The 60,948-nt window shown below is 47.4% G+C and overlaps 1 protein-coding gene across 4 annotated transcripts; it reads right to left on the reverse strand.

The window, feature by feature from the left end:
• Positions 1 to 9,232: 9,232 nt before the first annotated feature.
• Positions 9,233 to 50,988, reverse strand: SLC12A8 (solute carrier family 12 member 8). 4 transcript variants are annotated; one of them, XM_056535974.1, is made up of 14 exons: positions 50,765 to 50,988; positions 41,607 to 41,792; positions 41,379 to 41,525; positions 35,606 to 35,797; positions 35,293 to 35,524; positions 28,594 to 28,707; positions 26,790 to 26,877; positions 26,416 to 26,503; positions 25,432 to 25,578; positions 12,510 to 13,188; positions 11,873 to 11,970; positions 10,088 to 10,205; positions 9,945 to 10,005; positions 9,233 to 9,756 (listed from the first exon to the last, which is right to left on the reverse strand). In XM_056535974.1, exons 2-14 carry the CDS (start codon positions 41,691 to 41,693, stop codon positions 9,594 to 9,596), a joined length of 2,214 nt encoding a protein of 737 aa, XP_056391949.1. In that variant the 5' UTR covers positions 41,694 to 41,792; positions 50,765 to 50,988; the 3' UTR covers positions 9,233 to 9,593. The 4 variants fall into 4 exon arrangements, with proteins under 4 accessions (XP_056391949.1, XP_056391951.1, XP_056391950.1 ...); XM_056535976.1 differs by lacking the exon at positions 50,765 to 50,988 and adding an exon at positions 50,698 to 50,763; XM_056535975.1 differs by lacking the exon at positions 50,765 to 50,988 and adding an exon at positions 50,682 to 50,759.
• Between the last annotated feature and the right edge of the window lie 9,960 nt (positions 50,989 to 60,948).

Raw genomic sequence — 60,948 nt, forward strand, 5'->3', positions numbered from 1 at the left:
TTGAGTCACATTCTCCATCAGAGCTATGTCTCCGGCTGTATTATAGGCGACAAAAGGCAGGTGAGACCTTGAGAGCATACGCCGTAGCCCTACAGAATGCCCTAGAGACTGTCCAAAAATTAGATGGTATAACTCCCGAACAGGGCAACAAGGTGTTAATGGACAGATTCATTGATGGAGCCCATAACAAGTCGGACAAGGCCCAATTGAGAATGTTAGCAGTCCAAAATCCCCACGTCATTTCCTGCTTTTAAAAGACTGGCTATTCAAGTGATCGAGTCCGGGACTGAGTTAGAGGAAGCTTGTTCTCCCCTCACACCTGTTCAAGAGCCACCACCGCAGTCCCCTGTCCCCACCCAGTGCAGCCCACTTTGCCAGTCACCACAGCCTTAGATCTACAGAGTGTTAGGCTCCGTTCACACCACGTTTTTGCAATACAGTTTTTTTTCAGGTTTTTGATTAAAAAAAACTGATTCCTCAAAACCTGACTAAACTGTATCAAAACGTGTGTACAAAGTTTTGTCTGTATAAGGTTGAAAACCGTATACGGTTTGAAAAGTGATGTCCGGTTGCATCCGTTTTTTAAGAAAAAAACTGTATACGTTTTGAACTTTTCACTCCATTATGAATTGTTTGTTTGATTGAAATTCCAAGAAAAAAAACTGTTCAAAGTCAAAAACCGTATAGTGAAAACTGGATGGAACCGTACACACATACAGTTCTGTACGGTTCCCATTGACTCCCATGTTAAAAAAAAAAAACGTATACGGGTCAATACGGTTTTTCACCTGGACCAAAAACTGTGGTAGGCTACGGTTTTCTGTCCAGAAAAAAAAAAGTAAAAAACCGTGTGGTGTAAAAAACGGAAACAACCGTATGCAATATGGTGCATACGGTTTTGAATGGAAAGTCTATGGCCACGGTTTTCTGTACGGTTGCATACGGTTTTTTTTTTTTCTAAACGTATCTAAAAACTGTATTTAAAATCGTGGTGTGAACCCACCCTTAGACAGGACATTGAGCAATTGACTAAGGCTGTTAAGGAGCTTGCCACCCGGCCTGCTCCACCTGACCGTGAACCACCCTTGCCTATGAAACCTTTCTTCACCTACTGTAACAAGCCCGGCCATTGGAAAATGCAGTGCTGGGATTTAAACGGATTCACCCTGAGGTCAAGGACCGGCCCTCAGGAAAACAGTCATCAGGTCCAATCCCCGAGCGACCTAAGTCAGGACTCTCACTTTATGTCGCCTCTGACCCCTATGTAAAAGTCATTGTAGAAGGTGTACCGTTGTAGGCGTTGATAGATACAGGGTCACAAGTGTCTACTATATCTAAACGTGTTTTTCTATCAGCATTGGGATGCTAGTTTATTGTGTGAGCCTGATGAGGTTAATTTCAGGGTAGTAGCAGGTAATGGGCAACCAGTCCCCAGACATGGATACTGGGAGGCAACCATTCAGTTGGGAGAGCATGCACTTAGTGGTAGGGAGTGATTGTAACTAATGTGATAAGGGGTCTGCTGAGTTTATATTGGGGGATGAACATTATGAAGAATTGTTTCACTGAAGTGTTAGAAGCCTTGCATGCCTCTCTTCCCCTTATGTCCCCTTCAGGCCAGCGGGCTGCGCAGCACCACTTAAAAAGTTCTAGAGGCGGAGCAGAAGTTTGACAACAAGCAAGATGAAATCTGCAGAGTACGAGTTCAAGACATCAGGTCGGTGACCTTACAACCCAACACGGAGACCATCATCTGGTGTCGTGCACATCCCGGAGTCAAGAATAGGGACTATCAGGCCCTGCTGGAACCTATGCAGTTAGAAGATCATCCTCTTGTCCAAGCTGTAAGAAGTCTCGTCACTGTCACCAACGGGTTAGTCCTGGTGCGGTTAGTGAACCTGTCTAATTCTGCTACTGCCTTACCAAAGTACACGCCAGTGGCTCAGTTGTACCTCCTAGAGTACGTGCAGCTCAAATTGCTGAAGAATCCAGTGTGAGCCCTCCAGAGCCCCAGTGGGCACAACTCCAGGTTGGAGATGACCCCACGTCACCAGGTCAATGGAGTTGTCAATGTTGCCAAAAGGTATAACTAAGCTTTCAGCAAACACCCCACAGACTTCGGGGAGACGTCGATGATCCAGCACCATATGCTTACAGGTGAAAGCCCGCCTATCAAAGAAAGGCACCGTCCAGTCGCGACCAGGCATGTATCAGACCCTCAAGAAGATGCTGGCCGACATGAAAGAGGCAGACGTAATCCAGGAAAGTCAGAGTCCCTGGGCGGCACCACTTGTTCTGCTCAAGAAGAAAGATGAAACCATCCGCTTCTGTGTCGACTACAGGAAATTGAACAATGTCACACACAAGGACGCTTATTCATTGCCAAGGATTGAGGAGTCACTTACAGCCCTTGGGTCTACTGCTTACTTCTCCACCCTGGATTTAACCAGCAGATAGGGCCGTGGAGGATCGGGAGAAGACCGCCTTCGTGACACCCATGGGGTTGTTCGAGTTTAAAAGCATGTCATTCGGGCTATGCAATGCCCCTGCTACGTTCCAGCGTCTGATGGAAAGCTGCCTGGGTCATTTGAATTTCCAAAGTGTCTTGTTGTACCTGGACGATGTAATCATGTATTACGGCTATACACTGATACCAGTTTTGAAGGTCTGGGAGTTTCTCTCCCAAATCCAGAAAGCACAAGAGCGAGTAATTGCCTATGCCAGTCGTAACCTGCGAGGAGCAGAGAAGAACGATGCTAATTACAGCTCCTTCAAATTGGAACTTCTCGCCCTGGTATGGGCCATGACAGAAAAGTTCAAAGATTATTTGGCCCCCACGTCATTCACTGTCTACATGGATAATAACCCGTTGGCCCACCTGAACACTGCCAAGTTGGGTGCCATCGAGCAGCGTTGGGCTTCAAGATTAGCCATTTACAGTTTCACCATCAAGTACAGAAGCGGAAAGTCAAACGTCAATGCCGATGTACTGTCTTGGATGACCCCCGGCGAAGAACCACCTGTCGAAGACGTGGAGATACCCCCATTTTATCAACAGTTCGTGAACCAAAACGTTGTGACCGCCCTCATGGAGGTTGAGCCCAGGTACGAAAAGGTTAAAGAAGACCTGTATACCTGGAAGAATCTCCAAAATGAAAGTCGAGTTATGGGGGATCTATGGGACTAAATCACAGAACTAATAATATTAAAGTGTAAACAAAACGCTATCACCGAAAATAAACACTTTAAAATGTAACTTTTAATAATAATTCTTAAAAATGTCCACAAGAAGGACCATCAAAAACACCTGTGTTTCTCATTTAACCAATGAGAGTGTGATGAACTGCCAGATCCCTATATATCTGTTATTATAGAAAGACAATATGGATCCATAAGTTTACCCACAATGGAGCAACCACAAAAGTGCTCCTGTCGTTAGGAGACTTACATAAAAGAGTCCAGATAAGTACATGATACTAAAGGATGGATATGGGGGAAAAGGTATGTGGGAGGGCCTAGGGGATGTAATCGGCCTATGATGTGTGGCCCTTGCGTATAGACAGCAGGGTGACTGACTATCTCTCTAAAATACAGCCTGATTACAGGGGTAGGAGAAGGAAAGATAACCTTAGACCTTTTCCCCCATATCCATCCTTTAGTATCATGTACTTATCTGGACTCTTTTATGTAAGTCTCCTAACGACAGGAGCACATTTGTGGTTGCCCCATCATGGGTAAAATTATGGATTCATAATAAGAGATATATAGGGATCTGGCGGTTCATCACACTCTCATTGGTTATATGAGAAACAGGTGTTTTTGATGATCCTTCTTGTGGACATTTTTAAGAATTATTAATAAAGGTTACATTTTAAGCCCTTAACGATCCCGGACGTAAATGTACGTCCTGGCTTGGCGGTACTTCGCGCACCAGGATGTACATTTACTTCCTGTGTATTACCGCGAGCATCGGAGCGGTGCTCGTGTCATACACGCCAGGTTCCGGCTGCTATCAGCAGCCAGGGACCCGCCGGTAATGGTCAACATCCGCGATCGCGCGGATGTCCACCATTAACCCCTCAAATGCCGTGATCAGTACAGATCACGGCAACCGCGGTAATGCGCACATTAAAATAGATGACCGGATCGTCCGCAGCGCTGCCGCGGCGATCCAATCATCTGTAATGGCGGACAGAGGTCCCCTCACCTGCCTCCGTCTGTCTCCCGGCATCTCCTGCTCTGGTCTGAGATCGAGCAGACCAGAGCAGAAGATCACCGATAATACCGATCAGTGCTATGTCCTATGCATAGCACTGAACAGTATTAGCAATCAAATGATTGCTATAGATAGTCCCCTATGGGGATATAAAAAGTGTAAAAAAAAAAAAAAAAAAAGTTGAAAAATGTAAAAATATAAAGGTTATAAAAAATCCCCTCCCCCAATAAAAATGAAAATTGTCCGTTTTTCCCATTTTACCCCCAAAAAGCGTAATTTTTTGGGGGTATCGCCGCGTGTGTAAATGTCCGATCTATCAAAATATAAATGTTAATGATCCCGTACGGTGAACGACGTAAACGTAAAAATTTTAAAGAATCCAAAAATTATGCTTTTTTGTCACATTTTATTTATTATTTTTTTCATACCGCCATATATGCAGAAAAATGAAAAAGTTATAGGTGGTCAAAATAGGGCGATTTTAGATGACTGATTTTGTAAAAAAAAAAAAAGTTTTAGATTTTTTTTAAGCGGTACAAAAATATAAAAGTATCTAGCTATGGGTATAATTATATTATATATATTATATATATTGTATTGACCCACAGAATAAAGAACACGTCATTTCTACCATAAAGTGTACAGTGTAAAAACGAAACCCTCCAAAATGTGCAAAATTGTGGTTTTCATTTAAATCTCCTCCCTAAAAAATGTTTGGGTTCGCCGTACATTTTATGGCGACAGAGGAAGAGGTTTCATTACAAAGTACAATTGGTCACGCAAAAAACAAGCCCTTATATAGGTCTATAGCTGGAAATATAAAAGAGTTATGGATTTTAGAAGGCGAGGAGGAAAAAACGAAAACACAAAAATAAAATTGGCCTGGTCCTTAAGGTGAAAATGGGCTTGGTCCTTAAGGGGCTAAAGTGTTTTTTTCGATGATAGAGGATCTATGGGACTACCTTCTGGCGAAAAAGGTACCAACCCGTCTACGCTGGGCTCAGTGTGATTATGATTTGAAACGTCTGTGGCGACAGAGGAAGCGGCTGTTTGTGCACAAAGGATTGTTGTACCGAAATTCTTTGGATCCGGTCTCCGGTGATCGACTTCATCAGATTCTGGTTCCCCAAAGAGATGGACCGAGATGGTCATCAACGCATACCATGACCAGTCGGGACACTTTAGAGTCCACAAAACCGAAGCCACTGTCAGGCGAAGATCCTATTCGATCAGAATGCGGAGCGACATTGAGAAATTGTGCAGTGAATGTGCTGTCTGTAACATCACCAAGAATGTGCGCAAGGACGCAAGAGCACCCCTCCATTCCATTTAGAATGACAGACCCAACCAGTTGGTCACGCTAGATCATGTGAATTTGTCTCCTACACGGTCCGGGTATACCTATGCTCTCACCATGGTGGATTTTTACTCCAAGTGGGTTTTCGTTGCACCCGTCAAAGATCTCACAGCCAAGACAGCGACCCAGGTGTTCTACTCCAAATGGGTGCAAACTCTTGGGTGTCCGGAGTCCGTCTTAACTGACCGTGGAACGGCCTTCGAGGCCCAACTCTTCCAAGAACTATTTCAATTCCACTACTGCAAGAAGCTCCGGACCACCGCCTATCACCCTCAGGAAAACATGCTCTGTGAACATATCAACCAAGTCTTCATCCACATGCTGCGAGCAGCTTCTGTGTCAAGGCAAGAAGAATGACGCCGGTTACTGCCCGAGTTGTTGGAAATTTACAACAATGCAGTACACTACTCCACCGGATACACCCCCTTCTTCTTGATGATGGGTTGACATAGGCAACTGCCGAAAGACCAAACATTTGGATTGCAGGCCCCGATCAACAATCCTCCACAAGTGTCTCTGAAGTGGGTCTCTGGCAATCAGAGAAGGATTCAAGAGGCCAAGGAGATTGTCAGCAAGAAAATGGGCGAGGCTCAACAAAGACAACAAGAAGACTATAACCGCCATGCCTCTGCCCAACCACTCAAGGTGGGCAATAAAGTCTGGCTACGGAAATTCCCGAGAACTAACAAGTTAGATTCCATCTGGGAGACAGAACCCTTTATGGTTACGGCCATACCCTATCCTGAGGCCGATGTGTACAAAGTATGAGCCACAAGTCATTCACCGAAATCTAATCAAAGTCTGTCTTAAAGAAGATTTACCAGTGCTCCCAGCGCAGTCTCCCCCAGACCTGCAAGGGAGTATGTTCCTGGTGAGGGGATCCACCCGTCCATAGATTTCCCCATGTTCTCTTCAAGTCAGCCAGCATTGTTCTGTGTGCTTCCAATCCAGGGACTAACTCAACCAAAGTTGGTCAACATGCCAGTCCCTGCTCTGTCTCCGTTGACTCCGGCCTATACACCTGTCTCCAGAGTGCCAACCATGTCTCCAGCACAAATGCCAGCTATCCTGAGTCCAGCAAGTTCTGAACCAATTCCAGTTCATGACTTCGTAAAGGAGAGCCGTCTGAAGCTCTAGAATCCCCAAGGGTTCCTGATTCTCCAGAGGTGGTGCTGCGCAGATCCCAAAGGTCAACTCAGGGACAGTTACCAGCCAGGTACAAAGAGTAATAGTACCTTTGTATAAAGTTATCAGTATAAAATACCGTGATATTTAGTCAGTCTAGCATAGATAATGCTAATGTCATGTACAAAGTGTTTTGTATATAAACTAGTCATTTGTCATGTCTAGTCAGGACTGTAGCTAAAATGTATATTATCCAGTCCGTACAGTCAGAAACGTGTAAATGTCTAACCATTTTTCCTGTCTATCATGTACAGGGTACTCTACTGCGCAGAGAGTTATCCTGGAAGCATAGGTAAAAACACGTATAGGGACAGAGCTACCATGTATAAAGTTAATATTATTATGTTGTCTAAAAATGTATATCCTTGTGTATAGTGTTCTGGGAGAAGTAGCTATAGCCGAAAGGGTCCCAGCAGCTAAGGCATTTAGGTAGAAAGCCTCCGGCAGCCCGATCTGGATCAAGTGTGTTTATGTATGCATTTACGAGACTCAAAAACCTCATATGTCTAAACCATCGCAGTTATTCATACTCTTGCTAACAAAGGAGCCTGTAAGGACATTCTCACCAATGCCACATGGACTCATCCCCAGTTATTTGTTATTTATTCATCAGCCCTGAGAAGGACATTCAGCATAAATGCCCCAGGAACTGTTTGTTATCACCAGGCCCCAGTAGCCAATTTAATGTCGTCCGCCCTCCTGGGCTGGGAGCCGAGGATAGCTGTTGTTAAGAGGGGGAGTTTGTGGTGGCCCAGTACAGGAGTTGCACCCATGTACCCTTGCTGCCCTGTCCGGCGGACTCCATACAGTGACACCTGGGCCCCCCTCCCCTGCACTTGTGTTCTACCTACTCCCTTAAATGCCTATGTTATACCATATAATGTACATAAAATGTGTTATAGCTTTAAGACCTGTTGTCATGTGATTGTAACCCAGTGAGGTACCAGTGACCATGTGACCTATGGGACCCCAACAGAATCTCCCCCATATAAGCCCTGGGTGGAGCCTCCTCATTCTCTTATGCTCTTTTGCTCTTATGGTGAGTTGCAGTAAGGTCAAGTCCTAGGTGTGTGTCTGGAGTCCTAAAGTCAGTCAAGCAGCCACGGATTCTCAAGTCCATTGCCCCACAGCTCAAGTCAAAGCCTGGTAAGCTACAGAAGGGGTGAAGTCAGTCATAGTCTGTCATAGTCCAGTCAGTACAAGTCGTCCTGTATCAAGTCAGCGTGGCCTGCATCCAAATTTTCCTAGTCCACTATAAGTCCCAGTGAGCCCTAAGGTCTCTGAAGTCACTGGTCACCTCTGTGGGCCCAGCCAAGCTGTATAGAATGTAAAACCTGTATGACTCAGTAAAGCTGCCGTTGTTTCGTAACTTTGTGTCAGAGTCATTATTTGCCCCCGTGCCCAGCCCAGGATCCAGCGGTATTCCTTCAGGGGGTGAAGAGGATAAACCACGCCCTGGCGTCACGAACACAAGGGGTTAATGCCATATGCCCCTAGGGTAATTCCATTTGCCCTCATCACACCCTCACCACACAATGATTGACATTTGTTACCCTCTTTCTCTCTCTCTTGTCCCGGAAGATATATGTCACAGGGAGCCAAGGGCTGTCAGGGCATGCTGGGAGTTTTAGTTTTTGGAGACCACTGTTAGACCATGTTCACCAAAGGAAGAAATGGTTGTGCCTATCCAGTACATCTGAATAGGATTGGAAAAATCCTGCATCTGCTGCTGAAACAGCCCTATTCGCATACATGCAGCAACCAAATCTGCAGTGTGTGAACACTCCCTGCACCAGTATTCATTTACTGGGCCATCGCCGTCTCCCAGGGGACACAGGCTGCTGTATGTGGCGCCTTCTCACAGGTTTACATTAGGGCTCCGCTCATACGTTACTCATCCACCACTTTCCCTGTCGCAGTATTCCTTTTATATACAATATGTCGGTGACTGATTGCGTCTTCTGTATTGTTACCCGTAACGCAGGAGACGCCGGGAGACGCAGAACATTCCAGGCTCTGCTGAAACTGTGCAAAAGGTCTTTTCCTGACATTCTGCTACTGGGTGGAACCGTCATCCCAGGAAGGGAGGAATCAACACAACAATCGACAATCAGACGGCGCTCGCAGCAGACGTGTCACCCCGGGGCGGCACAGCGCGGACCCCACACACGGCAGGTGGAGAAACCTCTGCTTTTTGGGAACACAAGGAGGCGATTACAGTCTTACAATACAATTGTCCTTTTACAACTTTCTAAAATATGCGCTACGTTATTTTCAAGATCTCTGCTTGTCGTCGGTGAATTGATGAACCAGAGAGCAGAATACAGCAGATTTAGTAGAGGGACACGGCAGACAGGGACAATGTTATAGCAATTACTACTGTTTGAGAACTTGTGCCCGTGTGCCCCTCCACCCCCCTGAAGTATATGCATCTCTTATAAGATGGGCATTATTAACCCCTCAATCAAGTCTTATTGGGTTCAATCATTTATTTGACCTCAATTCTTCAATGACAGCCTGGGCAGTAACTCCATACAGAGTCCCAGTAAACAGTGTACCCCCCTCAAGTGTTGGAGGGCGCCTGACATCCATGTGGTGGAGCCACAGCCTTCATAACACAGCCCAACCAGTTATACCATTTAACGTCCCAGTAAACCGTGTACTCCCCTCAAGTGTTGGAGGGAACCTGACATCCACATGGCAGAGCCGCAGTACTCCTTCATAACACAGACGTAGAGTAAGTAGTCACTATGAGCAGCAGTTACGGATACTTTCGCCTGATGACACTTCAATGGCACCGCAACCATCACAACGTCCAGTCCCTGGGGCCAGACTCTAGTTGAACTGGTTAATAAACTGCCCCTGGCTGATAACAGAGGAATGGTGGAAGCGCCCGCGAGAGGCAAAGTCTGCGTTCTCCTCCGTTAATTGCGTGGTTTCCATACCAACATGAGCGAAGGTCGGGGTCACCACAAACTGCTCCTGGGAGGGCTTCTTCCTGCAATGAGAGGGGGATGAGTGAAAATAAAAAAAATTATAATAATATAGGGGAACAAGTGAATACTTCCCCTGTGACCCCCCAGCTGCCATCTTTCTTCGCATGCCCTCCTATACTGCAGCCATCTTCCTTCACATGCCCTTCTATACCAGTGTATAACATCTCTATATTAGACAGCAAACACGAACCTGAACAGTGTTGTGGCCAATAGACGGATCCAGGCGAAGAAGCTGAAGTTGGCAGCAGCTCCTGAAATCAGAAGCGGGAAAAATAGTGAAGTCTGGGTAAGATGGCGGCTTGTGTCACGTCCACCTGGTAACAAAACACTTACCTGGATTCAGCCCTGGGCTCACCCGGCCAATATAAAAGTATAATAGAACCGCCACGCCGATATTTGCCAGAGCGTAGATCCACTGGATGACGAACATGATAACGATGGAGACGATGGCCTTAAGGAGGGAAGAAACAGGTCAACATCTGTGCTCAATCACAAGACCGCACAGCTGCACTCACCCTATAAACTACACCCAGTGATCACACAGCCACACTCATCCTATACACTACACCCAGTAATCACACAGCCGCACTCACCCTATACACTACACCCAGTGATCACACAGCCACACTCACCCTATACACTACACCCAGTGATCACACAGCCGCACTCACCCTATAGACTACACCCAGTGATCACACAGCCACACTCACCCTATAAACTACACCCAGTGATCACACAGCTGCACTCACCCAATAAACTACACCCAGTGATCACACAGCCGCACTCACCCTATACACTACACCCAGTGATCACACAGCTGAACTCACCCAATAAACTACACCCAATGATCACACAGCCGCACTCACCCTATACAATACACCCAGTGAACACACAGCCGCACTCACCCTATAGACTACACCCAGTGATCACACAGCCACACTCACCCTATACACTACACCCGGTGATCACACTGCCACACTCACCCTATAAACTACACCCAGTGATCACACAGCCGCACTCACCCTATAAACTACACCCAGTGATCACACAGCCGCACTCACCCTATAGACTACACCCAGTGATCACACAGCCGCACTCACCCTATAGACTACACCCAGTGATCACACAGCCGCACTCACCCTATACACTACACCCAGTGATCACACAGCCGCACTCACCCTATACACTACACCCAGTGATCACACAGCCGCACTCACCCTATAGACTACACCCAGTGACCACACAGCCACACTCACCCTATACACTACACCCAGTGATCACACAGCCGCACTCACCCTATAGACTACACCCAGTGATCACACAGCCGCACTCACCCTATACACTACACCCAGTGATCACAAAGCCACACTCACCCCTATAAATAAAACCCAGTGACCACACAGCCACATTCACCCTAGACACTACACCCAGTGATCACACAGCCGCACTCACCCTATAGACTACACCCAGTGATCACACAGCCGCACTCACCCTATACACTACACCCAGTGATCACACAGCCGCACTCACCCTATACACTACACCCAGTGATCACACAGCTGCACTCACCCAATAAACTACACCCAGTGATCACACAGCTGCACTCACCCTATACACTACACCCAGTGGTCACACAGCCGCACTCACCCTATACACTACACCCAGCGATCACACAGCCGCACTCACCCCTATAAATGACACCCAGTGATCACACAGCCGCACTCACCCTATACACTACACCCAGTGACCACACAGCCGCTCTCACCCTATAGACTACACCCAGTGATCACACAGCCGCACTCACCCTATAAACTACACCCAGTGATCACACAGCCACACTCACCCTATACACTACACCCAGTGATCACACAGCCACACTCACCCTATACACTACACCCAGCGATCACACAGCCGCACTGACCCCTATAAATGACACCCAGTGATCACACAGCCGCACTCACCCTATACACTACACCCTGTGACCACACAGCCGCTCTCACCCTATAGACTACACCCAGTGATCACACAGCCGCACTCACCCTATAAACTACACCCAGTGATCACACTGCCGCACTCACCCCTATAAATGACACCCAGTGATTACACAGCCGCACTCACCCCTATAAATGACACCCAGTGGTTACATAGTTTACTGTAGAAGGCGCTTGACAAACTCTGGATCTCAAACTCTGGAACTTTCTGTTTTGCATTCGACTCTGAAAGAAGAAAAGGGGCAATTGCAGTAAACTCAATGGGGGAGATTTATAGCAACCAATCAGATCGCTTCTTTCATTTCTGAAAAAGCCTCTGAAAACTGAAAGAAGTGATCTGATTGGTTGCTATGGGCAACTGAGCAACTTTTCCTCTGGACAGGTTTTGATAAATCTCCCCCAATATCTTTCTTCCATCCTGTCCCAGGGCTTATTAACAGGGTGCTGGGTGCTGAGATATAGGGAGCTATTTGGAGGCTCCTCACACTGTAGCCCGCCCCTGAGCTGCCTGTTTTTTTTTTTAGTTTCTGCACTTGTGATTTGAAGACTGTAATGGGGAAGGGCCAAGGGTGTAGTTTTAGGGGGTGCAGAGGTAACGCTTGGTCCCTGAGGGGGCACTAAACCACATGATAGTTGAGGGTCCTGTAAGCGATTTTGCACTGAGGCCATAAAAAAAATAAATTCCTCCCCTGAGAAGGGCAGACAGACACAAATACACCTAGATCTCCTCATAAATGGTGGGAAACCAGTTCAGGAGAACTCACCATCCTTAGCGTCGGTCTCAGGTGCATGGTCTTCAGGGACAAGCTGCTCCTGGTCTCCTGTCCGCTCCACATCCTCTGTGTCGTCACTGTGTTCCACTTGCTCTTGATCAGTGTGTGTCTGGCCTTGGCTAAAGCCGTTCTCTGGTAGGATAGAGGTTGCCTCTATGTCAGCGGTTGCCCTGCTCTCCGGTTCGGTGGAGGTCACCACGACATCAGCGCTCATCCTCCTCTCTGGCTCCTGGTCCAGTTGGAAGCTGTCCTGCAGGGTCTCCTTAGCCGGTTTCCGCGATTTCTTCAGCTTCATAAACTTTTTCTGCTCTTTGTCCTGGATCTTGGTGCTGTCCAGCGTGTCCACGTGACCAGGCTTGAAGATCTGGTCCATGTCTTTGGTGAATTCCAGCAGGGTCCCATTTGAGCCATAACTGGTGAACTTATCCAGGATAAGGGGCTGTAAAGACCCTGGTGTCCTGGAGGTGGATCTGCCAACCTTTCTCCGCAAGTGTTGTAGTTCGTAACTCATGGTCACCGAGAAGTAGGAATAGTCCACGGCGCTGTACGTCAGCATAAAGTTTATGGTGACGATGGGGGCCAAGATGTTCACTTGGCCGATGAAGACAAAGGCCATTGTGAGGAGTCCGGTAAGAAAGATGGCAGCCACCGGAGTCTTGTTAGGACCTCTCTAAAAAAAACAAGATGGCGGACATTGATCAGTTTTGCATTACATAGAGACATTGAATGTGCCGGCAGAAAAGAACCATTTGGCCGATCTAGTCTGTCCAATATCCTAAATACTATTGTGGTGACGGGGTGGTGCAGGTAATAGTGTAGGGTATGTTGGTATTAACCCTATGTTGTCATGACGCCAGGATGCAGTTTCCTTAGATAAATGGTCGTACCGACAACCGTCCCAGAAATGGTAGGGAGAAATAATTGAATATCCACAGCAGATATTTGATGAAAACCGGAATAAACTTTACTGCATATTTTATGCAACTGCAGGTAACAAAACAGTCTTTGTATAGAAGACCGTAGTTCAGGTTCCTCACAGGTTTGCTGGGAATGCAATGAGCTTTGGTTTGTTAGCCACTGATTTGAATACAATTGAGTTGCAGTAGTCACACAGGATTTTAGTAGTTTTGAGCTGGATCACTCACGGTTTAGTGGCTGCGGAAGATAAGGCTTCAGGCCTAGCTTAAATCAATGAATTGTGCTGAGATGTGCTTTCTCTGATAATCCTGAACTAAGAGAGATGTTACTGCTTTTGAGTTCAGCAGCCCCTTATATATTAAGGGGGTAGGACAAAGCTCATTGGATAGCCAAACCTGTCAGTCCTGACCTAAGCACTCAGACGGATCCCTCCAAGGAACAGCCCAGGATAAAGGCAGCGCACAAGACTTCAAAGGTAAAATTGTTTATTTACCCGGCATGCAACGCGTTTCGCTGGATAACCAGCTTCATCAGGCAATGATGCCTGATGAAGCTGGTTATCCAGCGAAACGCATTGCATGCCGGGTAAATAAACCATTTTACCTTTGAAGTCTTATGTTATATAAAGGATAGCCTTATGCCTATCCCTACCTTATATAAAGGATAGCCTTATACCTAACCCTATCTTATATGAAGGATAGCCTTATGCCTAGCCCTATCTTATATGAAGGATAGCCTTATACCTATTCCAATCTTATATAAAGAATAGCCTTATGCCTATTCCCTATCTTATATGAAGGATAGCCTTATGACTGTCCCTATCTTATATGAAGGATAGTATTAGGTTTATTCCTGTGTTATATGAAGCATAGCCTTATGTATATCCCTATCTTATATGAAGCATAGCCTTATCCCTATTCTTATCTTCTATGAAGGACAGCCAGCCTTATGCCTATCCCTATTTTATATGAAGGATAACCTTATACCTATCCCTATCTTATATGAAGGTCAGCCTTATGTCTATCCCTATCTTATACACTGCTCAAAAAAATAAAGTGAACACTAAGATAACACGTCCTAGATCTGAATGAAGGAACTAATCGTATGAAATCCTTTCCTCTTTACATAGTTGAATGCGCTGACAAGAAAATCACACAAAAATTATCAATGGAAATCATCAACCCCTGGAGGTCTGGATATGGAGTCACTCAAAATCACAGTGGAAAACCCCACTACAGGCTGATCCAACTTTATGTAATGTCCTTAATACAAGTCCCAATGAGGCTCAGTAGTGTGTGTGGCCTCCACGTGCCCGTATGACCTCCCTACAACGCCTGGGCATGATCCTGATGAGGTGGAGGATGGTCTCCTGAGGGATGTCCTCCCAGACCTGGACTAAAGCATCCGCCAACTCCTGGACAGTCTGTGGTGGATGGAGCAAGACGTCCCAGATGTGCTCAATCGGATTCAGGGTAACGGGCGGCCAGTCCATAGCATCAATGCATTCCTCTTGTAGGAACTGCTGACACACTCCAGCCACATGAGGTCTAGCATTGTCTTGTATTAGGAAGAACCCAACCGCACCAGCATATGGTCTCACAAGAGGTCTGAGGGTCACATCTCGGTACCTAATGGCAGTCAGGCTACCTCTGGCAAGCACATGGAGGGCTGTGCGGCCCCCCCAAAAAATGCCACCCCACACCATTACTGACCCACCACCAAACTGGTCATGCTGGAGGATGTTGCAGGCAGCAGAACGTTTTCCACTGCGTCTCCAGAATCTGTCATGTCTGTCACGTGTGCTCAGTGTGAACCTGCTTTCATCTGTGAAGAGCACAGGGCGTCAGTGGTGAATTTGCCAATTTCATAGAAGTGTAATTGACTTGGAGTTACATTGTGTTGTTTAAGTGTTCCCTTTATTTTTTTGAGCAGTGTATAAAGAATAGCCTTATGCCTATCCCTGTCTTATATGAAGGATAACCTTATGTCTATTTCTATCTTATATGAAGGATAGCTTTATGCCTATCCCTGTCTTATATGAAGGACAGCCTTATGCCTATCCCTATCTTATATGAAGGATAGCCTTATACCTATCTCTATCTTATATGAAGGATAGCCTTATACCTATCTCTTTCTTATATAAAGGATAGCCTTATGCCTATCCTCATCTTATATGAAGGATAGCCTCATGTCTATTTCTATCTTATATGAAGGATAGCTTTATGCCTATCCCTGTCTTATATGAAGGATAGCCTTATGCCTATCCCTATCTTATATGAAGGATAGCCTTATGCCTATCTCTATCTTATATGAAGGATAGCCTTATACCTATCTCTATCTTATATGAAGGATAGCCTTATGCCTATCTCTATCTTATATGAAGGATAGCGTTGTACCTATCCCTATCTTATATGAAGGATAGCCTTATGCCTATCCCTATCTTATATGAAGTATAGCCTTATACCTATCCCTATCTTATATGAAGGATATCCTTATACCTATCCCTATCTTATATGAAGGATAGCCTTATGCCAATCCTATACATGCTTAACCTACTTCACTGTATTGGCAGCTACAACTTCTGCAGAAAGGCTATTCCATGCATCCACTACTCTCTCAGTATTACTTTAGTGTTACATTACTTAGAGAGTAGTGGATGCATGGGATAGCCTTTCTGCAGAAATGGTAGCCGCATTCTAGGCACACCCAGAGCTGCACTCACAGCCGTTTTCCTAAGCTTTCGGTCATGTATCACCTTCTGTTGCATTGTGGGAGATGTAGTGTTATATTCCCATATTCCACAATGCAGTGCACAAGAGCACAATGGATTCTGGGATGTCAGCTAACCCATAATGGCGGCCGAAGTCCAAACTCTAGATCAGTGTTTTGTTCCAACCAGGGTGCCTCCAGCTGTTGCAAAACTACAACTCCCGACATGCCCGGACAGCCTTTGGCTGTCCGGGCATGCTGGGAGTTTTAGTTTTGCAACCGTGTTCAACGTGATAGAATGTTGTCTTATTTACAATGCTGCAGATCAGTAATCCTCTTGAAGCGACTACCGACAGGACACAGCGACTATTATTCGGCGTCCCGTCATCTGTATAATGTGGATTCTGGAGCGGATAGTGATTAGCTCTATAATCAGACGATAATTACCAGACCGCGTCATGTGACCGCGCACATTAGTCATAATGAGGAGCAAATGCTGCCAACACAATAATCCCACTAATCAGAAGAATTATAGGACGAATGTCCAGGACTCAACATTAACCCTTCACTCGTCCCTAATGAATCGCTAATTGCCTAATGGCAAAGGAGAATAATATATCAGCGCAAAGGCAAAGATCAAAATATCCTAAGACATAAAGTTATAGTCTAAACATGATATTACTTATCCTGTACTGATCCTGAGGTATATTGTGTATTATACTCACTATTCTGCTGGTGAGGTCACTGTGTACATACATTACATTACTGATCCTGTACTGATCCTGAGTTATATCCTGTATTATACCCCAGAGCTGTACTCACTATTCTGCTGGTGGGGTCATTGTGTACATACATTACATTACTTATCCTGTACTGATCCTGAGTTATATCCTGTATTATACTCCAGAGCTGTACTCACTATTCTGCTGGTGGGGTCATTGTGTACATACATTACATTACTTATCCTGTACTGATCCTGAGTTATATCCTGTATTATACTCCAGAGCTGTACTCACTATTCTGCTGGTGAGATCACTGTGTACATACATTACTGATCCTGAGTTATATACTGTATTATACTCCAGAGCTGTACTCACTATTCTGCTGGTGAGGTCACTGTGTACATACATTACTTATCCTGTACTGATCCTGAGTTATATCCTGTATTATACCCCAGAGCTGTACTCACTATTCTGCTGGTGAGGTCACTGTGTACATACATTACATTACTTCTCCTGTACTGATCCTGAGTTATATCCTGTAGATCTTTTATTAAAATTTCAAACATAACAATAAAAAAATTACAAAACATAAACATATCATATCCGACAGAACATAATCAATATAACGATCATAAAACCATCACCATAGCATAAAATACAACACCGGTCCACCCCACACTCATTCCTGCACACAAACAAATATATACAATATTTACAAAAGACAGATTCCTATAATACCCATAATACCCATACCATACTAATAAACTATATACACTAATACTAAATGTGAATTTCCTGGCCCAGTTGCAATACCAAAAACCCAATACCAGTAATATACCAAAAAGAATAACAACAACAACAATAATAATATATACAAAATAATAAAAACCAACACAAACAAAATAACACCACATTTTTTTTTTTTTTTTTTTTTTTTTTGGGCCCTGAGCTGGTCCCGCATCCCATGCCCCCAGTACATGTTACCAGACGTCCATGAACCAGTCCAGGATTTTCTGTATATATAAAAGTCCCATACAAACCCCCTCCCCCCTTTTTAACCCACCACCCAACCTAAACTAAACCCAAACCCCAGGTGGCATCACACAATATATACAATATATACATTACATAAAATATACACAGACTAACAATATATACAATACATAAGTATACAAATAGACTACAACAATAAATACAATAACAAATACATATAACAATATAAGCCAAACAACAAACCCCTAAAGCTCAAGTTCAGCGCCTGCAAGCCCTATATTACCATAAACCAACTGCTCAAAACAAAAAGACTAATGTGCCAGCATCAGCCCACCACCAGAAGGAGACAACAGGCTAAGGCACTTTAAAGGCAGAGCCCCTCCATAGACGAGAGGCCCTGCCAGCACCCAGCCTCTCGTACTCCAGAGAACGCACCTTCACCAGGTCACTGAGAATGTTCCTAACCACCACATCCACAGGGAGGATTTTACGCTGCGTCGACACTAAACACCGTGCGTTCCACGTGTAGTACCTGACCACTGAGCTGACTAGGAATAAAGTGCACCGGTCCCAGCCTCCAAGGTTTCTGAATGCCCCATAGGCCCATTCCGCATAGGAGAGACTGGCCAGCCGAGGCCAACCAATGGAAGCGCCCACCCTGGTGTAAACCTCTGTGTTAAAGGGACAATGAAGCAGAAAATGCTCCATGCTTTCCAGCATGCCTCCACACTCTTCGCGGGGACATCCCCGGTCATCAGAGCTCCTGCACTTCAGATTGTCCCTCACACACAGTTTCCCATGGAAGCAGCGCCAAGTCAAGTCCCAAAACTTCAAGGGGATCCTGATAGAATTCAAAAGCTCTAAACCCACCTCCAGATCCCGACTTGGGCAGTCCTTGAGCGCCAATGGCCTCTGGAAATGAGAAGACAGGACCCTCTTGTCAAGGAATTTCCTCGACAGAGTCCTAATCTCCCCCATCCCCAGACCCCACCGACGAATAACCTTCAGAACCGGGGTAGCGTAAGCCGGGAGATGCCCGTGTGGTGTGCGAAGACCCTTCACTTGCCCTCCTGTCTCCCATTCCTGGAAGAAAGGCCGAAACCATCCCCTACAGGAGGATACCCACGGAGGAGCCCTCTCTGACCAGAGGTTTGCTATATTGGTCTTAAGAAAGGTATTCACTAGGAACACCACAGGGTTGACCATACACAACCCCCCTAGTCTCCTTGTACGGTAAGTAACCTCCCTCTTCACTAGGTTCAGTCTATTCCCCCATAACATCTGGAAGAACACACTGTAGACCCGGGTCCAAAGGTTCTGGCAACATGCATACACTGCCCAGATATATCAGCAAAGGGAGCAGGAAAGTTTTCATCAGGTTAACCCTTTCCCGGAGGGTCAAAGACCAACCCTTCCACTGATCCACCTTCTGAGCGGCGATCTTAAGCCTGCTGTCCCAGTTTTGTTTGGGGTAATCCCCTTGACCAAATTCGATGCCGAGGACTTTTGCGGACTCCTGGGGCTCTGGAAGGGCGTCCGGGAGATTAAAATCAGGATCTCCCCCTCCCAGCCAGAGACTCTCACACTTATCCTGATTGATCTTGGACCCGGATACCTCCGAGTAGCGGTCCACCTCTGACACCACCCATCTGCCCTCCTCTTGTGAGGAGACAAACACGGTGATATCATCAGCGTACGCTACCGCCCTCAGAGCCGAATCCGGCACCGCCAGGTCCATTCTCACCCCCGCCAACGGTCCACAACCAATCCTTCTAAGGAAAGGATCGATTGCAAACACGTACAGCAAAGGGCTCAAAGGACAACCCTGACGGACACCAGACCCAACCTCAAAAGAGCGGCCAATCCAACCATTCACAAGCGGGAAACTCTCTGCCCCTACATACAAGGTCTTAAGCCAATCAACAAACCCCCCCGGCAGGCCATATCTCAGAAGGACAGACCAGAGGTACTCATGGTTAACCCGATCAAACGCTTTTGCCTGATCCAAGGACAGCAAGTACCCCTTCCAGTGGCCAGCCCTACCCTGCTCCACAGCCTCTCGGACACTGAGCACAGCACTAAATGTACTGCGGCCCGGAACAGAGCAATGCTGAGCCCCCGAAAGGAGCCTGGGTGCAAACTCCACCAGCCGGTTAAACAGCACTTTTGCCAGAATCTTTCTGTCCGCAGAAGGGTCTTTACCCTTTGACAGGATGATCAGCGCTGACCTCCTCATTGACTTTGGCAGAGTGCCCGAGGATAGACACTCATTAAAAACCGCAGTCAAGAGGGGAACCAAAGTGTCCTTAAAGGTCTTATAGAACTCAGATGTTAAGCCATCCGGACCGGGTGACTTCTTGAGGGCAAGCCCATCAATAGCCATCCTGACTTCCTCTTCCCGGATCATCTCTGTCAAAACGTCAAGAGAGGGGTCTACTCCTGGTTCAGGGATGGTTTCAGCCAAGAAAGCTGACACCTTATCTCGATCTAGATCCTTCCTTCCCAAGAGGTGCGAGTAGAAGGATCTGACGACCTCCAGGATCCCTGATCTGGACCTTTTCAAGGATCCCGTACTATCAATCAGTCCTGAGACTATTTTACTATTCACTGACATCTTGCAGTTTCTGTAAGGGTCGGGCGAGCGGTACTTCCCGTAATCCCTCTCAAAAACCAAAGATGCGTACCTATCGTACTGGCACTTCATCAACAAGGACTTCACTCTGGAGATATCCTCTCGGCTACCTCCAGTCGAGACAAGGTTCTCAAGTTTCTTCCTCAGGCCCTGGTACAAGCGGTACCTATTTAGGCTTCTGAGGCCCGAGAGCTGGCGGAAGAATCTCGCAACCCTTTCCTTGAAGATCTCCCACCACTCTGACTTACTGTTACAAAGGCCCAGCAATGGTACCTGGCTCTGAAGAAAATCCTCAAAGGACTGTCTTATCTCCGCTTCTTCCAAGAGAGACGAATTCAGCTTCCAATAGCCTCTGCCCATCCGGGGGGTCTCTGTGACATTCAGAGAAAACAAAATTAAACAGTGATCGGAGAACTCCACCTCAACAACAGACACTGCTGAAGAGACGGCTTCCTCCTTTAAATAAAACCTGTCTATCCTAGACCTACAACTACCCCTATGATAGGTGAATCCCGCGTGGCCTGGGGTGTGCCGGATGTGGACATCCACCAGGCGAGCCTCACTCGCTATGCTATTAAGGGCGACGCTATCATAAGTCAGCTTGTCTCTGGCACCTCCCCTGTCTTGGGGCCTCGTGACAGCATTAAAGTCCCCTCCAAAGACCACCTGCCGACTTGTAAAAAGATAGGGCTTGATCCTCATAAAGAGGCACTTCCGGTCCCACTTAGACTGTGGGCCGTAGATGTTAATAAGGCGAAGTTCTTGTCCCCTCATGAGGACATCTAAGATCAGGCACCTCCCCATTTCTAACTCGATAACCCGTCGGCATTCTACCGCTGCGGTAAAAAGGACCGCCACTCCGCTATACGGCTCGGCCCCAAGAGACCAGTAGGAGGGCCCATTCCTCCACTCTCTTTTAGCCTTGTAGATAGATGACATATCTGTTAGCCTGGTCTCCTGCAAAAATAAAATATCAGCATTAATATGGGCAAAAAAATCATAGGCCGCAAATCGAGCCGTATCTGACTTAATGCTGGCAACATTAATGGATGCCAGAGTCAACGGAGAGGGTGCCGCCATCAAGGGTGATTGAGTTAGACAGCTTTCTTTTTCCCACTCCCCTTCTCACTCTCCACATCAGAAGAACTCTTCACCCTCTTTAGAGAAATGGAAGTGTCCATCTCACCAGACGTCGTTTTACTTTCCCCGTCTCCGGATTCTAGGCCAGTCCCTTCCCCCGAGGACATAACCTCCCCAGGGGAAGAGGACTCGGCGCCCCCTGGAAGCCCCTCTGCCACCTCCCCCTCATCCTCCCCTTCCGAAGAAGAGGAGGAGATGTCCCTGAGGGGTCGGAATCGATTGGAAAGGCCAACCAGAGGGGAGTCAGTTTTGCCTTCCTTTGGCACCTGGACCAGGGTGGGAGAAGATCTCAAATCTCCCTTTTTTTTTTCTACTTGTACCCCGCTTTCGTGTCTCCTTCTGCCATCCCACATCCTCCTCCTCCACGCTATCTGAGGAGATGGCACCTTCCTCATTCTGGATCCTCCTGACCTCCTCATTCAGCTTGCCATCCCTCAGGGTCTCAGCAGCAAGGTTGGCCTCTGGGACAGAATGAGAGGTCGTCCCAGTAACCCGGGCTTTCCCCATCACCCTATCCCTTTGGCGTTTATCAAGACGTCTTAGTTGGGCTGGTGTCTCTCTCTTGCTGTTCCTCACTGACCCCTCAGTTCCTCCACCCCTGCTAGTCCCCTCCCCAGCAGATTCCGGCTCGTGATCTTCACCCGCTGGGGACAAGACTGCATTAGCGAAAGAACGAGGGCAACGACTGAATGGGTGACCTAAGTCACCACACAGGTGACACCTAATCTCTGCACAAGATGTGGCAAGATGGCCTACACCCCCACACAAGGCACATTTCTGCACCGTACAGTTTGCACTGAAGTGTGTGGGGTCACCACATCTGTGACAGAGCTTCGGCTGACCCCGGTAGAAAATCTGGATACGATCCCTGCCGAGAAAGGCAGAGGATGGAATATGGGTAACTGTATTTCCTGAACGTTTAAGTTTTACCAAAAACGTCCAGGCTCCTGACCAGATGCCAAACTCGTCCCTGTTCTTCTGCGGGACCCCCATTACCTCGCCATACCGTCCTAACCAGGTGATGATGTCAACACAAGAGAGTGATTCGTTACGGGTCAAAACGGTCACTCTCTTGATTTCGTTTTGACGAGACAATGCCTGTACGGCAAAGTCTCGCCAGCCGGGCTCATTCTTTACCAATTCATAATTCGACCAGAAAAGCTCAAGCCCCTCTGGCCGAACAAAACTGATATCGAATTCAGGAGCACCGTAGGGATGTATCAAGGCAAAGATATCAACTGCCTTGAAGCCCATCTTTAGCAAGAGCTCAACCACTTTGGTCCTTGAAGGACACATATCTTCGCCCTGCAACCGAAGACGAACCACATTCCTACGGTTACTACCTGCCCCGGCTGTTGGGAGGGACCACACAGTATCGCCCCCTCTTTCCTCTCGGAAGGCAGAGAGACCGTGTCTCTCTATCCAGAAGGACAGATCAACTGCTCTACCCTCTACATTAATCGACCTTTCCCCCTTTTTCAGAGCTTCCAGGAGACGTCGCTGCAATAAACCGTCCCTAGAGTCAGGAGACGAGGAAAATATTCTACTTCCCCCAGCAGTGACATTGGCATAACTCCTATGGTCTGTCACCACTGGGGGGGCAACCGGACCAGACCCTACACCTACACCACTTCTAATGACAACATCCCCACCACCCCCAATAACAACATTAGCACTTCCCCCAACAACATTGTTTCCAATAACATCATCTGTAGTCCCATCACCACCCCTAATTTCAGCAACAGCAAAATCACCTTCTCCAATAATATTAACCTCCATCCGCTCCCCAGTCATACACCCCGTACCCCCATTTACCTTCTCATTCACACTGGCTGGACCAGAAACAGATAATCCGGCCTCAGCATCACGGGGCACTAGGGCTGGGACAACCTCCGCTGGCCCTTTAAGGGACCGGGCAGCATGCTTGCCCGGTCTAGAGGAGGCCCCAGCCCTGTTCTTATTAGTGCCCTCCGCCTCATCAGCATCATCTCCAGTCTTTTCATGGCGCCGCTGATCAATGGGATCAGCGGCACCAATACAAAACAAACGTTTTTCTTCACTTTTGTGAGTGTCCGTTATGCCCTTTACTACCTCCGGCACTGAGTCACCCCCCTCTCCCACAGGGGAGCGAACTACAGCACCGGAGTCTGCCTCTCTGCCCACCGCTGGGCCGCCCTCACTGTACGGCCTTTCGGCCGATGCCTTCTCTGCTCCATCCCTGCTACTGCAAACAGGCATGGAGTTCTGCGCCCTTTTAGTATCTGTACTCTCCCCGCACCTTTGCACCGAGTCCACCACAGAACACGGGCTGGGCTGGGTAACGGGGCTTGCACAATGAGCTGACCCTGCGGCCGACTCAGGGTATACAGGGAGGGGGGTGTAGATGTAACTCACCACTTCTTGCTGCTTTGGCTTGGTCTTCTTTTTCTTCTTACCCCCAGGTGCCTCATTTGGGAGCTCATCTCCAAACATCAGGTTCTGAGGACACACTGGGGATTCCAGCATGCGGATCTGGGCCATTAGCGCCCCTCCCTGGTAGCTGCTGTCACTGTCCTCCCCTGAGTCGGCAGGTGATACTGCTGGTTGCTGTGCAGGGGGCCCACTGTACGGGGCCTGCTGCTGTTGCCGCAGGCCACCAGGTGGATCTGGCTGTTGTTCTTCCTCCATCTCCTCCACATCATCCACCTGGCTCTCAGGTTGCAGCCCCATCAACCTTTTATTTTTATCTTCTTTCACCCTGAAGCGCTCCTCATTTTCCAGTTTCTCTTTAAATGGACCACTCTTCTCCAGTAATGCTGCTCTCCTCTCCTCCAAAACTTGTATTTCAGACATTAGTGTCTTTATCTGCCCCTGGATCTCTGTCTTTTTCCTTTTTGGAGTAATCTTGGCCTTGGTACGGGCACAGCGCTGTTCCTCTCGGAGCCTCCTGATGGCCTTACAGGCGTCTTCATACTCACGGAGGTGACTTTTTACCCGGGAGGTATAGGTGGAAATAGACTCCCGGGTCCTCAGCACTCCCCAGCCTTCCTCACTGAGGTCGGCTTCACCTCCGTGAGCACTCTGCCTTCTTCCAGACAAACCCAGCTTTCCGCTGGCTGCACCCAGCTTTTCCGAGGAGGATCCAGCCTTGCAGCTTCTCACCTCTGTGGGGGGAGTTGGAGCAGCATTGCTGCGACTCCTAGTAGAACGCCTCACCCCCAAATCCTCCGATGTTCCGGCCGCTTGCTGGCTTCTACTGCTCCCCTGCGGCCTAGTCCGAGGAGCAGAAGCCTGGGCCTCGCCTCCCTCACTCATGCCTGGAAACCCACTCCCTCCTGGGGAGGAGGAAGCAGGCCCCAGGTGGAACAGATGGAAATCCCTGGAGCTCAGGAGACACAGCAGACACACACAGCACAGCTGAAGCACGACCACACCCGCAACTAATTGGTCAGCACTCCAGAGCTGTACTCACTATTCTGCTGGTGGGTCACTGTGTACATACATTACATTACTTATCCTGTACTGATCCTGAGTTATATCCTGTATTATACTCCAGAGCTGTACTCACTATTCTGCTGGTGAGGTCACTGTGTACACACATTACATTACTTATCCTGTACTGATCCTGAGTTATATCCTGTATTATACCCCAGAGCTGTACTCACTATTCTGCTGGTGAGGTCCCTGTGTACATACATTACATTACTGATCCTGTACTGATCCTGAGTTATATCCTGTATTATACTCTGCTGGATATACCTGACGCCCATTCACCGCTCTCATCAATAAATATTGGATACTGGTCGGACATTACACTTACCCCGTGGCCCAGAAATGATAGGATGGGGATGACCTTCTCCTGTGCAATGCACTGAAGGATTCTGGGAGCACCATACAGACCCCCCATGCAGGAGGCCAACGAGGAGATGTAGAGACCCAGCAGGAAGAGGAAGCCCACCAGAGACACCTGAGGAGGGGGAAACAATGTGAGACAGTCATGTGTAATACAATGTAACAGATCCCTGCAGAAGAAGAGGAGCAGTCGGGGTGCATACAGCAGTCTATTCTGTCTAGATGGGGGCTTCATTTAAACTACAACCCCCTTTGTGCCTGGTGCAGATCAGTCTGTAGGTGAAGTCAGTTCAGGGGTACAGTCACCCCCATCATTGTACGTGAGTCAGCAATATCAGGGGCGGACAGGACAGAACCGGTTTATTGAGCCGCTGGCGCTTTATTCACCGGATTATGGTAATTAATCCGGTTCTGAGCTCAGACACGTGAAAAGCCTCAGTCGGAGACGCACGTTCCTGCGAGCCGGGGGCCCGTGTGTGACCGGACGAACCGCGTTACAACGTTCCTATGTATATCCTGAGAGTGATGGACACGCGGTAGAGGAGCTGCTCATCCCTCGCGGCCGCCATGTTTATGTATTTATATTCAGATTACTGGCCACTGTGCTGCAGGGAGATTGGTTGCCCGGCGGAAACCATCAGCAGACGCGCTGACCGCTCCACGTAATGGACAGCGCCGCCGGTAACCGCCAAGTGCGGCCTAGTGATGGCGGTCAGGTTTCCGATTCTGCGGGATCACTTGTAATGGTAGTGAACGTTACACCGTATAATCAAGCCCTTAGTCACCTGTCACCTCAGAATGGCGCTACATGACTACGGCGTGACACAAGTCACATGATGCACTTTTCATGAAGTCTTTCGTGCTAGGAAGGCGACATCCATGTTGCCAGGCAGCAACTGCCGGCACATGGCGGACGCTGATGTTGCACCGAATTTGCGCGCTGTCCATTTACCTTTTCGGCGATCATAAATTCGTAGCGTAGAAATTCCCTGGAACAAATGGCGCCGAGTAAGAAGACGAAGACAATATAAAGGAACCACCTGCAAAAAAGAAACACATGGCTCCGGTCACTACAAAGGATGTAGAAATCAGCGCTGCTCATCCTGAACCTCCTGATGCACGAACAGGATGCAAGAACCACAGTAAAGAGTGACACAGGAGAAATAGTAATACAGAGCATTAATATATCATCTATTCAGGGGAGGTGGGTGAGCGGCGGCGGCCATATTGGCGGTAGCGGCCATATTGGTTGCTATATATATCTATATCATAACCCAGCATGGAAGACGTCATATACTGGAATCCGTCTTGGAATACGTCACTTACGAGATGGCGATTGCAGCCAATGAGCCGACAGGAATATTAACAGAGGGCCGGCGCAGGTCCCCGCTCATGTTGAAGCCCGCCATGACACCTGCACATCAAGAACACATTAAAAGGTTGCACATTCCTTAAAGGGGATCTCCATTTTTATATAAGGGATTGAAAACACTCTGGATACAATTGTGACAAACCCTCCAGTAACTATATGCAATCTAGACCAGTGTTTCCCAACAAGTGCGACTCCAGCTGTTGCAAAACTACTTCTCCCAGCATGCCCGGACAGCCGACGGCTGTCCGGGCATGCTGGGAGATGTAGTTTTGCAACAGCTGGTGGCACCCTGGTTGGGGAACACTGGTCTAGACAATGTCCAGGTTGTTTAGCTCACAGAGCATTGTGGTGAACGGATGCCACTGTAACAAACATTCAGCTGTGTGAGCAGGATGTTTGGACGCACTGGCAGCAAGCAGAGATCTTAACAATGGTGAGGAACTGAAAATATAAAAGTCTATTAGGATGTCCCAAAGGTTTACACAGCGCTGGCTGCCGTCCATACACCGACCCTCAGAGCAGCGCTCCTCTCTGCAGTTCATCTCAGTCGCTCGCTAACACGTAATTTCTCTAAGTGACTTATCGCCATAGAAACCGCTCTAATCCATCGTAATTCCTGCACTGCTGCCATCAACATGTGAGGGAGATCACTGCGATCAGACAGTCAGCGACACCCCGCACGTATACTGTGTTACATAGGACTGCAGGCTATATGTACTGCATTATCTGCACTAAGAGAACTATCAGTGCGTTTATTGTGGTGTTACATAGGACTGCAGGGAACATCTACTACATTATCTGTACTCTGCCAAACCCATTTGTCCCCTCCCTCCAGACTCCTCTGTCCCCTCCCCCTCCAGACTCCTCTGTCCCCTCCCCCTCCAGACTCCTCTGTCCCCTCCCCCTCCAGACTCCTCTGTCCCCTCCCCCTCCAGACTCGACTGTCCCCTCCCCCTCCAGACTCCTCTGTCCCCTCCCCCTCCAGACTCCTCTGTCCCCTCCCCCTCCAGACTCCTCTGTCCCCTCCCCCTCCAGACTCCTCTGTCCCCTCCCCCTCCAGACTCATCTTCTCCTCCTCCAGACTCCTCTACCTCTTCCCTACAGACTCCTCTGTCCTCCACATCCCTCTGTCCCCTCCCTCTAGATCCCTCTGTCCCTTCTCTCCAGACTCCTCTGTCCTCCTCCTCCAGACTTCTGTCTCCTCCCTCCAGACCCCTCTATCCCCTCCCTCCAGACTCCTCTATCCCCTCCCTCCAGACTCCCCTGTCTCCTCCCTCCAGACCCCCCTGTCTCCTCCCTTCAGACCCCTCTGTCTCCTCCCTCCAGACCCCTCTGTCTCCTCCCTCCAGACCCCTCTGTCTCCTCCCTCCAGACCCCTCTGTCTCCTCCCTCCCGACCCCTCTGTCTCCTCCCTCCAGACTCTTCTGACTCCTCCCTTCAGAACCCTCTGTCCCCTCCTCTAGACTCCTGTGTCCTTCACCTTCTTACCCTCAACATCTGCCATCTAGGGAGAGTTAGGAGGCCTCCATCGACATTAGAGGATTGTCCGATCCCCCTAAAATTGGTGGGATCAACCAATAATAATCTCATGTGTATGGCCAGCTCTAGAGTTATGACAGTTTATCCATAAAAGGGGAACAAAAGGCAGAACCTCCATCTAAAGACATTCATGCAGTATATAATGTTCAGGGTGTATATAAAGATGTATGTGGGGGTGCCGCAGCAGAGACTTAGCATCCGTCCCCCTTCCCCCAATACCTGTTGCAGCTGGGAAAAACACCCCGAACACAGAGAAGAAGCTTTCTCCGGGGGTATAATCTGGAAACGTGTTATTATAAAGTAATTCATCCGAGTATCCCACAAATCCATGATCTGAGGAGAGAAAAGACATCATAAATAATGTATACAGAGGGAGGAGTCAGTGACAGGGGAGGGGTTATGTGACAGGAAGAGCGGTCAGCGACAGGGGGAGGAGTCAGTGACAGGGGAGGGGGTTATGTGACAGGAAGAGCAGTCAGTGACAGGGGAGGGGTTATGTGACAGGAAGAGCGGTCAGTGACAGGGGGAGGAGTCAGTGACAGGGGGAGGAGTCAGTGACAGGGGGAGGAGTCAGTGACAGGGGGAGGAGTCAGTGACAGGGGGAGGAGTCAGTGACAGGGGGAGGAGTCAGTGACAGGGGGAGGAGTCAGTGACAGGGGGAGGAGTCAGTGACAGGGGAGGGGTTATGTGGCAGGAAGAGCGGTCAGTGACAGGGGGAGGGTCATGTGACGGGCAAAGCAGTCAGTGACAGGGGGAGGAGTCAGTAACAGGGGAGGGGTTATGTGACAGGAAGAGCATTCAGTGACAGGGGGAGGAGTCAGTGAAAGGGGAGGAGTTATGTGACAGCAAGAGCAGTCAGTGACAGGGGGAGGAGTCAGTGACAGGGGAGGGGTTATGTGACAGGAAGAGCAGTCAGTGACAGGGGAGGGGTTGTGTGAAAGGAAGAGCAGTCAGTGACAGGGGGAGAAGTCAGTGACAGGGGAGGGGTTGTGTGACAGGAAGAGTGGTCAGTGACAGGGGGAGGAGTCAGTGACAGGGGGAGGGTCATGTGACCGGCAAAGCAGTCAGTGACAGGGGGAGGAGTCAGTGACAGGGAGATGGTTATGCGACAGGCGGAGCGGTCAGTGACAGAGGGAGGAGTTACGTGACAGGCAGAGCAGTCAGTGACAGAGGGAGGAGTTACGTGACAGGCAGAGCAGTCAGTGACAGAGGGAGGAGTTACATGACAGGCAGAGCAGTCAGTGACAGGCAGAGCAGTCAGTGACAGGGGGAGGAGTCAGTGACAGGGGAGGGGTTGTGTGAAAGGGAGAGCAGTCAATGACAGGGAGAGGGTTATGTGACAGGCAGAGCAGTCAGGGGGAGGGGTTATGTGACAGGCAGAGCAGTCAGTGACAGGGGGAGGAGTTACGTGACAGGCAGAGCAGTCAGTGACAGGGGGAGGAGTCAGTGACAGGGGGAGGAGTCAGTGACAGGGGGAGCAGTCAGTGACAGGGGGAGGAGTCAGTGACAGGGGGAGGGGTTGTGTGAAAGGCAGAGCAGTCAGTGACAGGGGGAGGAGTCAGTGACAGGGGAGGGGTTGTGTGAAAGGGAGAGCAGTCAGTGACAGGGGGAGGAGTCAGGGACAGGGGGAGGGGTTGTGTGAAAGGGAGAGCAGTCAGTGACAGGGAGAGGGTTATGTGACAGGCAGAGCAGTCAGTGACAGGGGGAGGAGTTACGTGACAGGCAGAGCAGTCAGTGACAGGGGGAGGAGTCAGTGACAGGGGGAGGGGTTGTGTGACAGGAAGAGTGATCAGTGACAGGGGGAGGAGTCAGTAACAAGGGAGGGGTTGTGTGACATGGAGAGCAGTCAGTGACAGGGAGAGGGTTATGTGACAGGCAGAGCAGTCAGGGGGAGGGGTTATGTGACAGGCAGAGCAGTCAGCGACAGGGGAGGAGTCAGTGACAGGGGAGGAGTCAGTGACAGGAGGAGTTATGTGACAGGAGGAGTTATGTGACAGACAGAGCAGTCAGTGACAGGGAAAGGGTCATGTGACAGGCAGAGCGGTCAGTGACAGGGAGAGGGTCATGTGACAGGGAGAGCAGTCAGGAGGAGGGGTTATGTGACAGGCAGAGCGGTCAGTGACAGGGAGAGGGTCATGTGACAGGCAGAGCAGTCAGGAGGAGGGGTTATGTGACAGGCAGAGCAGTCAGTGACAGGGAGAGGGTCATGTGACAAGCAGAGCAGTCAGGGGAAGGGGTTATGTGACAGGCAGAGCAGTCAGTAATAGGAGTAATAGGAAGAGGAGTTATGTGAAGGACAGAGTAGTGACGGGAAGAGGGGATATGTGACAGGAGGAGGAGTTATCTGACAGGAGGAGGAGTTATCTGACAGGAGGAGGAGTTATGTGAAGGGCAGAGCAGTCTGCATAATGCTGATATGTGGATGATGGTACAATGACCCCGACCCCTGACTCGGTCACTGCCATCATTGGGGGATATTGATCACAATGTAACATTCGGGTCCTGCCTGTTTTTCAGGTCGTTGCTCTTTTCCTTGGACAAAAGTATACAGAGTTTCCATATAATGTCATGGTTACCCCCACCCCAATATACCCTGTTATCAGGACCCACCCTAAGCCCCCCTCATCTGGAGGAAAGCTCTGTTTTCAGTCATTGGGGCCCCCTCATCTGGAGGAAAGCTCTGTTTTCAGTCATTGGGGCCCCCTCATCTGGAGGAAAGCTCTGTTTTCAGTCATTGGGGCCCCCTAGATAACCAGGACACGTTCTCTGTTCTCATCGTCCCGGCAGCTCCTTATCTCTTCCTGTCCTTCCCGCACTTTACACAAGTCACAATCGGATTCCTGTTTATTGAACGACAGAAATAAAAACGTCCGATGACATCATCAGAACGGACCAGAACCACACTGAGGAGAACGGGTGGGCAGGGTGATAAATAGTGCCCAAAGGCCACGTAAGAGGAAACCACATGGTATGTGGGGGCCCTGTTATATACTATGCATTAGGGTCCTGGAGTATTTTAAACAATTGTATACCAGTGGTCTCTAAACTGTGGACCTCCAGATGTTGCAAAACTACAACTCCCAGCATGCCCGGACAGCCAACGGCTGTCCGGGCATGCTGGGAGTTGTAGTTTTGCAACATCTGGAGGTGCACGGTTTGGGGACCACTGTTCCATCCACCATTTATATACACAGAAACCTTCAGTCAGTCAGGGGTTAATATAACACAGCGGTCACCGGGTGATACATGGTGGGGGCCGGGCAGGATCGGGGCAGTAATGTTATGTCCTTCGAGGGCAGGAAACGTGGTCAGAGTCTAAAGAGAAACGAGAAAAGATTCCGGAGAAAGTGTCCAGAAATATCTGGAATCTCCATCAGGATTATTGTGACTGATCTCCCCCCCCCCCATTCGGTGTCCTGTTCCCCCATCATTACACCAGCCAAGCGCTGCCACTACATCCATCGCGCTGGCCCCGACCCTGGCAGGAGTCCAGCTCACCGCTGCTCAGCCTGCCGCAGTCTTGGCGCTGCTCACGTGTGATGTCATGCCTCATCTATGTGCAGTAACTGGAAAAACCTGGAGAAAGTAATCTCCTATTCCACAAGTGCAGAGCCCAGAACCTGGTAAATCCTGGGCTCAGAACCCATCACATGCCAGGGCCAGAAACCATCAGATCGATGGCCCAGAATCCAGCACAGAACACGTCACAGGTCCAGCCAAGATATCGACATATCCCTGACCCAAAGCCAATCACATCCCCGGCCCAGAACCCATCACATCCCTGGCCCAGAATCCATCAAATCCCCAGCCTAGAACCCATCACATCCCCCGCCAAGAACCCATCAAATCCCCGGCCATGAACCCATCAAATCCCCCAGCCCAGAACCCATCACATCCCCTGTCCAGAACCCATCACATCCCCTGTCCAGAACCCATCACATCCCCTGTCCAGAACCCAAATACCCTGTCTAGAACCCATCACATCCCAGAACCCATTACATCCCAGGCCCAGAACCCATCACATCCCCTGTCCAGAACCCATCACATCCCCTGTCCAGAACCCATCACATCCCCTGTCCAGAACCCATCACATACCCTGTATAGAACCCATCACATCCCAGGCCCAGAACCCATCACATCCCCTATACAGAACCTATCATATCCCTGGCCAAGAACCCATCAAATCCCCGGCCCAGAACCCATCAAATCCCGGCCCAGAACCCATCAAATCCCTGGCCCAGAACCCATCACATCCCCGGCCCAGAACCCATCACATCCCCGGCCCAGACCCCATCACATCCCCGGCCCAGACCCCATCACATCCCCGGCCCAGACCCCATCACATCCCCGGCCCAGACCCCATCACATCCCCGGCCCAGAACCAATCACATCCACGGCCCAGAACCCATCAAATCCCCTGCCCAGAATCAATCACATCCTCGGCCCAGAACCAATCAAATCCCCGGCCTAGAACCCATCACATCCGTGACTCAAAGCTCCATCAGATTTCTAGCCCAGAAGCACATTCTTAACCCAAAACCAATCACAACCCCAGGCCAGAAACCATCATATCCTTGTCCCCAGAATCCAGCACATTCCCAGCCCAGAATCCGACAGAGCACAGGTCCAGAATTAATCACATCCCTGACCCAGAACCCATTACATTCCTGGCCCAGAACTATTCAAATCCTCAGACCAGAAAACCCATCACATCCAAGGTCCAGAATCCAGCACATCTCCAGACCAGAACCCATCGCATAACTGACCCAGAACCCATCACATCCCCAGGCCCAGAATCCAGCATATCCTCAGACCAGAACACATCAAATCCTCAGCCCAGGACCCATCATATCACATTCTTGTCCCATAATCTGACACCTTCGTGGCCCAGAACCAATTACATCCCCGACCCAGAATCCAACACATGCCTTGGCTCAGAATCTATAGGAATTCCAGCCCAAAACTTGCCACATCCCCAGCCCAGAACCGCACATCCACAGCCAGGACACAGGATGGATGTTGAGCCTCTGGACGTAAACAACATGTCTGCATTCACTGACAGCAAGCAGAGACTTCACAAAAGAAAAGTGCGTTATTTGTTATGCCGCGGCTCACACCAAGCTGGATCCACATTGATTTGGTGCTGAAAAATAGAAAACCCTGCGACATTTATTTCCCCGTAGGTCTGGACCCCTCAGGGCAGAATCTCTGAGGCTCCTACATACACTGCTGGGTCGCCCCGTACACCCCGTGTGTGCCGCCCGCCCAGTGCAGGGACAGGAAGGCTGCCGTCTGGATGTGGGTCTATAGAGAACAAATGACAGCCACATCCTTCCTGACCCCTGTGCCCGGGCGCACCCTGCAACTTCCAGGGAGGAAAACAAAAAAGGCTGCGATCCTAATCTTTCTACCAAGATCTAGAAAGCAAAGGCAGAATGTGAGGGTCCAGATCCATGAGGGGCTACGGGCCAGAGGGGCTACATGTATGTTCATATGTGTCATAGATCAGGACACGCTACTGAGCTGATATATATTGGGAGGGGGGTGTGCAGGGGTCTCCATATAACCTCGGCCTCTTATAGTGCACACAGCTAATGGTTACAGGGGTACTCCAGCGCCAGACAGCTGATCCTCTATCCAAAGGATCGGGGATAAGTGTCTGATCACAGGGGGTCTGACCGCAGGGACCCCCGCCATCTCCTGCACAACGTCCCAGCTCTCCAATACACGGGACGGTGTCACCCCCTGAACAAAGCGGAGGCCGACACACCCCCTCCATTCATCTCTATGGGAGGCCGGAGATATAGCGTTCATGTATCACCTGCTCTCTTATAGAGATATGTGGTGTCCCAGTACAGGAGTTGCACCCCTGTAACCCTTACTGTCCTGTCTGGCAGACTATTGTAGTGTCCCCTGGGTCCACATCCCTCTTATGGACTGTCAAAGGTGTCAGTGACCAGGTGACTTGTGTGGTGACCTATAGGACCCAAGTCCTAACCACGCAGCCACGCTTCCACCAACCAAGTGCCCCACAGGTGAACGTCAATGCCTGGTAAGCTACCCAAGGGGTGAAGTCTAGTCAGTCCTAGTCAAGTCTGTCTAAATTCAGCATGGGTCTGCATAATTCAGCCAAGCCTACTACAAGTCCCAGCGAGCCCGCAAGTCTCCTAAATCACTGGTCATCTCCTTGGGCCTAACTGAGCTGTAAAGACTATTCCATCTGTCTATCTGTTTGCCCCATGCCTAGCCCAGGATTCAGCGGCCATTCCACGGGTGGTGCAGAGGTTAACCACGCCCTGGCGTCACGAATACAAGGGATTAATGCCACCTGCCCCTAGGGTAATAACATCTGCCCTCATCACACCCTCACCACAGATACATGTAGAGGGAGACAGGGAGAGGTCAGGCCTGAGATTACGGGGGGGGGGGGGGGGGGGGGGGTACAGTACTCCTTAAAGTAAAAGCAGTGCCTGCCAACCTGTAGCAACACTACAAATACTATCATGCCCTGACAACCAATGCATGATAGGAGTTGTAGTTTTGCTACAGCTGCAGAGCCACAAACTAATGTATTAAATCCGCAGATAAGAATACCGGACATGAGGCCAAAGTACAATATGAAATTATGGAGCGTTGGTGCCACCTGGTGGACAACACTGTATAAGGCAGCATCAAACCTGGACGCAGGATAGATCCAGGAGGGATTATAAAGCGCCAACTGCATACAAAAATCCCAAATAATTTAAATTAGGAGGAGATGGGTAGAGCCCTGCAGCAGGGAAGGGGTAATTCTAGCAGTGGCCTCCATGATACATAGTAACACTGAGGGCCTGTAGGGGTCAAGGCGAGAGATTGAGTTGCAATAGAGGAAGTTGGGTGATCGATATCAATACCGCAGGAAATGCGTAAGGGTCTTACCTGGATCCAGGTGGGAGAAGGAGCCGATGATGAAGTCCAGGGTAGAGACGGCGAGTAAGAGGAGGAGAAGGAGCTGCAGCCGGATGATCCACTTCACTCCAGCCAGATTAATGCCCAGCAGCCCCACCAGCACGGTCAGCGAGATGCCCCGCACCACCCAGGTGCTCTGCAGGTGCAGGAGGTCAGAGATGGATTCTGCGAAGCCGGTGATGTACATGGCGCCTGCAACACACTGCACATCGGCTCAGTCACACGAGAGGGAAGGAGGAGCAGAGACTGTCAGCTCTGGGAGACGCCCCAGGTGGTCACTTACCTGGCCGAATATATATAGAAGGCCAACCGTACCCCCAACTTTGCCCCCCAGAACGGTAGAAATCATGGAGTAGACGCCGCCGCTGCCTATGCTGCATCTCTCACACACTCCGATACCAGATAAGACAGTAACCAGAGCCACGAGGATGACGGCGGACACCAGAAATATCCCCAGGAGGACCCCGGTGTTACCCTAAAAGTCAGAAGAAAATGAATAAGAGCAGTGGTCAACAAACTGTGGACCTCCAGATGTGGCAAAACTACAACTCCCAGCATGCCCGGACAGCCGCAGGCTGTCCGGGCATGCAGGGAGTTGTAGTTTTGCCACATCTGGAGGTCCACAGTTTGAAGGCCACTGAATTAGAGGTTATTTATCCACATTTACATATACAGCTATTCATCTATTACTGCAGACAACCAGCCCCTGTATCAGGCCTGAGACATAGTCACAGCCCCGCCCCCTGATATTATATAAGAGTAATTTAATTACATGTGATCGTAGCCCCGCCCCCTGTATGACATACATCACTGATAATATAATAGTAATATAATGACATGTGATCACAGCCCCGCCCCCTGTATGACATCACTGATATAATATAATAGTAATATAATGACAAGTGATCACAGCCCCGCCCCCTGTATGACATCACTGAAATAATAGTAATATAATGACATGTGATCACAGCCCCGCCCCCTGTATGACATCACTGATATAATATAATGACATATGATCACAGCCCCGCCCCCTGTATGACATCACTGATATAACATAATAGTAATATAATGACATGTGATCACAGCCCCGCCCCCTGTATGACATCACTGATATAATATAATAGTAATATAATGACATGTGATCACAGCCCCGCCCCCTGTATGACAGCACTGATATAACATAATAGTAATATAATGATATGTGATCACAGCCCCGCCCCCTGTATGATATCTCTGATATAATAGTAATATAATGACATGTGATCACAGCCCCGCCCCCTGTATGACATCACTGATATAATATAATAGTAATATAATGACATGTGATCACAGCCCCGCCCCCTGTATGACATCACTGATATAATATAATAGTAATATAATGACATTGATCACAGCCCCGCCCCCTGTATGACATCACTGATATAACATAATAGTAATATAATGACATGTGATCACAGCCCCGCCCCCTGTATGACATCACTGATATAATAGTAATATAATGACATGTGATCACAGCCCCGCCCCCTGTATGACATCACTGATATAATATAATAGTAATATAATGACATGTGATCACAGCCTCACCCCCTGTATGACATCACTGATGTAATATAATAGTAATATAATAGTAATATAATGACATGTGATCACAGCCTCACCCCCTGTATGACATCACTGATGTAATATAATGACATTGTGATGACAGCCCTGCCCCCTGTATGACATCACTGATAATATAATAGTAATATAATGACATGTGATCACAGCCCCGCCCCCTGTATGACATCACTGATATAATATAATAGTAATATAATGACATCACTGATATAATAGTAATATAATGACATGTGATCACAGCCCCACCCCCTGTATGACATCACTGATATAGTAATATAATGACATGTGATCACAGCCCCGCCCCCTGTATGACATCACTCATATAAAATAATAAGTGCACTCTTCTCCGGGCTCCTTTTTGTGATCGATCGGGGTCTGAACCCACTAATCAAACTTTTTTGTCTTTATGACATATGAAAATTTGTGTCTCTATGAGGGTAGGTTCACTCAGCGGAATTTCCGCAAAGCTTGCTGAACGCTATTGAGGAATTCCGATGGAACACAGAATTCTGCCGAATTTTGAACCCCATTGAATTCAATAAGATTCCATTATGGAATTCCACAAAATATAACTTTGACAGAGAAAATTCGGGCGCAAGAACAGACCCCGACAGCGCCCACTTAAGTCTCAGTCCGAAAATTAGTGAGGAGTCCATGTGCAGCAGTCGCCTCCGAAATCAGAACTTAAAGGGGTACTCCGGTGGAAAACTTTTTTTCTAAATCAACTGGTGCCAGAAAGTTAAACAGATTTGTAAATTACTTCTATTAAAAAATCTTAATCCTTCCAGCACTTATTAGCTGCTGAATACTACAGAGGAAATTATTTTCTTTTTGGAACACAGAGCTCTCTGCTGACATCACGAGCACAGTGCTCTCTGCTGACATCTCTGTCCATTTTAGGAACTGTCCAGAGCAGCATATGGGGATTTTCTCCTCCTCTCGACAGTTCTTAAAATGGACAGAGATGTCAGCAGAGAGCACTGTACTTGTGATGTCAGCAGAGAGCTCTGTGTTCCAAAAAGAAAATAATTTTCTCTGGAGTATTCAGCAGCTAATAAGTACTAGAAGGATTAAAAAATTTTAATAGAAGTAATTTACAAATCTGTTTAACTTTCTGGCACCAGTGTTCCCCCGGAGTACCCCTTTAATGTCCGCATGCAAATTAAGTGCCGTCCCATGGACGATAGTGCCATTCCGCCTTCATTCTTTCGGATTAATCATTTTCTTGGGGAAAGTTTTACCAGCAGAATTCCGCAGTGTGCACGGAGCAGCACCAATGGAAGGATCCGTGCCAAATTTCCTTCAGGAAATTCAGTGCTGAAATTCCGTAGGGTGAACGTACCCTTAAAGGGGTACTCCACTGGAAAACATTTTCTTTTAAATCGACTGGTGCCAGAAAGTTAAACAGATTTGTAAATGACTTCTATTAAAAAATCCCCATCCTTCTAGTACTTATCAGCTGCTGTATACTACAGAGGAAATTATTTTCTTTTTGAATTTCCTTTCTGCCTGACCACAAGTGCTCTCTGCTGACACCTCTGTCCATGTCAGGAACTGTCCAGAGTAGGAGCAAATCCCCATAGCAAACCTCTCCTGCTCCGGACAGTTCCTGACATGGACAGAGGTGTCAGCAGAGAGCACTGTGGTCAGGCAGAAAGGAAATTAAAAAAGAAAAGAACTTCCTGTGTATTATACAGCAGCTGATAAGTACTGGAAGGATAAAGATTTTTTTAATAGAAGTAATTTACAAATTTGTTTAACTTTCTGGCACCAGTTGATTTTAAAGAAAATGTTTTCCAGTGGAGTACCCCTTTAATTTGGTCAATATCTTTAGCCAACATCCGCAATAAGCCAAAAACATAGAAGTGTTGATTCCAAAATTGCTTATATTATTTTTAGAATAATTTTTTTTTTAAACGCCATTTTCCCAGCCTTACAATTACTGCTGATAAAAACGTATGTGACTATAGGGGGGACATTTAGGGAAGGGTCACACGTAACAGATCTGCAGCGTATTGTACGCTGTGGATCTGCCGGTGACCCGACCCATATTGTGCCTCCTGTTGTTGCTGAACGCACCCGCCCCCATCGGGGGCGGGTGCGTTCGGCAACAGCAGGAGGCACAATATGAGCCAGGTCACCGGCAAATCTGCAGCGTAAAATACGCTGCAGATCCGTTATGTGTGACCCTACCCTTACTGTCTCATTGCAAAATTCTCCTTGTTGTCCATAGCAACCAGTCACAGCTCGGCTCATAGCAACCAGTCACAAATGAGCTCATAGCAACCAGTCACAGCTCGGCCCATAGCAACCAGACACAGCTCGGCCCATAGCAACCAGTCACAGCTCGGCCCATAGCAACCAGTCACAGCTCGGCCCATAGCAACCAGTCACAGCTCGGCCCATAGCAACCAGTCACAGCTCGGCTCATAGCAACCAGTCACAGCCCGGCTCATAGCAACCAGTCACAGCTCGGCTCATAGCAACCAGTCACAGCTCGGCACATAGCAACCAGTCACAGCTCGGCTCATAGCAACCAGTCACAGCTCGGCTCACAGCAACCAGTCACAGCTCGGCTCACAGCAACCAGCCACAGCTCGGCTCATAGCAACCAGCCACAGCTCGGCTCATAGCAACCAGCCACAGCTCGGCTCATAGCAACCAGTCACAGCCCGGCTCATAGCAACCAGTCACAGCCCGGCTCATAGCAACCAGTCACAGCTCGGCTCATAGCAACCAGTCACAGCTCGGCTCATAGCAACCAGTCACAGCTCGGCTCATAGCAACCAGTCACAAATGAGCTCATAGCAACCAGTCACAGCTCGGCCCATAGCAACCAGACACAGCTCGGCCCATAGCAACCAGTCACAGCTCGGCCCATAGCAACCAGTCACAGCTCGGCCCATAGCAACCAGTCACAGCTCGGCCCATAGCAACCAGTCACAGCTCGGCCCATAGCAACCAGTCACAGCTCGGCTCATAGCAACCAGTCACAGCCCGGCTCATAGCAACCAGTCACAGCTCGGCTCATAGCAACCAGTCACAGCTCGGCACATAGCAACCAGTCACAGCTCGGCTCATAGCAACCAGTCACAGCTCGGCTCACAGCAACCAGTCACAGCTCGGCTCACAGCAACCAGCCACAGCTCGGCTCATAGCAACCAGCCACAGCTCGGCTCATAGCAACCAGCCACAGCTCGGCTCATAGCAACCAGTCACAGCCCGGCTCATAGCAACCAGTCACAGCCCGGCTCATAGCAACCAGTCACAGCTCGGCTCATAGCAACCAGTCACAGCTCGGCTCATAGCAACCAGTCACAGCTCGGCTCATAGCAACCAGTCACAGCTCGGCTCATAGCAACCAGTCACAGCTCGGCTCATAGCAACCAGTCACAGCTCGGCTCATAGCAACCAGTCACAGCTCGGCTCACAGCAACCAGTCACAGCTCGGCTCACAGCAACCAGTCACAGCTCGGCTCACAGCAACCAGTCACAGCTCGGCTCACAGCAACCAGTCACAGCTCGGCTCACAGCAACCAGTCACAGCTCGGCTCATAGCAACCAGTCACAGCTCGGCTCATAGCAACCAGCCACAGCTCGGCTCATAGCAACCAGCCACAGCTCGGCTTATAGCAACCAGCCACAGCTCGGCTCATAGCAACCAGTCACAGCTCGGCTCATAGCAACCAGTCACAGCTCGGCTCATAGCAACCAGTCACAGCTCGGCACATAGCAACCAGTCACAGCTTGGCTCATAGCAACCAGTCACAGCTCGGCTCATAGCAACCAGTCACAGCTCGGCTCATAGCAACCAGTCACAGCTCGGCACATAGCAACCAGTCACAGCTTGGCTCATAGCAACCAGTCACAGCTCGGTTCATAGCAACCAGTCACAGCTCGGCTCATAGCAACCAGCCACAGCTCGGCTCATAGCAACCAGTCACAGCTCGGCTCATAGCAACCAGTCACAGCTCGGCTCATAGCAACCAGTCACAGCTCGGCACATAGCAACCAGTCACAGCTCGGCTCATAGCAACCAGTCACAGCTCGGCTCATAGCAACCAGTCACAGCTCGGCTCATAGCAACCAGTCACAGCTCGGCTCATAGCAACCAGTCACAGCTCGGCTCATAGCAACCAGTCACAGCTCGGCTCATAGCAACCAGACACAGCTCGGCTCATAGCAACCAGACACAGCTCGGCTCATAGCAACCAGTCACAGCTCGGTTCATAGCAACCAGTCACAGCTCAGCTTTCATTTCTCGAATTGCTCTGGTAAAATGAAAGTTGAGCTCTGATTGGTCGCTATGGGCAACAAAGAGAATGTTATTATAAGATGGCATCATAAATCTCCCCCATAGTCTCATAGCCTTCCTGTCTTGCTCATGTCGCTTCTTCTTCTGGTATTTAATGGGGGATGATCTGTGTAGAGTCACTCACCACGAGCCAGCCGGTACGGAGAAATAACACCACGCCAAATATATTGATCATACATGAGGTGAAAACACCGTCCCAGGTACCAAACAGAACCGGCTCCCAAACAAAGAGCTGAATTTTCCACCATGGCTGCGACTGCAACTGGGAGACCTGAAATAAGGGAAATGATGGTCACATGACTTGACGGCTCAGCATCGCGGGAGGGTAGTAGTGCCCTAAACCATCACCCACCTGGGCGTCCTCATGGAACAGGTCGGTGATATTGCTGCTCTCTGTCATATTTCCGTTCAGGGGAGCATGGCGGATTCTGCCATTCATGTCTGTGGCCCGGAGAGAAGTCACCAAAATGATGTCACCTGAGGAGAGTCAGCTGACAGGAGCGGCCGGGACGCAGGGTCTCCTCCTGCATCGTGGCACCTTCACAAACAAAAGTCATAGTAAATAATAGTACACAGTAACGCAGGCCATATTACCCCGACATGACTAAACAGCCACCCGTTCCCTACGGCAACAAGCAGAATTTTAAGAACAGCTCTGGATGTGAATGGAGTTCATACCAGTATGAGACATTACATAAAGAAATAGCGCCCCTACAGTCCGTGTTACTGACTGGTATTGCAGTTCTGCCTCTAAGGCTGGGTTCACACCACGTTTTCTTAAATACGGTTCCCGTATACGGTTTGGAGGAGGGGGGCGGGACTTAATCGCGGCGCCTGCACTCAGCCGTATTCGGGAACCGTATTTAATGCAAGTCTACGAGCCGACCGGAGTGAACCACAGCCTCCGGTCGGCTTCGTTTTCGGCCGTATGCGGTTTCCCGACCGCAGGCAAAAACGTGGTGTGAACCCAGCCTTACGTAGGTTTATGGCACTGTTTACCAACTAGGGTGCTGCCAATTATTGCAAAACTACAACTCCCAGCATGGGCATGCTGGTAGTTGTAATTATGCAACAGCACCCTGGTTGGGAAACACTGACATATGGTTTAACCTCTGTATAATGAAAAATTCAGCATTTTTTGATAGACTTAAAGTTCTACTCCGACACCAGACGAAAAGTTGCCAATAGCAGCCAATCAGATCGCTTCTTTCATTTTTGAAAAGGCCTCTGAAAACTGAAAGAATCTAATTGGCTGCTATGGGCAACTGCACCACTCTTCCTCTGGACAGGTTTTGATAAATCTCCCCCTATCTATTTACTGTGCGTCTGTGGATTTATTCCTGTCACAATCACTGTGCTTCCAGGTTGAGCACTTGCTCTGCACTACATTTCCCAGAATGCAATGATTTCCCTTAGCTTTTTATCACAGATCTCACACCCTGCCTACTCCCTAACTATAGCATTCCTGCCAATTCCCCACTCACCACAATAAACTGCTGCAGAACATTGCTTTACAGAGCAGAACAGTCTACAGTACCTGTGTATTCATTTACTGTTCGCTCCTCTGCCTGTTACATTGCTCAGCACAAGGCAGCATGCTGTAACCACACCTCATTCTTCCCAAATGTCCCAATAAATATATATAGGGGATGTAGCTGTAGAAGCTAGTCCGAGGTGATGGCATCACTCAGGGGCGGGGCTAGAGCACAAAGACAAGATTCAGCCACACCTCCTGAGACAGCAGAGGATGAAGTGTCAGAGAGAAGAGCCAGGGAGCTGTAAAAAACACCACACTGACATTGAGAGGACTACACAACTTCCTGTCAGGAGAGAGGGAGGAGCCAGGAGCTGCTAAGACAACACCACATGGACAATGTGAAGACTACACAACTACATGCCAGGAGCGAGGGAGGAGCCATAAACTGATAAGACAACACCACACTGACAATGAGAAGACTACACAACTATATGCCAGGAGCGAGGGAAGTGCTGGGGAGCTGGAGACAACAGCACACTGACATTGAGAGGATGACACCACCTACAGTCAGGGGAGAGGTAGGGGCCTGGGAGCTGGAGACAACACCACTCGAACAATGTGAGGACTAAACAACTTCCTGTCAGGGGAGAAGGAGGAGCCAGGAGCTGCTGAGACAACACCACACTGACAGTGAGAGGACTACACAACTTCCTTTGGGGGGGGGGGGTGACTGGGCTGTGTAATAGCATTTACTCAATAAATTTGCACCCTCATTCCGGTGGCAGCCATCCATGTCACCCCAGTAAGAGGGGGCACAGGCCAGATCAGATGACTGCCCAAATTACATGAGTTGTAGGAAGTTGTGCAGTACAAGGGTGTGCAGAGTTAACCCTATATATTCTGGGGCAGAAACAAAGTTACCTATAAAACACATTCAAGCATTTTGGGCTCTTTACACCGGTGGCGATGTGCACAGCATCACCTCTCCAAAACCGTTGGCTGTCTGGGCATGCTGGGAGTTGTAGTTTTGCAACAGCTGGAGGCACTCTGGTTGGGAAACACTGCTCTACTTCAGGCTACAGCATGTGCAAAAAAAAAATGACATATAGCAGTGAGATTCCCTGCCTTACATAAGTAATACTGACCGGTAAGTCGTAGTATGGCATTAAATTAACCCCTTATATACCGGCCGCTTCAATGTTTGTCACATACCACTGGGAACCCATCAGTGAGTAATCTATATGTGAATCGTCTCTGCGGAGCCCCGCGACACCTGCGATTACCTGTGTCAGCCTCCCGTGTGACACGTATGTCAGCGCAGGTGACGGCCGCCTACCTGGGAACACCTGTCGCCTCCACACGCCTCAGCACAGACACTGCCAGGGTCAGGACCTGCCTGGAGTGAAGTCAAACACTGCAGCGGTGAAGGGGTTAATGTTAGCAAACCTTCCAGCACATGATGCAGACACCACCCTGGCCCTGCTTCCTCCTTATATCCGGGAGCTCCGTGCCCACTATAAAGACCGGAGGAGGACGGCGGCCGCCGCGTCTCCACCGGATCCTCAACACTTGCAAGACACCTGAATGCGAGACTGTGCCGCGCAAAACCTGAAATGCTTCCTCTAGTCGTCTGTACGTGAAATATAATCAGGGTATCACGGAAAGTTATGCAAATCTGTAATATATATATATATTCTGGTTCAACCTGCTTACTGTCAGTGAATGGAAACATTTCTTATTAACTTCCAAAAGCCGACACTGGTGACATAATATGTCAGTGCAAACAATACTCTACATCTGTGGTCTCCAAACTTTGCACCTCCAGCTGTTGCAAAAATAAAACTCTGGGCATGCTGGTAAGTTTTGCAGCAGCTGGAGGTCCCACGTTTGGAGACCACTGCTCTACATAAAAGATGAACCACATGCCCCAGGTGTATATACCTTCTATAGGAGAATACCTGCCCCAGGTGTATACACCTTCTATAGGGGAATACATGCCCCAGGTGTATACACCTTCTATAGGAGAATACATGCCCCAGGTGTATACACCTTCTATAGGAGAATACATGCCCCAGGTGTATACACCTTCTATAGGAGAATACATGCCCCAGGTGTATACACCTTCTATAGGAGAATACATGCCCCAGGTGTATACACCTTCTATAGGAGAATACATGCCCCAGGTGTATACACCTTCTATAGGAGAATACATGCCCCAGGTGTATACACCTTCTATAGGAGAATACATGCCCCAGGTGTATACACCTTCTATAGGAGAATACATGCCCCAGGTGTATACACCTTCTATAGGAGAATACATGCCCCAGGTGTATACACCTTCTATAGGAGAATACATGCCCCAGGTGTATACACCTTCTATAGGAGAATACCTGCCCCAGGTGTATACACCTTCTATAGGAGAATACCTGCCCCAGGTGTATACACCTTCTATAGGAGAATACCTGCCCCAGGTGTATATACCTTCTATAGGAGAATACCTGCCCCAGGTGTATATACCTTCTATAGGAGAATACCTGCCCCAGGTGTATATACCTTCTATAGGAGAATACATGTCCCAGATGTATATACCATCTATAGAATACCTGCCCCAGGTGTATACACCTTCTATAGGGGAATACATGTCCCAGATGTATATACCATCTATAGAATACATGTCCCAGGTGTATACACCTTCTATAGGAGAATACCTGCCCCAGGTGTATATACCTTTTATAGGAGAATACCTGCCCCAGGTGTATACACCTTCTATAGGAGAATACCTGCCCCAGGTGTATATACCTTCTATAGGGGAATACATGTCCCAGATGTATATACCTTCTATAGAATACATGTCCCAGGTGTATATACCTTCTATAGGGGAATACCTGCCCCCATGTGTATATACCTTCTATAGGGGAATACCTGCCCCAGGTGTATCTACCTTCTATAGGGGAATACGTACCCCAGGTGTATACACCTTCTATAGGAGAATACATGCCCCAGGTGTATACACCTTCTATATGAGAATACATGCCCCAGGTGTATACACCTTCTATAGGAGAATACATGCCCCAGGTGTATACACCTTCTATAGGAGAATACATGCCCCAGGTGTATACACCTTCTATAGGAGAATACATGCCCCAGGTGTATACACCTTCTATAGGAGAATACATGCCCCAGGTGTATACACCTTCTATAGGAGAATACATGCCCCAGGTGTATACACCTTCTATAGGAGAATACATGCCCCAGGTGTATACACCTTCTATAGGAGAATACATGCCCCAGGTGTATACACCTTCTATAGGAGAATACATGCCCCAGGTGTATACACCTTCTATAGGAGAATACATGCCCCAGGTGTATACACCTTCTATAGGAGAATACATGCCCCAGGTGTATACACCTTCTATAGGAGAATACATGCCCCAGGTGTATACACCTTCTATAGGAGAATACATGCCCCAGGTGTATACACCTTCTATAGGAGAATACATGCCCCAGGTGTATACACCTTCTATAGGAGAATACATGCCCCAGGTGTATACACCTTCTATAGGAGAATACATGCCCCAGGTGTATACACCTTCTATAGGAGAATACATGCCCCAGGTGTATACACCTTCTATAGGAGAATACATGCCCCAGGTGTATATACCTTCTATAGGAGGATACATGCCCCAGGTGTATATACCTTCTATAGGAGAATACATGCCCCAGGTGTATATACCTTCTATAGGAGAATACATGCCCCAGGTGTATATACCTTCTATAGGAGAATACATGCCCCAGGTGTATATACCTTCTATAGGAGGATATATGCCCCAGGTGTATATACCTTCTATAGGAGAATACATTCCCCAGGTGTATATACCTTCTATAGGAGAATACATTCCCCAGGTGTATATACCTTCTATAGGAGAATACGTGTCCCAGGTGTATATACCTTCTATAGGAGAATACATTCCCCAGGTGTATATACCTTCTATAGGAGAATACATTCCCCAGGTGTATATACCTTCTATAGGAGAATACGTGTCCCAGGTGTATATACCTTCTATAGGAGAATACATTCCCCAGGTGTATATACCTTCTATAGGAGAATACATTCCCCAGGTGTATATACCTTCTATAGGAGAATACATGTCCCAGGTGTATATACCTTCTATAGGAGAATACGTGTCCCAGGTGTATATACCATCTATAGAATACATGTCCCAGGTGTATACACCTTCTATAGGAGAATACCTGCCCCAGGTGTATATACCTTTTATAGGAGAATACCTGCCCCAGGTGTATACACCTTCTATAGGAGAATACCTGCCCCAGGTGTATATACCTTCTATAGGGGAATACATGTCCCAGATGTATATACCTTCTATAGAATACATGTCCCAGGTGTATATACCTTCTATAGGGGAATACCTGCCCCCAGGTGTATATACCTTCTATAGGGGAATACCTGCCCCAGGTGTATCTACCTTCTATAGGGGAATACGTACCCCAGGTGTATACACCTTCTATAGGAGAATACATGCCCCAGGTGTATACACCTTCTATAGGAGAATACATGCCCCAGGTGTATACACCTTCTATAGGAGAATACATGCCCCAGGTGTATACACCTTCTATAGGAGAATACCTGCCCCAGGTGTATACACCTTCTATAGGAGAATACATGCCCCAGGTGTATACACCTTCTATAGGAGAATACATGCCCCAGGTGTATACACCTTCTATAGGAGAATACATGCCCCAGGTGTATACACCTTCTATAGGAGAATACATGCCCCAGGTGTATACACCTTCTATAGGAGAATACATGCCCCAGGTGTATACACCTTCTATAGGAGAATACATGCCCCAGGTGTATACACCTTCTATAGGAGAATACATGCCCCAGGTGTATACACCTTCTATAGGAGAATACATGCCCCAGGTGTATACACCTTCTATAGGAGAATACATGCCCCAGGTGTATACACCTTCTATAGGAGAATACATGCCCCAGGTGTATACACCTTCTATAGGAGAATACATGCCCCAGGTGTATACACCTTCTATAGGAGAATACATGCCCCAGGTGTATACACCTTCTATAGGAGAATACATGCCCCAGGTGTATACACCTTCTATAGGAGAATACATGCCCCAGGTGTATACACCTTCTATAGGAGAATACATGCCCCAGGTGTATACACCTTCTATAGGAGAATACATGCCCCAGGTGTATACACCTTCTATAGGAGAATACATGCCCCAGGTGTATATACCTTCTATAGGAGGATACATGCCCCAGGTGTATATACCTTCTATAGGAGAATACATGCCCCAGGTGTATATACCTTCTATAGGAGAATACATGCCCCAGGTGTATATACCTTCTATAGGAGAATACATGCCCCAGGTGTATATACCTTCTATAGGAGGATATATGCCCCAGGTGTATATACCTTCTATAGGAGAATACATTCCCCAGGTGTATATACCTTCTATAGGAGAATACATTCCCCAGGTGTATATACCTTCTATAGGAGAATACGTGTCCCAGGTGTATATACCTTCTATAGGAGAATACATTCCCCAGGTGTATATACCTTCTATAGGAGAATACATTCCCCAGGTGTATATACCTTCTATAGGAGAATACGTGTCCCAGGTGTATATACCTTCTATAGGAGAATACATTCCCCAGGTGTATATACCTTCTATAGGAGAATACATTCCCCAGGTGTATATACCTTCTATAGGAGAATACATGTCCCAGGTGTATATACCTTCTATAGGAGAATACGTGTCCCAGGTGTATATACCTTCTATAGGAGGATACATTCCCCAGGTGTATATACCTTCTATAGGAGAATACATTCCCCAGGTGTATATACCTTCTATAGGAGAATACATGCCCCAGGTGTATATACCTTCTATAGGAGAATACATGCCCCAGGTGTATATACCTTCTATAGGAGAACACATGCCCCAGGTGTATATACCTTCTATAGGAGAATACATGCCCCAGGTGTATATACCTTCTATAGGAGAATACATGCCCCAGGTGTATATACCTTCTATAGGAGAATACATGCCCCAGGTGTATATACCTTCTATAGGAGAATACATGCCCCAGGTGTATATACCTTCTATAGGAGAATACATGCCCCAGGTGTATATACCTTCTATAGGAGAATACATTCCCCAGGTGTATATACCTTCTATAGGAGAATACATTCCCCAGGTGTATATACCTTCTATAGGAGAATACATGTCCCAGGTGTATATACCTTCTATAGGAGAATACGTGTCCCAGGTGTATATACCTTCTATAGGAGAATACATTCCCCAGGTGTATATACCTTCTATAGGAGAATACCTGTCCCAGGTGTGTATATACCTTCTATAGGAGAATACCTGTCCCAGGTGTATATACCTTCTATAGGAGAATACATGCCCCAGGTGTATATACCTTCTATAGGAGAATACATGCCCCAGGTGTATATACCTTCTATAGGAGAATACATGCCCCAGGTGTATACACCTTCTATAGGAGAATACATGCCCCAGGTGTATACACCTTCTATAGGAGAATACATTCCCCAGGTGTATATACCTTCTATAGGAGAATACATGCCCCAGGTGTATATACCTTCTATAGGAGAATACATGCCCCAGGTGTATATACCTTCTATAGGAGAATACATGCCCCAGGTGTATATACCTTCTATAGGAGAATACATTCCCCAGGTGTATATACCTTCTATAGGAGAATACATGCCCCAGGTGTATATACCTTCTATAGGAGAATACATGCCCCAGGTGTATATACCTTCTATAGGAGAATACATGCCCCAGGTGTATATACCTTCTATAGGAGAATACATTCCCCAGGTGTATATACCTTCTATAGGAGAATACATTCCCCAGGTGTATATACCTTCTATAGGAGAATACATGTCCCAGGTGTATATACCTTCTATAGGAGAATACGTGTCCCAGGTGTATATACCTTCTATAGGAGAATACATTCCCCAGGTGTATATACCTTCTATAGGAGAATACCTGTCCCAGGTGTGTATATACCTTCTATAGGAGAATACCTGTCCCAGGTGTATATACCTTCTATAGGAGAATACATGCCCCAGGTGTATATACCTTCTATAGGAGAATACATTCCCCAGGTGTATATACCTTCTATAGGAGAATACATTCCCCAGGTGTATATACCTTCTATAGGAGAATACATGCCCCAGGTGTATATACCTTCTATAGGAGAATACATGCCCCAGGTGTATATACCTTCTATAGGAGAATACATGCCCCAGGTGTGTATATACCTTCTATAGGAGAATACCTGTCCCAGGTGTATATACCTTCTATAGGAGAATACATGCCCCAGGTGTATATACCTTCTATAGGAGAATACATGCCCCAGGTGTGTATATACCTTCTATAGGAGAATACATGCCCCAGGTGTGTATATACCTTCTATAGGAGAATACCTGTCCCAGGTGTATATACCTTCTATAGGAGAATACATGTCCCAGGTGTATATACCTTCTATAGGAGAATACATGCCCCAGGTGTATATACCTTCTATAGGAGAATACATTCCCCAGGTGTATATACCTTCTATAGGAGAATACATTCCCCAGGTGTATATACCTTCTATAGGAGAATACTTGTCCCAGGTGTATATACCTTCTATAGGAGAATACATTCCCCAGGTGTATATACCTTCTATAGGAGAATACGTGTCCCAGGTGTATATACCTTCTATAGGAGAATACCTGTCCCAGGTGTATATACCTTCTATAGGAGAATACATGCCCCAGGTGTATATACCTTCTATAGGAGAATACATTCCCCAGGTGTATATACCTTCTATAGGAGAATACATTCCCCAGGTGTATATACCTTCTATAGGAGAATACTTGTCCCAGGTGTATATACCTTCTATAGCACTCACATATACACCTGTACATTACATAGATATCACGGAGCCGCCGTTTCCCCGGTGTCCGCCCGTCACTCACCCGCTCCAGGTGTCGGTGTCCCCGGGATCAGCCTCCTGCGTCACCTGAGCCACGTGTTATGGCGGGGGCGCCCCCTACAGCCCGAGCCGCCCATCACCTCCTCCTGACCGGGTGCGGGTCACCTGTGTATACGGCAGATTCCGGGTACTACCGGGGACCGGGATGGACTGGGCCACGTGATCTCCGCGGGGACCGAGGATCGGGACTGTCCGGTGGATGCGCCCAGCATGGGGGGGAGATCGCAGGGAATCGCACAGTGTGAACTGCACATAGACTTATAAACCCCTATAGGACTGCGGGGACCTCATCATGTGATCAATCATTAGATCTGTCATGTGACCACTATAAAACCATTAATCTCTACAAACCACAAGGACCAGTGTTTATTATTATTATTATTATTATTATGTGATTATTATTATCATGTGATTATTATTACTATGTATAAGATTATTATTATTATGTGATTATTATTACTATGTATAACATTATTATTATTATTATCATGTGATTATTATTACTATGTATAACATTATTATTATTAGTATTATTATTATTATCATGTGATTATTATTACTATGTATAAGATTATTATTACTATGTATAAGATTATTATTACTATTTATGTGATTATTATTATTATGGATGTGATTATTATTATGGATGTGATTATTATTACTATGTGATTATTATTATTATTATTATTATTATTATCATGTTATTACTATTACTATGTATAAGATTATTATTACTATGTATAAGATTATTATTACTATGTATGTGATTATTATTATTATGGATGTGATTATTATTAGGTATGTGATTATTATTACTATGTATGTGATTATTATTATATATAAGATTATTATTACTATGTATGTGATTATTATTATATATAAGATTATTATTACTATGTATGTGATTGTTATTATTATCATGTGATTACTATTACTAGGTATGTGATTATTATTATTATGTATGTGATTATTATTACTTTGGATGTGATCATTATTACTATGTATATGATTATTATTACTATGTATATGATTATTATTACTATGTATATGATTACTATTACTATGTATATGATTACTATTACTATGTATATGATTACTATTACTATGTATATGATTGATTACTATTACTATGTATATGATTATTATTACTATGTATATGATTGATTACTATTACTATGTATATGATTATTATTACTATGTATATGATTATTATTACTATGTATATGATTATTATTACTATGTATTTGATTATTATTACTATGTATGTGATTATTATTATTATTATTATATATGCGATTATTATAACCAGGTAGGTGATTATTACTAGTGATGCGATCGTTATTCTAGTTTACCCACGCGGTTATTTGCACATCCACAGATATGAGTCTTGTTTTATTTGGGACCAATTATACCGTGTAATGTCGCGTTTCATTTTACTGCAAAATCTACGGGAAAGAACAACCTGTAATCTTGCGGCAGTTCGTTTCTACACATTGCACTTTACAGTAAAAATGACCCATTCATCTTATTCTGCAGGTCCGTACGATTACATAGATACCCAATTTATATAGGTTTTGTTTCATTTTACTACTTACATTTTTTTACTATTTTTTTTTAAAGAAAATGATGTGCTTAAAATTGCCCTACTCTTACGCCCTATATTTGACCCCATATTTTACGGCATGATCTGAAGTCTTTCTTGGTACCATTTTTTTTGATCACATATTATTATTTTTTTTACTGATATATGAAGTGACCAAAAATCAGCAATTCTGGCTTCTGGTATTGTTTTACATTTACGCCTTTTATTTTGGTTTCATTATCGTTATATTTTAATAGTTCAGATATTGTTGCACGCAGAGATACCAAATATGTATAATTTTAGTTTTGTTTATATTTTTGTAAAATGGGAAAAGTGGGGGGGGGGTTTATATTTTTATCAGAGGCTTTTATTTATTTTTAAATGCTTTTTTTTTTTTTTTTTTTTTTTTTTACATAGGGGGCTATGGTAAGCAATATTTGATTGCTTAGAGTGTTCAGTGCTGAGCCATAGCATAGATCAGTGATATCGGCCTGAGGCAGACTGTACAGGAAGAGCAAGGAATTAATGGCTTAAGGAATTAATGCGCATGCTCGCTGGTTGGTTCTGACCAATTTTATGCTCATGTCACCGGCCTTTAGGGGATGTTCACACATAGCAGATTTACTGTATTCATTTCTGTGTCTGCTTCATACATGGGGTAAATAAGTGTAAGCAGAACTGCTGGTCGTGGTGGTGCACGTGGTCCCAGCACTCAAGATGAAAATAAGAGGAAAATTCAGGTGTTTATCAACACAACACGGTATACATAGGACGCGTTTTGGGGCTCGGGCCTTCCTCAGCTGTCAGACTAAGGAAGGCCTGAGCACTGAAACAATACGCCTTCTTTGTATACCGTGTTCATAAACACCTGAATTTGCATCTTTACTGGTGAGAGGCGGGACTTAAAGGGGTTATCTGGCCAAAGACATCCGGCCAAAGATGTGTGATCGTGGGGTGCCCGCTGCTGGGAACCCAGGGATCTCAGTACAAATCGTAGTGTGAACCCAGCCTTACAATGTCATTTGGGGTCATTGGGTCTGGAGTCAACCCCACTGTATTAAAGACACAAATATGCATCCATAATAAGCCAAAGTGACCCAGCTTATCAGAGCGGGCGATCCTCTGTGAGCTGCAGCTGGGATCACATTTGCGCTTGTATTCCTAATTTTCTCTTTTGTTATAGAACCTTCTGCAACGCTTGATGGATTCCTTCATCATCGGCTCTGTAGGATTTCATCATGATGTGAGAGGTACACTGCTCAAAAAAATAAGGGGAACCCTAAGATAACACATCCGAGATCTGAACGAACTAATCGTATGAAATACTTTCGTCTTTACATAGTTGAATGCGCTGACAACAAAATCACACAAAAATTATCAATGGAAATCAAATGTATCAACCCCTGGAGGTCTGGATATGGAGTCACACTCAAAATCACAGTGGAAAACCCCACTACAGGCTGATCCAACTTTATGTAATGTCCTTAATACAAGTCCCAATGAGGCCCAGTAGTGTGTGTGGCCTCCACGTGCCCGTATGACCTCCCTACAACACCTGGGCATGCTCCTGATGAGGAGGAGGATGGTCTCCTGAGGGATATCCTCCCAGACCTGGACTAAAGCATCCGCCAACTCCTGGACAGTCTGTGGTGGATGGAGCGAGACGTCCCAGATGTGCTCAATCGGATTCAGGGGAACGGGCGGCCAGTCCATAGCATCAATGCCTTCCTCTTGTAGGAACTGCTGACACACTCCAGCCACATGAGGTCTAGCATTGTCTTGTATTAGGAGGAACCCAGGGCCAACCGCACCAGCATATGGTCTCACAAGGGGTCTGAGGATCTCATCTCGGTACCTAATGGCAGTCAGGCTACCAATCTTGGTGTTCTCTGGCAAATGCCAAACGTCCTGCACAGTGTTGGTCTGTAAGCACAACCCCCACCTGTGGACATCGGGCCCTCATACCACCCTCATGGTGTCTGTTTCTGACCGTTTGAGTGGACACATGCACATTTGTGACCTGCTGGAGGTCATTTTGCAGGGCTCTGGCAGTGCTCCTCCTTGCACAAAGGTGGAGGTTGCGGACCTGCTGCTGGGTTGTTGTCCTCCTACAGCCTCCTCCACATCTCCTGATGTACTGGCCTGTCTCCTGGTAGCGCCTCCATGCTCTGGACACTATTCTGACAGATACAGCAAACCTTCTTTCCACTGTTCGCATTGATGTGCCATTCTGGATGAGCTGCACTACCTGAGCCACTTGTGTGGGTTGTAGACTCCGTCTCATGCTACCACTAGAGTGAAAGCACCGCCAGCATTCAAAAGTGACCAAAACATCAGCCAGGAAGCATAGGAACTGAGAAATGGTCTGTAGTCACCACCTGCAGAACCACTCCTTTATTGGGGGTGTCTTGCTAATTGCCTATAATTTATACGTGTTGTCTGTTCCATGTGAAATTGATTGTCAATCAGTGTTCTTCCTGAGTGGACAGTGGGATTTAATGCAACAAAGGGGACCGATGAGTGGAGGTTAATTCCAAAATTATTAACATTTGACCGCTAAGCGGTCACTAAGACCCTATATTTCCCACCCAATATAAAACTTAACGCCATTTGCCTCTTAGCCCTTGATAAAGCCACAGCCTGTGGCGAAACGTCGGGCGGGCGGGCAATGTGTTAGATTTTTAATTGTCTCACACTATAGATTGTGGACTGCAGCCACAATCTATCTTTTCAATTCAATTAATATAGCATGCAGTGTCATGCCAATCAATGGATTATGGATCAATATGTGTGAGGTTATTTTAATCTTGGCTCAATAAACGTTAAGTTTTATATTGGGTGGGAAATATAGGGTCTTAGTGACCGCTTAGCGGTCAAATGTTAATGACAGTGGGATTTCACACAAGTGTCAGTGACTTGGAGTTACATTGTGTTGGTTATGTGTTCCCTTTATTTTTTTGAGCAGTGTATTAGGTCAGGATGAGTGTAAAGAATTATAAAGTGGACGACTCCAGGACGTATCCATAGAGGTAAATGATGTTCAGAGGGCCTGTCATAGACGGGTCTCATGTTTAGGACCTCATTATGATCCATTGCAAACAGCAGCTGCCCCTCTGGAGGAGCTGGACCTGCACAACCACAGTCCAGATGAGACCGCCCACCTGTCAGACTAAGGGTACATTCACACGCGGATTTTCGCAGCGTATTTAGCTGCGGATCCGCTCTTGAAGGCCCCGCTCTATGCTGGCTTTACATGTGCCTGCTGGTAGTGGCAATACGCCACTACGAGCAGACACACTGCAGCGATGTGCGCGACATACTTGCACATCGCGGCCGCTCTCCCTGCTCTGAGCTAGGCAGAGAGCTCCCGCGATGTGCGAGTATACTGCAACTCGCACATCGCAGTGTGCCTGGTGGTAGTGGCGTATTGCCGCTAGGAGCAGGCACATGTAAAGCCAGCATAGAGCGGGCCTTCACCAGCGGATCTGCAGTGTAAAATACGCTGAAAATCCGCGCGTGTGAACGTACCCTTAAGGTCTATTCACACGACAGAATTTCCGCTTGCGGAATTCCGCCTCAAATGAAAACACATAGGCTTCTATGGGATTCCGCACTCCCATTCACACTTCTGAATTTCTGCTTGCGGAATTCCGCAAGCACAAATTCTGAAGTGTGAATGGGAGTGCGGAATCCCATAGAAGTCTATGGGTTTTCATTTGAGGTGGAATTCCGCAAGCGGAAATTCTGCCGTGTGAATAGACCCCTTAAGGGTCTCCTTTCCGCCTTGTATTCTGTGAAATAATAATTCTTCAGCGTCTCCTCTTATCGGAGTTGTCCCTCTGTTATTCTTTCTACAAATGTAAATGAGTAAATATCCAAGTGGGTGTAACCAGCTGGGGGCGTGTCCCTGCAGCCTGCTTGGATTGGATAGTTTTAGACACACCCCCAGCTGGTAACACCCAGTTGGCTATTTATCTTACATTTTTAGAAGGAATAATAAATTAACAGTAAAATGCAGATGAAAAAGTGGAGACGCTCCCGAATTATTTGGGGGACACAAGGATTTATTACAGAAGAGGAGACGCTCCCGAATTATTTGGGGGACACAAGGATTTATTACAGAAGAGGAGACGCTCCCGAATTATTTGGGGGACACAATGATTTATTACAGAAGAGGAGACGCTCCCGAATTATTTGGGGAACACAATGATTTATTACAGAAGAGGAGACGCTCCCGAATTATTTGGGGGACACAAGGATTTATTACAGAAGAGGAGACGCTCCCGAATTATTTGGGGAACACAAGGATTTATTACAGAAGAAGAGACGCTCCCGAAATATTTGGGGGACACAAGGATTTATTACAGAAGAGGAGACGCTCCCGAATTATTTGGGGAACACAATGATTTATTACAGAAGAGGAGACGCTCCCGAATTATTTGGGGGACACAAGGATTTATTACAGAAGAGGAGACGCTCCCGAATTATTTGGGGGACACGGATTTATTACAGAAGAGGAGATGCTCCCGAATTATTTGGGGGACACAAGGATTTATTACAGAAGAGGAGACTCTCCCGAATTATTTGGGGAACACAATGATTAATTACAGAAGAGGAGACGCTCCCGAATTATTTGGGGGACACAAGGATTTATTACAGAAGAGGAGACGCTCCCGAATTATTTGGGGAACACAATGATTTATTACAGAAGAGGAGACGCTCCCGAATTATTTGGGGGACACAAGGATTTATTACAGAAGAGGAGACGCTCCCGAATTATTTGGGGGACACATGGATTTATTACAGAAGAGGAGACGCTCCCGAATTATTTGGGGGACACAAGGATTTATTACAGAAGAGGAGACGCTCCCGAATTATTTGGGGAACACAATGATTTATTACAGAAGAGGAGACGCTCCCGAATTATTTGGGGGACACAAGGATTTATTACAGAAGAGGAGACGCTCCCGAATTATTTGGGGAACACAATGATTTATTACAGAAGAGGAGACGCTCCCGAATTATTTGGGGGACACAAGGATTTATTACAGAAGAGGAGACGCTCCCGAATTATTTGGGGGACACATGGATTTATTACAGAAGAGGAGACGCTCCCGAATTATTTGGGGGACACAAGGATTTATTACAGAAGAGGAGACGCTCCCGAATTATTTGGGGAACACAATGATTTATTACAGAAGAGGAGACGCTCCCGAATTATTTGGGGGACACAAGGATTTATTACAGAAGAGGAGACGGCTCGTCTGTACAGAAGCCTCAGACAATGGCGGAATGTCCTAACACGACTACAACCTACAATCGGCCAGGAACAAACTCCTCTCTGCAGTGTGAGGACTGGTTCAACCTGTTCTGTATCCGGACGAGTGGTGTATGCACAGTATAGTTAGGCTGTGTTTGTCATTTGGCACAGCCCATAGTATAATCACCAGATATTATCTGTGGTGTTACATAGGACTGCAGGCAATAACCACTGTATTATTTGTACTCTGGTGTCATTGTTATATGTAGTGTTAGGGTACGTTCACAAGGGCGGATTTATTTGCGGGTTTCCCGCTGCATATTTGAAAATGGGCGGGCTGGCTCTTCTCGGCTGCTGCAGATTTTACGCCGCAGAAAATCTGCTACGGACAGCCGAGAAGAGCCCGCCCCCTTTCAAATACGCAGCGGGAAACCCACAAATAAATCCGCCCGTGTGATCGTACCCTTACACAGGACTGCGGATGTAGCGTTAGTTTCTTTTATCACAGAATGAGAAGCAGGTACCAGCTGATTGGCTGAGAGGTTGACATTGTGTGATGTCACTGTGCCAGGTGTGTGATGTCACAGTTGGGGGGGTGGCCTCTCATTCAGCACCTCCTCCAGATATCCACAACAGGAACTGTCGAGAAACATGTGACCAAGAAAACATAAGGCTAATTGAATACCCCACAGATGGTGCCCAGTATAGTGATAATAGCGCCCTCTGTGGGCAGGGTACACAGAGAGGATAACACACAACCGTGACCTCGCTCGCAAAACCTGCATGTCTTCTCTTAGGGTTATATGCCAGGGGGGGTGTTTAAACCTTTCCATTAAAGGGGTACTTCGCCCCTAGACATATTATCCACTATCAAAAGGGTATAAGATGTCTGATCGGGTGGGGGTCCTGCCACTGGGGACCCTCGTGGTCACCCTGCTGCACCCGGCATTCGTTAAGAGCATCAGGTGCAGCGCTGGAGGCTTGTGAAATCACGGCCCCCCCCCCAATACAAGTCTATGGGAGGGGGCGTGGCGGCCGTCATGCCCCCTCCCATAGACTTGCAATGAGGGGGTGTGCGGCCGTGAAGTCACGAGCAGGGCATGACAGTGACGTCAGAAGCCTCCGCCCCGCATCGCCAGTCATCCGGCATGGAGCGAAGTTGGCTCCGTGCACCAGATGTCTGAGGTGCCACAGACGAAATTGAGGGGGATTCCAAGCGGCACGACCCTCACGATCAGACATCTTATCCCCTATCCCTTCGATAGGGGATAAGATGTCTATGGGCGGAGTTCCCCTTTAAGCCCCTTTCAACTGTATAGGTTTCCTTAAAACGGAGTCCAATCTACAGGGGGAAACCACCTACTGGGGGGACTATATATTGAAGACACTACCTGCTGAAGACCTTTATATTGGGGAAATACTTTCTTGAGCACTGGGGCAACTACCTACTGGTGGCACCTATCTAATGGGGGGAACCTACCTCCCCTTCCCCTCAACCCACTCTATTGCGCAGGACATGAAGTGGGCCTTTTTACAGTTTGAGTCACAATATATGAGGAAAGGTAAGAGAGTGCGGGAAAAGTTTGGAGCCTAAGAGATTTATCTGGCAGGTTCTGCAGAGATGAGTTGTGGCTGGTGCCACATTTGGGGCAGACTTTAGCAGCACTGGACTTAAAAAGATACTCCGCCCCTAGACATCTTATTCTCTATCCAAAGGATAGGAGATAAGATGTCTGATCTCGGCTGCGGCACCCCAGACATCCAATACAGACCGAACGTCGCTCCATGCCGGCTGACTAGCGCTGCCAACAGAGGCTCAAAGTTACGGTAACGCCCTGCTCGTGACATCAAGTATATGGGAGGGGGCATGACGCCCATCACGCCCCCTCCCATATACTTGCATTGAAGGAGCATGGCCATTATGTCACGAGCCTACGGAGCTGTACCCGACGCTCTGAACGAAAGCCGGGTGCAGCAGGGAGATCGCCAAGCTGCGGGAGTCCTGCTATCAGACATCTTATCCCCTATCCTTCAGATAGGGGATAAAATGTCTAGGGGCGGAGTACCCTGGTTTCTGAGCCACTGAGACATGGCATCCCTGGCAGGAGCTTGGAGAACCTGACCGTCACTAGGTGGTGCATGTGCAGCTCAGCTGGATTTTAGATGCCATTACTCCAGACAGGACAGTCAGGCACCACACCAGGATAAGTGAGAACAGAGCAGAGGGTAATCGTTCTGAAGGGGCGGGTGAGGGGTCAGAACTGGAATACAAGAAAAGAAAAAAAAAGGGCTGCAGCTCGACACGTCTGGTCCACTCAGTAGTTGGGCATGTCCTCTTTTAGACAAACATTAAAAACCTACATGCTTTTGTTAGATTAACCCTTTAGAGTGGTAACAAGGTAATTTTAAGGCTGAAATTGAGCCTCTTTCAAGGGGCTTGACCAGATCTGGGCTGGTTGCTAGCAGTACTCAAAACAGAACTTTCTTTTCTTTATTTGTCTGGCCAATCGCAGGACAGCACCTACTTCTCTCTGCTATACTATGATATTGGGCTAGAGAAATTGCGCTGGACTGAACAGGCTGACACTGTGCTGAGGGATGATTTATACAGTGCACTACTATAGAAGATATATGGGTGCAGGGGGGGGGGGGCTCAATGAACTGGGTTTGTAAGTTGCTTTGTGTGCAGAAAGGAAAGGGTTACACTTAGCACTCAACTACTGATCATGACAAGCCAGTAGACTAAAGGGAGATTACATGCAGGAGTCAGCACTGTGTACATGCAGCAGTTGAAACACCGGTATTTGCACAAGTGACATCTGCTTAAAACTTTAACGGTGGTTAGAGATGAAAAGGAAGCATTGATTTACCTTTAAGACACCACATGGACCCTGTAGAAGAGGCAGACAAGCTCATAGATTGTGGGTTCCCAGGATTTTTGGTAAATAGTTACATAAATGTTAGAAATCACATAGAGGATTGGTGTTATGCACAGTTGTGACCCCCCCCTTTTTTTTTATACCATCCCCCACTATAACAACCATTCTTGGTAGAAGTTATTTGTGCCTGAAACACATAGGACCTCTCCCCCACAACTCCTTCTGAACCAGCCGATCCTGTGTCCTCACACCCTTGTATTTCTGGTCTTTCCAGGCTCTGATCAGTCATGTACCTGTCAGTCACCGGACAGTCCCCAGTGAGACCTTGTGAACCCCTAAGGACTGGATCTATCTAATCCGCTGACCGGGGGATCGCTGCTGGCTGGACTATCATCACAACAATAAGTTCATGCAAAAGATGGAAACATTCCGGTTCACATCCAGAG

The sequence above is a fragment of the Hyla sarda genome, chromosome 8 (assembly GCF_029499605.1).
Source record: "Hyla sarda isolate aHylSar1 chromosome 8, aHylSar1.hap1, whole genome shotgun sequence".
In the NCBI taxonomy this organism is placed as follows: Eukaryota; Metazoa; Chordata; class Amphibia; order Anura; family Hylidae; genus Hyla; species Hyla sarda.

Bases quoted from the DNA above. Each gene is read 5' to 3' on its own strand.
- SLC12A8 (XM_056535974.1), bottom strand. From the start codon at position 41,693: ATGAATGGCAGAATCCGCCATGCTCCCCTGAACGGAAATATGACAGAG. The intron at 41,526-41,606 runs GTGGGTGATGGT...CCCTTATTTCAG, and splicing joins TGTTCCATGAGGACGCCCAG to GTCTCCCAGTTGCAGTCGCA. The intron at 28,708-35,292 runs GTAAGACCCTTA...TTCTCTCCTCAG, and splicing joins CTTCTCCCACCTGGATCCAG to ATCATGGATTTGTGGGATAC.